This window comes from Gossypium hirsutum, chromosome D11 (assembly GCF_007990345.1).
Source record: "Gossypium hirsutum isolate 1008001.06 chromosome D11, Gossypium_hirsutum_v2.1, whole genome shotgun sequence".
Taxonomy (NCBI): domain Eukaryota; kingdom Viridiplantae; phylum Streptophyta; class Magnoliopsida; order Malvales; family Malvaceae; genus Gossypium; species Gossypium hirsutum.
In genome coordinates, this window is record NC_053447.1 from 15401923 (window position 1) to 15471581 (window position 69659).

Sequence of the window (69659 nt, forward strand, 5' to 3'; positions counted from 1 at the left end):
ATTGCGTTGTCACTTTCCAATTCAACTCGCTTGAATCCTCTATTCCAAGCCAATTTCAGTCCTTCAAGGATCGCTCTAGCTTCAATCTAAATGATATCATTCATACCTATTACCATTTTGAAACCTACCAACCATCCTCCAGTAGTTCCTCTCATTGCCCCTCCTATAGATACCTTTGAGTTACTTCTTGACACTGATCCATCAACATTGACTTTAACCCAATCTGTCTCCGGTAGGTGCCATCTACCAATTGTCATGGTCGTACAAGCTCATTGATTAACAACCCCTTTAACCCCCAAAGACTTAGTCCACGCCAAAGCTGAGCTAATAAGTTCTGAACTACTTGTTGGGAAGAAACCGAACAACCGAAACAAAGCGAAAGCACAACCGGTGTTCTTTCTCTCCTTATAACTCCTGTCAAAAATTATGGCAAGCACAATAGCACAAGATATGTTCTCTAGCAACCTTAATCAACCACAAATCAACTAATGCAACCACAACAAAAATAAATAGAGACACCGATATTTTTACGTGGAAAACCCCTCTAAATTAAGGGTAAAAACCACGGGACTTTAGAGTCTGATAAAGAGCTCCACTATCATCAAATGTTCGGCTACAAGATCACAATATCAAGCCTACAACAAGAATTCAACTCCGACAAGGCTAACAATATGTAATCTTTAGCAAAAGAGAGAAAAATGAGAGAACATCACCAAAAAACGCAGCTGCTGAAAAATGGGTATTTCCGACGCTAAAAGACTCGGATGAAAAATCCGACCGTACAAAGTCAAGAACACCTTATTGCCTAGCTGCTGTCCAAAAATCAGCTCAATCGAACCACGGATGGACCTTCGATCGAAGAGTTGATCACTGCTGCACCAAGCTTGAAAAACTGATTTTTCTATTCTCTCTTTTTCTCCAACGAGCTTCAATTTCACTCTCTTTCTCTCTGGATGTAATTCAGAATTTTGCTCTCAATTAAGAATGCTGCCCACTCCTACGTTAAAAGGCCAAAAAATTGGCTTTTGACAAAACCAAAAAGAGACAATAAAATGTGGCAGAAATTATGGGTTTCCCACATAGTGGGACCCACACCTAACAAATCTCCCCCTCCAACTATGTGGGGAATGCCTCCATACCGGAGGTCAAACAACATGCTTCAAACTTTCCTCTTGGTAAGGCCTTCGTCAACATATCAGCACCATTATCATTAGTGTGTATCTTCTCAAGCTCTAACAGCTTAGCTTCAAGAACATCTCGTATCCAATGGTACCTCACATCAATATGCTTAGATCTAGCATGAAAAGTTGAGTTCTTACCAAGATGAATAGCACTCTGGCTATCACAGTACAGGACATACTTCTCCTGAGTAAAACCAAGCTCATGCACAAACTTCTTCATCCAAAGCATCTCCTTACACGCTTCGGTTGCTGCAATGAACTCTGATTCGGTGGTGGACAATGCAACACACTTTTGCAGTCTCGATTGCCATGCCACAGCTCCCCCTGCATAAGTGATTAAGTAACCTAAAGTAGATCTCCTCGAGTCAATGTCTCCGGCCATGTCTGAATCTGTATACCCAACAAGAACAGGTTTCTCATTGCCGAAACAAAGTTTCATGTTGGAAGTGCCACGAAGATATCTCATAATCCACTTCACTACATTCCAATGCTCTCTGCCTGGATTAGAAAGAAACCGACTAACTGTACCAACGGCATAAGCCAAGTCTGGTCTCGTGCAAACCATTGCGTACATCAAACTACCCACGGCTGAAGAGTAAGGAATTTTCTGCATCTCTTCCTTCTCCTTTTCTGTGAAAGGACTATGCTTAACACTCAATCTAAAGTGCATAGCAAATGGAGTATTCACCGCTTTAGCTTTGTCCATACTAAACCTTTGAAGTACTTTCTCAATGTACCTCTCTTGTGATAACCATAATTTCTTGGCCTTTCTATCACATGTCAGTCTTATGCCAAGAATTTGCTTTGCTGGCCCCAAATCCTTCATTGCAAAGGATTTACTCAACTCTTGTTTCAACTTCTCAATTCTAGAAGCATTCTGACCAACAATAAGCATATCATCAACATAGAGCAAAAGAATAATAAAATCATCACCAGAGAATCTCTTAACAAACACACAATGATCAGAAGTAGTCTTCTTGTAGCCTTGCTCCCCCATAACAGACTCAAACTTCTTGTACCATTGCCTTGGAGCTTGCTTCAAACCATACAAGCTCTTCTTCAATCTGCACACATAGTCCTCTTTCCCTTGTGCAACAAAACCCTCTGGCTGCTCCATGTAAAGCTCTTCTTCCAAGTCACCATGAAGAAAAGCGGTTTTCACATCCATTTGTTCAACCTCTAGGTCATAACAAGCTGCCAAACTCAGTATAGTTCTGATAGAGGACATCTTCACAACCGGAGAAAATATTTCTTCAAAATCAACCCCCTTTTTCTGAGTATAACCCTTGACGACCAATCTAGCTTTGTATCGTGGAGATGAAGACTTCTCTTCTTGCTTCAACCTGTAAACCCACCGATTATTCAAAGCTCTTTTGCCCTTAGGCAGTTTCACCAATTCAAAAGTATGGTTCTCATGCAAGGATTGAAGTTCGTCTTTCATCGCTTCAACCCACTGATCTTTGCATTCACTCTCCATAGCCTCTTCATAACATTCAGGTTCTCCCCCGTCAGTCAAAAGAACATATTTATCAGGAGAATACCTGACAGAAGATCGTCGATCTCTGGAAGACCTTCGAAGTGGAACTGCTGGTGGAGCTATAGGTGCTAGTTGTTGATCATTCACAACATCATCCATGGGAGTATCAAAGTCACCTATAGTCTGATGGTCACCACTAACATCACCATGCACATCATCTTGGATAGGATCTGGTGAAGAGTCTAGGGGAACCGGATTCACATCGATCAAGTCACCACTACCTTGTGAATCCACTTTCTCCGTCTTATCAATGCCATCAATGGTCTGATCCTCAATGAAGACAACATCTCTGCTTCTCACGAGTTTCTTCTGAACTGGATCATAGAGTCTATAACCGAACTCACCGTCTAGACCATAACCAATAAAAATGCATTGTCGAGCCTTGGCATCCAACTTGGATCTTTCATCCTTTGGAACATGAACAAATGCTTTACAACCGAACACACGTAGGTGATCATATGACACGTCTTTACCAAACCAAACTCTATCTGGCACATCACCTTTCAAAGGAACACTAGGAGACAGATTTATCACATGTGTCACTGTATTCAAAGCTTCAGCCCAAAATGATCTTGGTAACTTTGCATCTGACAACAAACATCTGACTCTCTCAATCAATGTTCGGTTCATTCTTTCAGCTAACCCATTTAACTGTGGAGTCTTTGGTGGTGTTCTCTGATGTTTGATTCCCTGTCGCAGACAATACTCATGAAACGACCCTGTGTACTCGCCACCATTATCAGTACGAATGCACTTCAACTTCTTCCCAGTTTCCCTTTCAACTGATGCTTGAAACTGTTTAAACACCTCAAAGACTTGATTTTTAGACTTCAAAGTGTAAACCCATAGCTTTCTTGAACAATCATCAATGAAAGTCACAAAGTAAAGTGCACCACCATGTGATCTTACTTTTATCGGACCACAAACATCTGAATGGACCAACTCTAGCAACTCTGATTTCCTATGAGGAGGATGGCTTCTAAATGAAACTCTTCTCTGCTTTCCTGCTAGACAATGAGCACAATTCTTCAGTGTAGCATTCTTTAAACCCGAAAGTTGATTCTTCTTCGCTAAACAGCTAAGCCCTTTCTCACTCATGTGACTGAGTCGTTTATGCCACAACTCAATTGAGCTGTCATTCAGTGTCACATTCACCGTCTCTCGAGAAGTCAAAGCTTGCATCAAGTACAAATTTGAGCTCTTCTTTCCTCGAGCCACAACCAAGGAGCCTTTAGTCAGCTTCCACTGCCCTTCACTGAAGGTGTTACAAAATCCCTCATTCATCAAGTTTTCCTGCAGAAATCAAATTCAAACGGACATCCGGTGCATGTCTGACATCCTTGAGAGTTAACTTTGTTCCATTGTTACTCACCAAGTTAACATCTCCCATACCAATAACCGAAACCAAACCATCATTACCCATCTTCAATACCCCAAAATCACCAGGAGTATAAGATGTGAAGAATTCCTTCCTCGACGTGACATGAAGTGATGCACCAGTATCAATCACCCAACTAGTCTCGTCGCATGCTAGGTTGACCAAATTCTCATCACAAATAACTAACAAATCTTCACGAGTAACAGTAGCAACACGCTCAGATTTTTCATCGTCATTCCGATCGTGTTTATCACCACCACCTTTGTTCTCTTTCTTCCACTTGAAGCAATATTTCTTGATATGACCTTTCTTACCACAATGATGACACTCAAGATTCTTGTATCTCGATCTTGACTTGCTTCGGCTTTTATCTCTACCCTTTCCATCTTTGTCTCTGTTTCTCCCCCTGTTCTCGATAACCAACACCTCGGACTGTGATGTAGAACCCTGAGATCTTCTTCTAACCTCTTCATTCAACACACCACTCTTAGCCAAATCCAAAGTAATAATACCCTGTGGGGCAGAATTAATGAGTGAGACTCGAAAGGTCTCCCAAGAGTCTGGTAGAGTAGCAAGCAACCAAAGTCCTAAAATCTCCTCATCAAATTTGACACCCATACCAAGCAACTGATTCATCACACTCTGAAATTCACTAACATGGTCAGCTATAGACATTCCTTCTTTATATTTCAGCGCCATCATTTTCTTCAGCAAAAACAACTTGTTATTGCCCGACCTCGAAGCATACAAGCTTTCAAGCTTCTCCCACAATGTTCGAGCATGTGTCTCTTGATCAATGTGGTTGTAAACATGTTCTTCAACAAATTTCCGAATAAAGCCACACACTTGTTGATGCTCAAATTCCCATTCTTCATCACTTTTCGAATCGGGTTTTTGAGTAGTAAAGACCGGAAGATGCAAAGCCTTCACAAACAACAAGTCCTTCATTTTATTCCGCCAAAGTTGATAATTTGTGCCATTCAACATAATCATCTTGCTCGTATTAATTTCCACAATTACCTGACACAATAACCAAGCTCTGGTACCAGTTTGTTGGGAAGAAACTGAACAACCGAAACAAAGCGAAAGCACAACCGGTGTTCTTTCTCTCCTTATAACTCCTGTCAAAAATTATGGCAAGCACAATAGCATAAGATATGTTCTCTAGCAACCTTAATCAACCACAAATCAACTAATGCAACCACAACAAAAATAAATAGAGACACCGATATTTTTACGTGGAAAACCCCTCTAAATTAAGGGTAAAAACCACGGGACTTTAGAGTTCGATAAAGAGCTCTACTATCATCAAATGTTCGGCCACAAGATCACAATATCAAGCCTACAACAAGCATTCAACTCTGACAAGGCTAACAATATGTAATCTTTAGCAAAAGAGAGAAAAATGAGAGAACATCACCAAAAAACGCAGCTACTGAAAAATGGGTATTTCCGACGCTAAAAGACTCGGATGAAAAATCCGACCGTACAAAGTCAAGAACACCTTATTGCCTAGCTGCTGTCCAAAAATCAGCTCAATCGAACCACGGATAGACCTTCGATCGAAGAGTTGATCACTGCTGCACCAAGCTTGAAAAACTGATTTTTCTATTCTCTCTTTTTCTCCAACGAGCTTCAATTTCACTCTCTTTCTCTCTGGATGTAATTCAGAATTTTGCTCTCAATTAAGAATGCTGCCCACTCCCACGTTAAAAGGCCAAAAAATTGACTTTTGACAAAACCAAAAAGAGACAATAAAATGTGGCAGAAATTATGGGTTTCCCACATAGTGGGACCCACACCTAACACTACTCCCATTAGAACCACTAAAAATAAAAAGCAACATTCCTATGTTTCCAAATGAACCAACATGTAATAGAAAAGAAAGTAGCCTACTCATCTTTAGGAACCAGTAAACTACCTTCATTCTTGATATTCCACGTAACCCATTTATCTATTGGTAAGCTGAAGAAGGGACTCTAACACCATCGTGGTAGAACTGATTTCCACACTACTCGTGCAAAACCATAATCCCTAACTGCATGAAGTGACAATTCCACCAGATCACCACATTGCTCAACAAAAGGACATGAGACATACCTCGTCGAGTGCGCTCCTCATTCATCAGCAGCCTTTCCTAAATAAATGACCATAGGAAAACTCGGACTCTTTGTGGTGCAATAACCTTCCAAATTAACTTGCTATTCACATTATATCTTTGCACATTATTAGAAAACAAGTGTTTATATGATTCTACTAATGAGAACCTTATCGCTGACATCCAATGCCAACTAATATGATCAACCCTTGCATCCCGTACCGGTGCCTTAAAAGTCAAAATTTGCTTCACTACTTCTTGAGGAATAAGTGAAACTAGCCATTGCGCATTCCATATACCATCTGAAACAACGGCATCAGAAACCTGAGTTGTCTCGTCTAAGGTTTCATGGACTATATAATGTTGCTTTAAAGGCCCCACTTCCCTCACCCAATCATCATTCCAGAAATTAACCAAACACCCATCATGGACAATCCAAACAAGCCCATTCTTCACCTCTTTCCAAATCTTAATTAAAGATCTCCATAGATAAGAGCAGTTAGCACGTTTAATATTTTTCGGTATCAACCCAAAGATGCTATATTTATTTCTTAGTACTTTGACCCAAAAATGCTTCCGTGTTTACAATCAAATTAAAGCCCAGCTTCATAAGAAAAATCCTGCTTTGATCCTATAACCGTCATATCCCAAGCCCCTCATTTGCCATAAGTCTACAACAGTCTTTCTAACTAACCAGTGATGTCTTTCGTCCTGAATTAGATGACCCCCACCAAAAATCCACGAGCCAATTTTTCTATTTCTTTACAAATCATAACAAGGACCTTGACCGTCACCATAAAATAATTAGGAATCGATATCAAAACAGAATTGACCAAAATGAGTCTTACAGCTAGAGAAAGTTTTCGAACATCCCATCCACTAAGCTAAATCTGAACCTTATCTAGGAAATTCCTTGTATAATTTATACACCATACGAACTTACCTAAATTGAATTAGCAGCAACCACGACACCAAAAACTACTTAGCAATTTTTCTTTTTCCATGTTTGTCTATCGATTAATTTGTTTCTTGATCATTTAATTCAATTATCAACTTCAAATACCTTATAACATCTAAATACATGTACATGACCTTTTAATAAATTTTTATATTATACCCTAAAATTTTACCTTTTATTCAATTTAGCCTCTAAAACCGAAACTTACATATTTTTCACAATTCCACCAAATACCTTAGTGTCGAATTCAATGTAGTCCCTTAGCTGCCCTTAAGTAACTAAATTTTACACAAATCCTCGCTAAATTCAATTCTTTATCGATTTAGTCCTAAACTTAAAATTAACTAAAATTACTTTACAAAATAGTCTTATTTAACAATCAAACTCATAAATCTATCATTTAACCTCATGAACATCTAAAAACCATTAATAGAAAGTTTCAAAACTTTTAACAATTTTACGAAATAATTCCAAAGTTAACTAGATTAAATTACAATGATTTCAAAAATATAAAAATTACTAAAAACATACCTAAGGAGTACTCATATGCATAGGCCGATTGAGCTTCATGAAAATGGCTAAGGACTACTCTTTTGGTTTTTGTTTTATTTCATTTTACTTTTAATTTAATAATAAAATTAACATATTTTCTAGCAAAACTATCCGCCAACCGTCCAAGCTAAAATTATAATATCAAATTCCCATTTAAATAATTCTACAATCACTTTTAAAAAATTTTAACAATTAAAAACTAATATTGATTAACTTTTGCAACTTTTATGATTTAGTCTTTTTTCCTTAATTAACTAATCAAACACCAAATTTACCGGACCAAACTCAAATAAGATACTCTAATAGACTCATAAATATTAAATAAATAATATTTACTGACTCACTGGTTAGAATTGTGGTCTCGAAACTACCGTTTTCGATACCACTGAAAAATGAGTTGTTGCATGATATCATCTCAACTTTATTATTTTTGACAAACGTTTCTCAATTTCGTCAAGAAAACACTTGGCCTGAGTAATCTCTTTAGATTATGTGCCCCTAATGGCTTTTGGAATGTTGTGCCCATGATCATTAGACCTATGCGGTTTGAACGATTCCAACTCTCTAAATCCCTTTTAGCATCAAGGGTGTTTGCCACAATGAAATGTGTAGATTGTTCTTCCTTTAGTGCAAGGTCTATGTCCATACAACCAAGCACTATAAGTAACTGCATTTTTAATTCCTTGAAATTAGTCCCATTAAGCATAGGTATAGAATTTATATTAGTAGATATTGTGGCAGATAGAAGTTGAGCTAGTTGAATACAGAACAAAATAGATAAAAACAATCTCACATGAATATTCATAAGTAAACAATAAATTCAAAATAGTGGCTAATCCCATCTCAGGATATCAAACACAACATTAATATCAAGTCTTTGGACAGTAATATTAATACTAAACGATACTTTTGTTGTAGCAATCAAATATTGACAATAAATTATGTCGAACAACGAATCAATCTTTGGACTAACTTATTGTTCACATAAAGTACCTTATAATTGTCACACATTTATCACCACAAATGTCGTTGAAATTCCGCCAAATATTAACTTACCTAATTTGGTCAATTAATAAATGCATGAATCACAAAAATATATAATCATCTTGATATTTTAAACAAACTAATCTACGCAAAAGATGTCACTTTGGTGGCATTTTGTTTCCACTAATCTATTTAAAATATTAGACATTCTTAATTAAATCTCAAAGCCAAAATCTAAATTTATTTGTTTCAAAATATTTCAAATTCAAACAAAAATAATTTGAATAAAGGTAAATATCATCAAGATAGATATCAGACACTCTATTAATTTTTCATCTTCGGACAAAATATTAACTTGTAAGTGATATATTGGTGTAGTAATCAAACACTGACAATAATAACATGTCGAACAATAAATTTTCATTTTGACTTATTTTTTACTCACATGCAAAACCAAATAATTGTCGCATATTTATTACCACAGTTGTACATATAAATTTGTTAAATATTAACATCCCTTTGGGCTGATCAATATCAATGTAGCTTAAGTTACACACACACAACCTCTAATATGTTTTAAAACAAAATAATTTTAATAACATAGGTCACTTTGGCAACTTATTATTTCAATTACGTTATTTTAAAATATATATTAACATACCAATATTCAAATTTAAAATTTCCATAACAGTCAAAGGTCAAAACTAAAATTTTCAATTACATTACAGTTTCCAAAATAACCCAAAATAAGGTTGTCTAAATAGTGCAATAAAAAACTGAAAACCTTAATCTTTGACTGATTAATCCTTAATGAAAATAAAAACCTATGCAATCAATATTATTTTACATCAAAATTTAAACTCGTTAAGTTAAATATCTTAAAAACAAAATCATAATAGTTGGCATATCCCACCATTTATTCCGTAAACCATATCATAATTTGACCAACTATTTGGAATCATAAAATGCCAAAACCAAATATTATAGAATCGAATTTAAAAAATCAAATTCTTTAAACGTGCATCATATTGACATGAGTTTACACCAAGGCGCCCATAAAATTAAATATATAACTATAACAAAAAATTAATAACTTTAACGAATATCTATGGAAACTTAATTTCTCCAATTAAATTAATAATTAAAGTGATTAGCTTGAAAACCCTTTAATCTTAAGCATTAAGCATATAAACTCCATATAAATATCAATGAATTAATGTTGTTTCCATGGTCAAGCCGAAAACAAATTAAAACCTTGTTTCAATTTTCTTAATTTTATTCAAACTAAGTTTGTAAATATATATTTTTTATAATTATACCAGTATATATTATTGAGTATGATTGCGGAGATAATATGAAATGTTAGATGTATTTATAGGTTTTATCTGTTTATGTAAATATTTATTGGTTGAGTGATACATTTTTAACTTTAGTCCCTTTTAAATGTTAGTAGTTCAGTCTAATCCTTTTAGCTACTTTATTATTAAATGGAAAATTTTCATTTTTGATCCATATCAAAAGTTAAAAGTAATTTTTATACAAAATTTTTCTTTCGACCCCTCTTTCTTATAAAATTTTATTTTGATTTCATCACATAATTTCTGACTTCGTTCCTCAAATGATAATTCCATAATTTTTTAAAAATAATTGATCACTTATGAAATCATCTGTATAAATAAAATTTTAATTTTTTAAAAAATGATTCTTTTTGTCTGCATATATATGGGGAATCATTTTGATCTATTTTCATTCATTCCATTTGAAGAAATGAAGAATCTCAAAAGAATTCATCTTTTTCTTTTAGCTATTGAATTTCTCTTTAACTGATTATTGAGTGATATTTCAAGTCCTCATTATGCTAATTGAATTAAAATGATTTCCGAATTAAGCCATTAATAAAAATCCAGTACTTGAACGAAACTAAACCTTGTGAAGTCATATTGAATATTTAGCTTTACATTTCACACCTTGCTAAACAATTGATCCTACTCACCAACCATACTTATCAAACCACTTGACAGTGAATTGACTTGATAATTTTGATATTGTTGTTCATTATATTGATTTAATTCGACATCATTAAAATTTAAATTATTGCATTGAATTTACGAGTGACAATTTTACATCTCTATGGATTAAATCCCAGAGTTATTGTGAAGCAGATAATAATAATGCAATCATGGATTAAATAGACATTTTTTTGAACAATCTCATTATAGGTTTTGATCATATCTGCTCTTTTTGACATAATGTCTAAAACTACTTATAGCCCCTCCCCGACTCATAAATAGGGGGACAATGTGCTTCAGCGCACTCAAATCCATGTCCTTTTGTATTTACAATAATACCCATACCAATCATATTAAAGTTCAATTGAATGCAAAAATATGGGGCAAATATATTAAAAGTAGTAATAGGCATCATCTTCAGATTTCACATATATTGCAATGGTCTTCTATATGTGGGTTAATAAGATTTTGAGCTAATTGACCTTAATTATATTTGGGAACTCAAAAACTTGGCCCAATGAAATTACCCTGTAATTGCAGTGCAAGCCCATATTATAGCACTCATTGCAATTACATTTAAAAAGCCAATGTTATGCACTTATTTAATTACTTGACCGACCTTGATTTGAGAATGGGTAAATTCTATAAATGGTCACCCAATTTTAACAATTTTCAATTTAGGTACTAATATTTGAATTTGTTCCTATTTTGGTCACCTGTAGTTAAGTTGATAATGTCTTTTTTAACTGGTATAATAACACATTTTATCCTCAATACTTACATATTCTATCAAATTGATCCTAATTCTAAATAACTTAATAAATTTAACCATTCACATTTATAAATTTTATAAATTTGTTCCTCAAACTTCCTAACCAAAGCTTTTAGTTTCTAAAATAGAGTCATTCCACATCTATCAATTGTTTTATTTATGGTTGAAATTATTTGATTCAGTACATAACCCTTTTTGTTTATATTTTTAAGAAGTTAGTGTTAGAAATTAACTAAACACCATTAAAATAATAAAAATATAAATTTTAATAATATAATATATAATAAAACTATATAAATAATTTAATATTTGTAAAAAAATAAATTTTCATCCTAACTAGATTAATTTGATAAATAATTTGACACTAAATCAAATTATCAATTATAGGTATTGCTTATCGTGGATTTAAAAATTAAAAACAAGTAATTAAAATTTAATAAAACACATAATAATCTCTTAATCCATTTAAAAAATAAAAAAAATCATTATCAATGTAACAAAAGAAAATTTTATTAATTCTTTCTCATTTTTTTCTTATGAAAAATTAAATGTTCATAAATTTTTATTATATAATTATTGTTTGAACACTTGAATTTTTCAAAGTCATATTTTTTAACTCTGGAATTAATTTCCAACTTCAAGAACCAACTTTGAAGACTAATTCTATGTACCTTGAAAGAAATATCATATTGTTAACAAGAAGAGTAAATTTAAAGCGTTTTTTTTCAAGGTTTTTCCATTTTATTTAGCCAAAATTTTATCAAAGGGTTATATAATATTATATTTAGAAGAAAATTAATGGAAAAAAAAAGGAAATAAAGTTTCAAGATAAACCCTTTGGTATCAGGAATTGACTCGAAAAACGGCTTGTTAGTTAAGAGAAGTATTTTTTTCTTTTTGGGTTTTACAAATTTATAGATGTCGAATGCATTTGTTTTAAAAGTTGAAAACTCTGGTCAGGAAGTTTGGTGATCAAATTGATAGAATTTGTAAGTGGAAAGGGTTAAATTTATTGAATTATTTAGAATTAGGATCAAATTGATAGAATAAGTAAGTATTGAGGACTAAATGTATTATCAGGCAAGATAGAAAAAGGCTTTCTCATTATCAATTGAATAGCGGGTGACCAAAACAGGAACAAATTCAAACGTTAGTGACTAAATTAAAAATTGTTAAAGTTAAATGACCAAAAAAAATACGAGCATAATTAAATGACTATTTGTATAGTTTAGCCTTAAGTAATTCACCTTTTAACTCTCCCTTAAAAAATAAATTATAATAAAAAAATCAAACAAACAAAAATTAAAATAACATTGGTATCGAATTAAACTATGTTTGATCATAAAAAATTAATTCTCAAACGAAATATGATGTTTACATAAAGTTAATGTTTTTATTATTAATTAATATAGATCTCACTACGCGTCGTATTTTAGTGAGCATGACCTCTCCATACCTCTCGAATGCAATGGCGAAGCTAGGATGTTAATTTTAGGGAGCTAAACTAAAATTAGACGTATTATGTAATAATCAATTTAAATATATAAACGATCGATTCAAAATAAAAAGGACTACTTATAAACATATAAACAACCGTTTTAAACACACAAAGGGGGAAATGTAAAAATTTTAAAATTTGAGGAACCTACTTATATTTTTGAAAAAGTCATAATATATCTGCAATGGAATAAATTGCAAAAACTTTAAATCTTGAGAGTCATGACCCCCTTGCTTCTATTAGGCTCCGCCATTGCTCGAATGAAATCCAGATCTTTCTGGTAATCATTTTTTTCCCTAATTTTTTTCATAAATATTCACCGCATGAATGAAGGAAAGTTCACGCGATTGACAAGTTTAATGCAGAATAAACGGAAGTAACTTTGAGATCATCTGATGAGCGAGATTAAATTAGGAACAAAATTGGACTCCTATTTCCGGAAAAAAATGTAAATAAAAAAAGGAAAAGGTAAAAAAAGTAGATATGTTCCTCAAATTTCCATCAAACCAAACAGAATTAGCGCGTTTGTGGAGCCCTAACGAACAATTCGTTAAAGCCGAAATACAAGTCCTTGCTTTGCTCTCACTTTGGGTATGCTTAATGTTTTCTTCATTATACAGTCTTAACACAAATTTGCATAACCTGTGGAGCTTGATGAACAAAGGGTCAAATAGAAGACAGATGTAGCCCCATCATTTATGATACTCTAAAACTAGATGCTGGGGGCCTAATTCATGTGCCGATTTTAATGCTTGGACTGCTGCATTTGAATATGATTCAGAAAAAAACACAGATTGGTGGGGTTGGGGGGAGCTTTTGCAATGTTCATGGGGGGATCACTATGCCAACTTCTCCCATTCTTTTTGCACTATTAACTGCCCCATCACAGTTTACTTTAATAAACTCCTTGAGCTGCCGCTTTCCAGCTCACAGCCTTTGTCTTGTACTAGGTGATTATGCTACTACAAATCTTGTTGTTTTGAGTAATAAAATGTTTAAGGTCTCAATAAGGTCTTGAATTCGAATATTATAGATATTGAGAGAATTTGTTATTTTAAATTTAATTGGAATTTTTTCAGTTTTTTTATATCAATAGATGATCATTCTCCTTTAAAGTTATTTAAACCGAATCATCTCAACTAGTCAGACTGGTTGAATGGAGAACTGATCGAAGTATTAGCTCGAAAAAAGACATCTTATTGATTGATCTAAGAACTAATACGGGTCGATTGAATCAAGAGGTTGAACTGAATATTTAATATTTAATATTTGATAATTTATTTAATTGAATGGATTATATTAATAAATTGATGATTTCACCGATTCGCCTCCAAAAAGGGAAGTGATTGTGCTGCCTTGTATCTAGTTCTAGAGAAATGATCAAAGATTGCAGGGAAGGTTAATAATTTAATATTTTTATATGTTTGTTTAGGAAAAATAATTTGATTAATGAAAAATATCAACAGATTTTCTTTTTTGAAAAGCATAATTTATTTTTTCAAAAAAGATAAAAAGTTTACTTAAATAAAGTTAAATATTATTATTTTTGAAATGATTTTTTATTTTAAAAATATTTAAATATTAATATAAAATAGTATAATTTTTAATATTATTAAACACACATATTTATTTTTAGATATAATAATTATTTATATAATTAATGCATTCTATTATTATTATTATTATTATTATTATTATTTTAACTTGATACATTATTTCACACTTGAATTTGACATATTTTTTTTAATGTGATACATGTTTTTTATCTAATGTGGTACATGTATTTAGTAAAAACTATATATTATTCGAGTTAAAGGGTTGATTTGATGAAAATTATCATTAAATTATAGTAACAATTAACATTCATCAAATCAACCCTAAAACTAGAAAAAAAGTTACAACTAAGTTAAATACAAATTAAATAAATTCATAATTAACACAAATTTATTCTATTAACAAAATCATGAAATTTAAAATCTAATAATATTATCAATTATTTTTCATAAAATCAATCTTAAAATCTGAATTAAAAACTAAAAAAAAATATTATTATCTTTTGGTACCAAAATATATAATTGTTGCCAAATACAAGTACCAAATAAATTATTAAGCCTTCTAATAAATTTTTTAATATTACAATTTTATTGTAACCATAAATTTAACATTAATAATAATTTTAAAATTTAAGTAATATTCTTGAAATATTTTACATTAATATTTCAATAATAAATATGTATTACTATATATAAATAAAATATGAATACTTTAATAATATAAACATACATTTTTTTAAATCATGTTTTGTTTTATTTATCAGTTTTAGTTCTAATGTCTCGTTATCCTTCCTCGTATGTATATGTAACTTCAAATTAAGTTTTAAATAGGTATTGATTATTATTAAATCTATATAAAATGTTTTTTTATTATAAATTGTCATCTTAAGATAAAATAAAAATTTGGTTGTAAAAAGAAAAATGATTTCTATAATATTTTGTAACAAATATAATTTATGTTGTGTTTATTTCATTAACAACAAGTTCAAAAAATAATTGTAGAAAAAATTTTCAAACGGAAAATCATCAAAACACCGCAAAACCAACCTTTTCAGAAAATAATCCGTCTCCAAAAATTTTGTGGGTTCTTATAGAAATATCCGAACTTTGAAGGCTTCTAAGGGTAAAGGCAAAATAAAAGAAAATTTGCAAAAGCACGAACCGGTCTGGGAATCGGGCAGAGACAGAGTGGGAAGACGAAGGGAAGGAAAGTGCAAAAAAAAAAAAAAAAAGAAGAAGAAGCTAAAAGTAGCCGAAAACACAATTTCTTGTATTCCTCCCTTTAAGCTCTCTATTTTTATTGTTTCAAAGTCCCGAATAATAATAATTTTGTATTATTCTCTGTATTTTTGCTAAAAATTATTTGAGAATTGACTCCTTAACCTCCACTTGTTTGTGTCTTGTTACTTTTATTTTTCCTTTATGTCTCCTCAGATCTGAACTTTTTCAGAAATATTTTTAAGGGCGAAATCGATTCGGCAAAACCAGCGACGAAAATTGGAAATAAGCGGCCGGTCGGATCCAAGAATCCGGATTGAAAATGGATGATTTACCAGGTTTATTTGCGAAAGATTTTGGGATCAAACCCCAAGGTAAAGCAGCCCCTATGGCACCTCCGCGAAACGCTTCTTCGGGTCCGAATTACGGGTACCGTTCTGATTTTACCCGATCTTCATCCGCCAACGTTAAATCGTCATCCAATTCCATTTTCGATGAACAAGATCGCGACGGCGGACTTGTGTTTGACAACGTCTACGGTGGACCCCCGAAGTACTCATCCGAGTCTCGAGCCACAACCGCGCAAACCTCGTCTTTCGATTATGATTCCTTTTTTAAGGACCCGAAGCCGCCGGTTTATGACAAGCCTGTTTACGATGACGATATTTTCGATGGATTGCCTGGGATCAAGAGCTCTTCGACGACATCGGCCGCTAAGTACGATGACGTATTCTCGATCTCGGGGTCTCCGCCTCGTCCCAAGAATAAGTCGCCAAACAACTCTCCGTTTGATGACCTGCTTGGGAATCTTGGGGGGAAAGAACCGGAGATGAAGGTTAAGAGTGAGAGAGTGAAACCGGAGAAAGATGCGCCTCTGTTTGATGATTTGCTTTCTGGTTTTGGCCGGAGTAGCTCTCCTACACCCGCGAGGTATTTCCGGTTTTTAAGTCTCATTTAGAAATGAATGAACATTACAACACTTTGTTTTTTGCTGTGGTGTTGTACTTGCATTCTTTGGCGGACACCTTAATTTTGGTATTTGTGCTGGTTTTTTCATATAGAAAGGTATTGACACACAAATGCTTTCTAAGGTTCTGAGATTTGGTTGCCATTTTGGCAGCTTAGTTTTTGGCATACATACGGGGCAATGTATTAATGAAATGAGCGTGTCCAATTAAAGATTTTTTTAGTTTGAGTTGGTTAGGATAAGTGCTTGATTTCTGTTACTTAAACTTCAATCGAGTGGTTTGATGTGTTCTAAATATTGGCAAGTTAATAAATTGCACGTTGGTGTGATTAAGTTGTGTGGTGTTTGATAGTTGACTAAAGAAGGGAACTTTTTTTGCAAATATTGACTTAAACGAGTTGGCTAGTCAATCGTTTGTCTAAAATATGTTCTATACTGGATACTTTTCTGTGATCTAGTAGTGGGATTTTCGGTAGAATGACTGAAGAAGGCTATTTTCCCTCAAATATTGACTTAGACGAGCTGGAGATTCTAGGTTTATTTATCAATTAATGTCTCTTATTTGTCTGGCTTCTAAACTGCATAGCCTTAGCTTTTCCCTGAATTATTTAGTTCCATGTAACCAACACTGCTGGCGTTGATCAAGACTGGATTATCTGATCTAAATGTTGATCTCATGGAATTTGCGTTGCTGTAAAATGTTGCTACACTGTGAATATGTAATGAATACAAAAGAAATAATGTGTGGATTTTTCTCAGCTGGGGAAGATATGTACTTTGGTTCAGTTGCATATTCAAGGGAGCATTACATTTGGAGTAGCAACTACTGTAGAAATCTTCATCTAGGATGAGGAAGGCTAGCCAAAAGCTGTTTTTGGGATTCCAAATTGCCTTACATTGAACATGCATATGGAATAGGGCTTATTGAGCTCATCACTCTCACTCATCACTTTCATCCACTGTAGAAATCTACATCTAGGATGAGGAGGGCTAGCCAAAAGCTGTTTTTGGGATTTCAAATTACATTACATTAAACATGCATTTGTAATAGGACATGTTGAGCTCATCACTCTCAGCCATTTCCACCAAAGAAAAGCTGTACTCTCCTTGCTGGGTATTATCTGTGAAATAAATATATATGCATTCCTTCAATTCCTACATGCTAATGTTGTACCTATGACAGAGTCAAGAGGGCAATTAACATATAAAAGTCATCGACCCATAGCTTCTTCGGATGACTGAGTCCAGTCAGTTGTGATGCTTACTAATACCCGAGTCTTGATATTGGCAATTAACATATAAAAGTGATTCATATTCATACTTTCCTGATGTATTGTAACTAATCAGATTCAAAGAATTTTTTTTGAAGCAACTTGAGTTGTTTCAGTGTGTGATACCTGGTTCATACTTGCATGAATATGACATCTTATGAGGGGTATAACATGAATGCAAATGTAGCTCTATTAATCCTCGTTTGGTCATCTACCTCTGTGAATATCTTTTGTTGGTTGAGGAATGCTTGTCATCCTCTGTTTATATCTATTTTCTCTTTTAAAGTGGAAAAATTCCAAGATTAAATTCAATGGCTAGGTAACCTTCTTTTGGTTATTGAATGTTGTTGTAAATAAGCTAGGACGATATGTACTGCTAGAAACTCTGAGATTGGCTTATGGGGTATGATAACCTCTCTCTCTCTCTTGAATTTGGACACCGTAGTTAGAAACATGGCCATATCTTTTCCTATAAACTTCGGTAAATATTAATATTGTCATTCATGGTGTTTTTACTTGTAAATATTTTATCTGTAGCCAGACTTGGAAGAGGTAAAGAGACCAAAGATACAAAACCTTATTGTCCTTACAGTTGTGATTCTGGGCTAGATATGTTTATGGTACATTTGGACTCTAAACACTTTGTTTGAAGCTTGAGATCATGTTTCTTTCTTTACAGTTCTGTATTTGTCCAATGCATTCTTATTAGTCTCTTGTTCTTATGATACTTAGCTTTACCATGCAAAAGTTAGCTGATATCATGCTCCATCCTTTGGACAGATCAACTTCAGATGCTGGTCAGTCCCAGAATCCACCTTCAAATTCAAGTAAGACTGGGTCCAATTTGATGGAAGACCCTTTTGTTATCTTAGGATCAACATCAGGCCCTGCAGATGCATCCTCAGGGTTGTTTACGGACCCCTCAGAAGTAATAAGTAAACCTAACGGGTCTGGGAAGTCAAGAGTGGAGAGTTCATCTGGTAGTGGGGGAGTGTTTGATGATATAGATCCTCTTGATGGTATTGGAAAATATGTACCTCCTATGTCATCCGAGGTCAATAAGAGGGGGAAGGATAGGAGCCCTTTAAGAACTGCAAGTGGACCACAATCTGCTGCTAGTAAAGAGCCAAACGATGAAGATTTGGGGAGCTATACAAAGAAGAAGATGCCTTCTATGGAGGATTTTCCAGGATATCATGAACCTGTGTTTGACATGCCCAGTATGTCAACTAATTTTCATAGCTCTGTTGGTCGAGCTACTAGCCCTCCTGCTTACTCGAATGTTGGTTCTAATGATACTAGTTCCCAGGTAAATTCAACTCCAAGATCTGAGAACTTCGACACATTTGATGATGTGTGGCTCACTGTATCAGAGATTCCCCTCTTTACACAACCTACTAGCGCCCCACCCCCTTCAAGACCACCACCTCCAAGGCCACCACGGGTTTCAAAGCCAATGCAAGGCTCATTTTCTTCCACTAATGCAAAAAAGGTCAATGAGTTTTCTTCTTTCCCAAATTCAACTCAGTACTCACACAACTCTCAATCAGCTTATGCTGCAGCAAGTAGCTCTGTTACCTCTCAAATTGATGAACTTGAAGATTTTGCAATGGGTAAGGCCCAGAATAACTTTGAACGGGCTGAAGGTTTTCCCGGTGATGATTTTGAGACCAGTTCTGCTGCTGCTGCTTCTGCTGCAGCCATGAAAGAGGCAATGGATAGGGCTGAGGCAAAATTTAGGCATGCTAAGGAAATGAGGGAGAGAGAGAATCTGAAGGCTGCTAGAAATAAAGAAGCTGGTCATATGGATAGAGATGAGAGAGCTATGCAAGATGCTTTGAATAGAGAAGTTAGAGAAAAGAAAGAGAGGCTGGAGCGTGAGAGGCAACAAAGGGAAAGAGAAGAGGAAGAGAGAGAGCAAAGGAGGCGTGAAGTAGAGAGGGAAAGGGAGGAGAAGGAGAGAGAACAAAGAAGGCTTGAGAAAGAGAGGGAGCGAATTAGGCAGATGGAGAGGGAAAGGGAAAGGGCCAGACAAGCTGTTGAAAGGGCTACTAGAGAAGCACGGGAAAGAGCAGCTGCTGAAGCTCGTGCAAGAGCTGAAAGGGCAGCTGTTGAAAAGGCAGCCACTGAAGCCCGAGAACGTGCGGAAAGGGCTGCAGTGCAGAGAGCACAAGCTGAAGCCCGCGAAAGGGCAGCAGCTGAGGCAAGAGAAAGAGCAGAACGAGCTGCTGCAGAAGCAAGAGAGAGGACTGCTGCAACAAAAGCTGAAGCTGAAGCAAGACTTAGAGCTGAAAGAGCTGCTGCCGAGAGGGCTGCTGCTGAGGCTCGAGAAAGAGCAGCTGCTTCTGCAAGGGCGAGCCAGCAAAAGAACGACGATGATCTTGAATCCTTCTTTATGGGTTCTCGAGCAAGCAGTGCACCAAGGCCAAGAGCTAACTCATCAGTGAGAATCTAAGGCTGCCATGCTGTATTCATCTTCTGATTCATGCTATAGTGTCAGATTGTCTGATTTATAACTGAGCTGTTGCTCATGCAGGATCCCCTGTTTGATGGACAAAACAAGGGAGGGCCTGAAGTATCGTCTAGCATGAGGAAAGCTTCTTCAGCTGCAAACATTGTTGATGACCTCAGTTCTATTTTTGGAGGTACTTGTGAATTAGAGATATAATGATCTTTGCACTTTGTAATATATGGTCTTCTCCATAGTTGTATTTGACTAAGCTGCTTTGCTGCTAAAGCTGCTGCATCTTCGTCTGGAGTGTTCCAAGAGGTTGATGGTGAAACTGAAGAAAGGAGAAGAGCCAGGTTGGAACGCCACCAAAGAACTCAGGAGCGTGCGGTATGTGCTCCATGTTACATGTTTCATTTATCTTTTCTCTCCTTTACATTTTCTACTGCTTGCTGGCCTTGGCTTACTATTAAGTTTGAATTCCAGGCGAAAGCATTGGCTGAGAAAAATCAGCGTGACCTTCAAGTTCAAAGGGAACAAGCTGAGAGACATGTAAGTGGATTAGGTTTTTTTTTTAATTGAAATCCAACAGTAAAGGACTCTTGCTTTGGCCCTAGCCTTTTATCATACACTCATTGCATGATGGCATGACATTTTATGAGTTGCAAGTGTTGTTTAGGTCTGAGGTTGCTTGTGCTTGTGCTTGTGCTTTACTCTAGTCTATGTTCAGTTAGTGTTAAAGTTAACTTGTATAATTGACTCTGGAATAGTTTACAACTTGTATAATTGACTCTGGAATAGTTTACTCAGTTTTTATACTAATACTAATGTATAAAACGTCGTCAATTCTTTTTGTCTCAACTTTGTAACTCTGGTATTGTCAGTGAGATGAGTTAGGCTGGGGATTTAATATCGTATATGAACATAAAATTGTGCTGACCTGCCCAACAAGCATTGCACTCAAATGATATGTTAATTTGGGTTTGGTTGGCTTAAGTGATTGAATGTATTATTGCACATAATGTGTTGAAAGAAATAGTTACTGTCTGGAAAGCATTACGCTTCTTTAATATGTTATGTTTAAATGAGTGGGTTTATATTTGTGTGTGCATACTCCTAGTAAGGTCCTTGTATTAATCACTGTCTAATATTGATCTGTGGTGTTATTTCAGAGAATTGCTGAAACACTAGATGCTGAAATCAAAAGATGGGCTGCTGGGAAAGAGGGAAATTTGCGTGCTCTGCTGTCAACACTGCAATATGTGTGTTATTACTACCATTCATCTTGTTTGTGCTTTCTTGCATAGTATTTTATGTAGGAGCAAACTATTTGATTTTCTGTGCTTATTTTTTATTTTATAGCGTGCTTCGTTGGTTGTTCTCATTTTATTGCTTAAATACTCAGTCTGATATTTTACTTTTGAGATCTTTTGTGAATGTGGTGGATGACTTAAAAGGCAAATTATGATATATGTGTTGGAGGAAGACTGAGTAAGATGAATTCAAACATAACAAAGAACTTGTGGTTGAACTCTAAGCCTCCCCTGATGACCTACTTTTTAAGCTGCCAAACTCTTTACTTACTGTGTACTGCTGTTACATTAAATGGATACACCGTACATGTGATGCTGATTTTAAGTAGAACTCAAAACAGAAAAGGAGATTGGACTGGCAATTTCAAGTGTCCAGATGCAATTTTTGTTATCTTTACTGTCTGATTTAGCTGTGGATGTTTAGAATTAAGGTACTGAAACATAAGAGTACGTCTTCAAAGCTTCTTCCCTTCATGATGCTTACAATCTGACTTTTGCAGTTCTGTTCTTCTAGTCAAGGAACTATTCTTCTGTCCGGCATGCAATTCTCTGTTGAGCATTAAACTTTCTCGAACCCCTTTAGAAATATTTAGTGTAGGTGGATCTCAAACTTGTTTTGAGCATCTAATACACAACCTTGCAGAATGCATGGGCATCCTTTGCAAAACTATTCACAGTTCTGCTTACCTTTTGGTTAGATTTTGGTATCCTAGAAGTTGGATAAACATCTTGTTAAATCTTTCATCTCACAATTGATGGTCTTTTCGGATAATAATGCAGACTATATATGTAATAGTATTTAGCAAGGCAAAGTGGATTCCAGCATAGCATCTTTAGTTCTTTCATTTTCTTCTCGTCTTGCTAGCAGTTGCATAACGATTTGACATTCACAAGTTCTTGGACATGCAAATAATTATTTTTAGGATATGTTTAGTGTTTGTAGCAATTGAATTGCTTGAGAATGAGATTTATTTTCTTGCATTTATTTGCTTATTTGTCCATTCAACTTAAGGTTTAATTGTGCTCTAACTGCTAAATTATTGTGATGTGGGCAGTGCTGTAATTTTGAAAATGTATGGTGGGATATTTTTAAAAGTTAATAGTAGTTTCTCATCATCAATCCTGTTTATTTGTGTGTTATATAGTAAACAAGTTTCAGGAAAATGTGATGTTATTGTTTTAACTGATTCGTCTTGTGAACCTGTTCTTTTGTGATTAGGTTCTTTGGCCTGAATGTGGCTGGCAGCCTGTTTCTTTGACGGATTTAATCACAGCTGCTGCAGTTAAAAAGGTTTACAGAAAGGCAACTCTTTGCATCCATCCTGATAAAGTCCAGCAAAAAGGTGCCAATCTTCAGCAGAAATATGTTGCAGAGAAGGTGTTTGACTTGCTTAAGGTACTTTATAAATGTTTTGCCTGAAGTTCTTTATGGTTGATGTGCTATTTTACTATTAGAGCCTCAATTGCACCCATTTCTATATTTATTTCACATTTTCTTAGATGGGAAAATTTTGCTGTTTGTGTATCACTATATCAATGTCCTACTACTGCATTTCTTTCCATCTTGCTTTCAGTCTCATTCTATTTTGTTTCTCTATGGTAAATAGGAAGCATGGAACAAGTTCAATTCAGAGGAGCTTTTCTGAGTTCAAATCGTTGATTATATAGCTAAAGAAATTCGTCATTTGACAAACTAGGCATTGGAGTTGAATGAAAACACGACTGTCCAGCAGCTATAATTCGCTTAGCTGCTGCTGTTGCCTGCTTTGGTTTGATGATTCATTAAGTCAGCTGTTAAAGAGTGGCACATGATGCTAGCTCTCGCTTCAAAGGCTTGTGAGGTACGTATGTGAAGAGTGAAGTACACTCTTCTTTTGTTCTGATGTATGTACATTAAAAAATCTTCATCCAGCTAATGCGCGTGGAAATTTGGAATCACCGGGTTAGTGTAGATTAATATTCATCAAATTGGTCAGAATGATATGCACAAGTTGAGGGGATTTTTGTGTTAATTCTTTTTTATAATATTGTTTTGTTTGTGTTTCCGTTTCCCCCATTCCCCACCTTTTGTGGCAAATACAGTATGTCCTTTTCATATAAAAAGAATAGTACAAGATATGTATGATTGTTGAGAGATGGATACTCCGAGGTGGATGATTCAATATAATTTCATTTGTTTCTTCTATGACACGGTTCTTTTTTCTTTTCTTGCTAATAAAATTGATCGTATTTACCATTTATTTTTTTTTGTTTTTTCTATACAAGTAGAATGTGACTGAAACTATTTGCATTTAGTGTAGAGGATTATTCCATAGTGTCATGATTGATGGGTTTCAGGTTTTCAGCCTTTGTAACTATATTTCCGAAGTTTTTGTTTTGTTGTTTTTGGATGTGGGATTGAAATATACTCATTGGAATTGTTTCATTTGTAGCCGCTAGAATCAAATATTCATTCATTGATATTCCAGTTTGTCACTTCATCACTACCCAGTCTTGGTATTAATGATTGAAAAGGAAAAGACCATCCAGATAAAACAGAAGCGCGATAAAAGCAATATAATATTGAATGAAACATTTTAGACTAAACATGCTTGATGCTTCTATGATATAAGCTCTGCTGCGTCAAATTCCTATCGAATGAATATAAACACGAAAACGTAAGTTTTTAGGCATTATTACTATATAGAGCAGACAGAAGGGTTGAAAGATTTATTATTATTATTAAACTTAGGGTACCTTAAAGTTACGAAACTAATAGTTTATCAAATTAAAAAATTTAAAGTAAACTCTCCCAATAAATATATTTTTCGAGAAACTTTGGTTTCGGAGAATAAAAAAACTGAATATAAATGAAAGGCCTAGGCGTTGGGCCTAAAAGGCCTTAAGTGTAGGTGTTTGTTGGACTTGGGACTGAACAATCTACGGCTCCAGATAGATAGTTGGAGAGAGAAAGCAAAAGGAAAACATTTTTTTAATGAAAGCGTACGGTAAAATTAAAAATTTACCCCCAAAAAGATGGTAAAACCCTGCAGTATCTCAGCTCTCAGCCCAACCTTCTTGCTTCTTTTTCAATTCATCTCTATCGCATTCCCTGAATTAAAAGTAAGTCTTTTCTCCTCCATATATTCCTTAATGTCAGCTTTAATGAATTCAATTTTATGTTTATTATCCACAATTCTACTGGATAACCAACTTGGAAGTGTCGGCATGGATTTTCTTTGAAGTCCTTTATTTAGAAAGGACTCCATGCACGTCTACTTCAATAACATGTTGGATGAGTGTCTGAAAAGGGTACATGACCTAAGATGAAGGTTTGAAGTAACATAGCTTGTTACCATTTGAATTTTACTATTCACATTAAACTTCGATATGGATAAGCTTACTCATTATTACTATATTTAGGTTCTAAAGAGTCTCGTCTTGCTGATCAAGAGACAAGAGTGCGAAAGAGGAGCAGCCAAAAGGAGAAAGGTATTGAGAATCCTTTCTAGATGTTCATCTCCAGTTCCTACCTCTTTTATTTTGTTATTCGTTGTGTATAGGGTTCTTTGTTCTCTACACACACCTTTAGTCAATTCTAAGAAACAGCTTAAGTTTTCAGTCATTACTGAAAGTGATTTATTTTATGCTTGATATGTGCCTCTTCCAAAAACCAAATAGATCAAGAGGTTATTAAATTTTTTTTTTCAAGTTATTCTAACTATCTTCTATTCTTTTTCCCATTAAATAAATTTTTATTTCCATGTTTTTCTTTTGTAGGATAAAGAACTTGTTGATGAGGATAGAGAGTCTTGCACAGTTGAATCAAGTGATCATTGTGGTGATGATTTCCTTAATGATAAAGTTGAAGGTGACACAGCGGTTTCCTTGATGATGGTACGTGCCTCTTCCAAGGAAAAAGATCAAGTAGATGAAGTGGCTGCCAAAATTTCTACTTCCCAGTCTTCTTATCATTCTAAGAAGAAAGGTTCATCTTCTCCTAAAGTAAGTCATTCTAACTCCTTTTTTTTTTCAGACTATGCAATTTCTTATTTCCCTGATTTTCCTTTGTGTAGAGTAAAGGACTTGTTGACGAGGACAAAGAGTCTTGCACAATTGAATCAAATGATCATTGTGGTGATGATGAAGAAGTTGAAGTTGACACAGTTGTTTCTGAGGAGAAAAAAGTTGATTTTCTTGGCTTTTCCATTCTTTCTAAACATGCGAAGTACTTGAAAATTATTTACCAGAAAGAAGGTGATTTTTGGGAGACTCTTGCATCTTTCAGAGTTCAGAAATAATTTCTTTTATGTTGGATGCATTAGGAAGAGCTTTGGTGATAGCTGATGGTCTAGCATTTCTTCGGAAAAGCAACATTCATGGATGATGCCATGAAAGCTGGATTTAGGCTTGATTGTATCGTTTTCTGCACATCTAAAGCTACAAATTTTCTTTTTATGGAAGCAAACAAAACCCAATTGAAAACAGAGATGAAAGAAGTTACCCAGAAGATTGCCTCTTTGCAAAAGGAGTTGGAGTTGAAGAAGGTTGGTGAAACAGAGTTAAAGAAGCAGTTTGAAGCTATTTCTGAATTCAGCAGTAATAGTTCTTCTCCATTAAGCTATATAGTTGATTAAAAGTATTTATATTTGTTTCTCTCTCTTTCCTAATTATATGGATGCATTTCTTCATTCACTAAGGAATAATCATGTTTTCATTAGTAAAAGAAATTCTCAAGGACCTCCAACTGCAACAGAAATCTGCTGGATCAATTAAATTGAGAATCTATTAGGATATTAATTCAAAGAAAAATTTAAAATCATGATTTAACTAAATTAAAAAATTAATTAAATTATTTTTAAATATTTAATAATTTATTTAATTGAATCCTCTAAATGGACGTAGGGATCGGTAGGCATCCAGTTCTGAAAACGTTTATAAATGGAAGGCGTAGGAGGTGGGCTTTGGTACGGGCCTAAGAGGCCTCAGCTGTTGGTGGTAGCTGAGCTTGGAACTGAACAATCCACGGAGCCAGATAGTTGGAGAGAGAGTGCGAAAGGAAAAGATATTTTTTTTAATGAGCGTAAAAAATAAAAATCAACCCCAAAACATATGAGCAAAATTAATATTATCTTTTTAAAAGAGAAAAAGATGATAAAACCCAAAACCCTACTGGCTTATTCTAAAATCTCTGGCAGTCTCTCAGCTCAGCTCTCAACCCAACCTTCACTATTTGTTGCTTCTTCTTCTTCAATTCATCTCTATCTCTCTCTCTATCGCATTTCCTGCACACTAAGTAAGTCTTTCCTTCTTATGTTCCCTAATGTCAACTTTAAGGAATGTAATTTTATGTTCAGTATCTACAATTCTACCGGATAGACCCACTTGGGCTGTTGCACATCACTGTTTTCTCTTCTATCTTTGCTTCTTTTGAGAGGAACTCAAATACTGGGGAGTTTCTTTGCTCTATACAATAATTGGAAAGCTAATTTATTTCCCGGGAAATTGGTACTTCTTTTTTTCCTTAATTTTTTCTGATGATGGTGACATCGAAAATCTTCCGTTTGTTCTTTTACATGGTTTTTTTTTATGGTGGTAATACTCATTTTCTGTCACGGCTGGTGGAGTCCTTTAATCCTTTTCTACTCTTATTTTGGTCTTTTTTTTTCTGTTTTTGAATGATTATTCTTTCAATTTTCTTTTTGGATTTAGCAGTATGTTTACCTCGGCTCCAGTTTTCTGCTTTTTGGAATTTGAATTGAGTTAGGGGAATCAGTTTGAAGGCTAGGAGACGGTAGACTAAAATGAAGAGGAAGTCGCAATTTCAACTTATAGAACTTGAGTACATCTATAAAGGTATTTGTGGCTCTGGAGGTTTTCTCTTTTACCATTAATGATTAAAAATTATGTTCATCTGGTTATTGTTTACTTAGGTTTTTCCAATCCCGAAATTTCAGATTATTTATTAAAAGTATATTGGGATTTAAGCTAAACCTTTTTGTAATGTCTGACTTGGCTTTTAATTTAGATTTTCATCCATGATTTTAGCTGACTGATATTATTACTCATCCCTATGCTTTTTTTTTAATGTGGAGCAGATAATAAATATCCTACGCAGAAGGAGATAGAAGGTTATGCTGCTTCTTTAGGACTAACTCTGAAACAGGTTCAGCAATGGTTTGCCTCTAAGAGGAAAAGGGATAAAGGAACTATATTACCTATCCATTCTATGACAAGCCTCTCTGCTTCTACAAAAAGGAATGCTGCTGCCATTTCTGTTGCTAGAAAGAATCAGAAAAGCGCCTCTTCAGTCGGAGCAAATGGGTTTGGCAAGAAAAAGAAGAAGATGCTTCTTCCTCAGGATTTTTTATCACCACAGTACATTCTAAGCAAGGTATTCCGCAAGGATGGTCCTCCACTTGGTGTGGAATTTGACTCTCTTCCTTCCCAAACTTTCCACTGCAAAGGTACACTACTGGAAGCTTGTAACCTTGTCGCCGTAGTGGTTATTTGATGCTATTTAAAGGCGGTTGTTATTCATTTGGTGCCTTAATTTTGTGGCTTTGCTGAGTCAAAATTATGCTGGAAGCCTCATTCTGTTTCTGGTGCTTTTCCATTGAGAATTTTCAAGGTTGCCATTTTGCTAAGATAGAAAATGTAATTTTCCTTGCTAATGTCGTAAATTAACCGTTGAATTACAGCCCGAACTAGTTAATATTTGAAATTGATTCTTTCTTATTGTTTCTGTTATAATCTTAATCTATATATTTGAAATTGGTTTTTTTTAATCCAACATGGGTGTGTTTTTAATTTTTTTTGAAGTCCTTTATTTAGAAGGTAAAGACTCCATACACATGTCTACTTCAATAACATGTTGGGCGAGTGTCTAACAAGGGCACTTGACCTAAAATGAAGGTTTGAAATAACATAGCTGGTTACCATTCGAATTTTACTTTTCCAGTACTCATGGCTATTCACACTGTACTTTGACACAAATAAGCTTATTCATTATTGCTATATTTAGGTTCTAAAGAGTCTCACCCTGCTGATGAAGAGTGCCAAAGAGCAGCAGCCAAAAAGAGAAAGGTTTCAAGAATGTTTTAATGGTGTTCATCTCCAGTTCCTACCTCTTCTATTTTCTTATTTGTTTTACTTTGTTTCTTGTATTTAAGGTTTTTGAGCTTACCAGCATAGACCATCAGAACAATAGTAATGAGAGTGCTTCAGTGAAGAAACACGGTATGGGAAAAGGTTTGATGACAGTTTGGAGGGTTGTGAACCCTGAGGGTGGAGATATTCCGACTGGCATTGATATTTCTAATCGACAAATTGTTGCTCCTTCTCAAACTAGTCCTGTAGTGCGAAGGCAACCGCCTCAGAACAAAAGACGGCAGCCATTAGTATCTCAAATGGTTAGTTATCAATTTTTTCAATCCCAAGGTTTTATGTTGACTTCTTTCTTTTAATCTTCTTTGGAAGCCTTTTGTTTTTATATTATTCCCTGAAAACCCAGGCGTTATGCTTGTTGATTGATCATTTTCTTGATTTTTCTTAATGATTTTATGTTGGAAATTTGCTGACTTCAACTTGCCATTCAGAAACAGAGAAGTTTGGAAAAGAAGTTACAGGAAAAGAAAAGGGCCTCCATTAAAAGGAGAGAGGTACATATAGTCATTTCTATCACATTTTTTGTGTTTCATTCTCAACTTCTCTATAACTTCTGTGTTAATGTTGACTTGCCTGTTTTGTACTAGGTGCAATCTAACAAAAATGACAATCAGAGGCAGCCACGCAATGAAAAATGTGAACTTGCTTTGGATGGAACTATTTCTAATGAACGTCTTGATCAACTTGCAATGTTAGTTGATGATGAAGAATTGGAGTTGAGGGAGTTACAAGCTGGACCAAATCCATTAACATGTGCGGATCATCTTGGTACAAGCGGATTGCTTGGTTGTTCCCTTTGCAAAGGTTGGGTGGCTTAGTATTTTTTTATTTTAAGAATGCGTGAGCAATTTTTTAAATCTTTTTTGTGGCATTTATTTGATGTGCATATAGAAGGTAATTTTCTTTCTGGAGTTCTATTAAAGAACCTCTATGTGGTTTCCCAGATTTGCTGGCTAAGTTTCCACCAGATTCAGTTAAGATGAAGCAACCATTCAGTATGCAACCCTGGGATTCCTCTCCAGAAACTGTCAAAAAACTGTTTAAGGTGCCTGCCACGCCTTATGTTCATTAATGTTGTTCATTTAGTATTATGGAAAAAAGCCCTTTTATCATGCATGGTATTTGCTCTGCATCATCTTTTTCCCTTTGTTCTCATCCTCTAAATCTTGCTGAAGAAATTTTAATCTTAAAGCATGCTTCCAGTGGCTGTATGTTATGAGTCATCTGTTCCTTTATTTTTCTGAAGTGTCTTGCTTAACTATTGTTTGAAATTCTTTTGCAGGTTTTCCATTTCTTGTATACCTATTCGGTAACTCTTGACACATGCTCATTTACACTTGATGAGTTTGCTCAAGCATTCCATGATAAGGTTATATCTCATCTAGATTATACCATATACATTGAAATGCTTGGCTTATATTTATTCTCTTTTTTTTGTCTTTCTATACATGTATCCATCTCAGGATTCCTTGTTACTTGGGAAAATTCATGTGGCCCTTCTCAAGCTTCTTTTGTCTGATGTTGAAGTGGAGTTGAGTGGTGCAGTTTTGCCTCATTTTAGCTTGTCTTGCAAGTTCCTTGCTCTACTTCACTCGGTGAGTAATGACCATGCAGGTTTATATAAATGCATGCTTGAATGTGCGTCTGTTTGCTTGCAATGGTTGTGCTGTGGGGGATATCCTCTGTTTTGTTTTACTAACATGTCATATTATTAGGTGGTCTTGCTGGTTGCTCAGTTATGAATAGGATAAGCAAACCTTCTTGGACATTATAGATTTTTTCTTGTTGACGTATATAATGTTATTTAGAATGCTTTTGAAAAGAATTTCAAAGTGGTAGACCAAAAAAGGCCAGATTCGATTATTTTATTACTACAAAATAGATCCATTGAAAACAAAGCACTTGTCAGACAAGATCCATTTTTCAAGATTTTGTTGCTTGAGTTATATTTTGCTTAAATAGGACTTTCTGGTATTGATCAAGATTGAGATGACGACACATTGCTTCCATTTCTCTGTTTATTAAAAGATAATATGTTAAAATGACGTGTATTCAATGACTTGGCTGGGCCTGGTATTCTGATCTTGTTCCTTCATATGTGATAGCTTTAACCTTAACTCAGCTTAAATGAATCATCGAACCAGTTCCTGAGCATGTTTAAGTGGAAATGTTTGTATTAGCAAAGTACATGCATGTGCAATAGGAAGAAAAAATTAATAAATAAGGTAAGAGGCATGTATACCATGGTCTTGAAATGCTTCCTAAAGTAGTATATGGATATATCAGTTGGCTCTTTTAAAGCTTTTCTGGGAAGTTGATAACCTTTCTGGAAAAATCCCTTGGATGTTGAGGTATTGATTGTCAGAGGATATTGGAGCTCTATGTCCTTGCTAAAGAAATGGATGTGATTGTTTTCCTTTTTAACTTATCAGGTGGAGAACCAAGAATTTGTGGTTGAGGTCTGGAAGACATCCTTGAACCCTCTGACATGGACAGAAATACTGCGCCAAGTTTTAGTTGCAGCTGGCTTTGGTTCGAAACAAGGTCTATTACGCAGGGAAGCCCTTAATAAGGTATGAGTACATTGTTTTTATGAATTATCAAACTCCTTTGAAGTTCCTCTATGATCCAAAGATCCATGGTTATATTTGAAATATGTCATTTTATATTTAATCTTCTTTCCTAAAATACAGGAAATGAGCCTCATGGTGAGATTTGGCCTGCGCCCCGGCAGTTTAAAGAGCGAGCTGTTTAAAATTTTGTCAGAAAGAGGAAATAATGGGCTAAAAGTTTCAGACTTGGCGCTGTCTTTGCCGGTAAGACTAGGACCTATATGTGTACATTTTATAAAATGAAAAGGTTCTGTTGCAGAAGCCAACTAAGTTGAAACCCTCATTTTAGTCATTATTATGACCTTGTTTCACTATCAATATTTTATTTTATTTTTTCTCTTTTGAAGGTTACTGAATTGAATCTCACTAGCACGACTGAGGAACTCGAAGAATTAATATGTTCAACTCTTTCAAGTGATATTACTTTATTTGAAAAGATATCACCATCTGCATATCGTCTGCGCTGTAGTTCTGTTGCAAAGGACAGCAACAATTGTCATTCTGATACTGAGGATTCTGGAAGTGTTGATGATGACTCTGATGACAGCAGTGATGATTCTGACCATGACCCAGGAAATTACTATCAAAGGAAATTCAAACATAATAACCACCATAAAGGTAGAAATAACATGCTGACTGTCCACGCTGAAATTGATGAAAGCCATCCAGGAGAGGTGTGGTTGCTAGGACTTATGGAAGGTGAATATTCTGATTTGAGCATTGAAGAGAAGTTGAATGCATTAGTGGCTTTGATTGATCTTCTTAGCGATGGTTCCAGTATCAGAATGGAGGTAAACCATTTTCACCTGGCCAAATTGACTCCCGCTCCTCCTTTGTCACCTCTTCACCCAATTAAAATTGAAATAAATAAATAACAATAATAAAAGAAAGAAAGATTGAAGAATCTCCTCTCCTGCTGTCTTGTTTGGTATGTTGCTTTGATGGCCACTAAATTTTTTTAATGGATCTCTTTTTCTCTTTTTCTTGAGGACCATGATCTGTACAATGATTATTTTGGATATTTTATGTCAAGTATAAACTTCTGACTATTTAGAGTGTTGTAGGTATTTAAATAAAATCATGAAGAGTCTTTTATATTTTAGTCTTTGTCTTGCCATGTTCCATCCTTGTCTAGCTGAAATGTTTCTTATCCTGCTTTGAAGTTATGAATCTTCAGTAGTTCCATATCTGGTAGTTTCTCATTTTACTCTTTTTCCAGAATCCTGGTAAAGCCATTGTTGAGTATGTTCCCAGCATCCCTCACTATGGTTCTGGAGCCAAAATTAAGAGGTCATCATCAAACCGACAGAACTTTCCTAGGCCATCTTGGGTCTATGGTGGACAAAGGAATGGTGTACAAGTATCACACACATCATCAGACTCTCGCCCAGTTGATTCATCAGCAATTACAAAGTCTTTTGAAAAAGAGAGATGTTCTAGCAGTGGACAGGATGCAAAACAAACTGAAGTAGGAGTGTATATACACCCAATGCAATCTATCTTTCTAGGCTCTGATCGCAGGTACAACAGATATTGGCTTTTCTTGGGCCCTTGTAATGCATATGACCCTGGACATAGGAGGATTTACTTTGAATCTTCGGAAGATGGTCATTGGGAAGTTATAGACACCGAAGAGGTAACCCTATTAGCTTGTTATAATGCATGTCCCTTTCTTCATTTGCATTAATATTGATTAAAAATTGTCTTCTCATTTCTTTATTGAGATATCTTCTCATCATAAAGTGAGGATTACTCTTTACCTAAACGTCGATACATAACCTAAAAGAAAATTTGGAGTTCTTTTCAGTTTTCCTTCAGACGGTAAGTGATTGTTCTTGTGTGAACAAAACTTTTTACTGTTATTATTTGTTTGTCCTTATTGTGGTGCAGGCATTGCGGGCCTTATTGGCAGTTTTGGATGACAGGGGTAAACGTGAAGCTCTTCTTATTGAATCATTAGAGAAGCGGGGAACTTCACTACGTCAAGAAATGTCAAGTAGACATTTACATGATGCAGAAATCAGGCACACACCGTCTTATTCACCTGAAATGGATGCAGTCAGAGAAGATAGCTGTTCTCCAGTTTCTGATGTTGACAACCTCAGCTTGACGGTGGCCATGAATGCATCTTTAACCTCATGCGGTGCTATAGTTCTTCATGCTGGAAAGAAGGGAGCAGAACAAAATCGAATGTGGAGACGTCTTCAAGAATTTGATGTGTGGATATGGGATTGCTTTTACTTGAACCTTAATGCTGTAAAGCACAACAAGCGTTCTTATCTTGATTCTCTTACCAGATGTGAAAGTTGTCATGATTTGTACTGGAGAGATGAGAAGCACTGTAGGATTTGCCATACCACATTTGAGATTGATTTTGATCTAGAAGAAAGATATGCCATCCATGTGGCTACGTGCAGAGAGAAAGGAGACAATAGTACATTTCCTAAATTCAAAGTCCTCCCATCACAGTTGCAATCATTGAAAGCTGCAGTCCATGCAATTGAGGTGCACTTTGTTTCTTTATTGCCTTTTGGATTGCTACCTTACTTTCTGTATATAAAAAACTATATCGTATATTACATTTTCATATGAACACAAAGAACATAGGCACTTGCCTGGATCCCGTACATCCCTACTAGTGGACATAGCATGCATATGCTTCATTTTTCTTTGACCATCTTTTTTTGCCAAGGACTGTTGGTCAGGCACAGGCCTTTTGTGTCAAGGTTTTATCTTTTATTTGAAAGGCAAAAGGCACATAAAACTCATACCTTCGTATCTCATTGGTTTTTTTAGTCTCTGTATATTTTATTAGTTGTACTTCAAATATTCAAAAAATGACAATGCTAACTCTCTTCACAAGAGATAAAATGGGCAATGAAGTCCCTGCACAACTTTTTGTGGAAGATGGAGGGTTAAGGAAACATAGCTTGTAGATGATTATGATTTATAGTGCATTATGATGATACTTGATCTTTGAAACACATTCAAGCCATGTAAGGAGCAAATTGTTCAATGTTTATTAATAGATTATGCATTTTACATGTGGCTTTGCGAGAAATCTGTTGTATCTTTTCCTTTTTTAGCAGTAATTCAGTATTGTGTATAATTCATTTATATATGTAAAATATTTAGAAAGAGAACAAACTTCATGGAATTATTTTTATTTAATCATTGTTTATATTTTCTTTCTTTACTTTTGTGCAGTCATTTATGCCTAAAGATGCTTTAGTTGGTGCTTGGACAAAGTCTGCTCACAGGTTGTGGGTCAAACGGTTACGACGGACATCATCTTTGTCTGAGCTTTTGCAGGTAGTCCTTTGTAGTTACATGGTTTGAGTTCTTGAAGTATTGTGATAAATTTTTTGTAATGAGGCTAATTGTAAATCATTGTCATTTTTGGAACTGGACTATTTGCAGGTTATTGCTGATTTTGTTGCAGCAATTAATGAGAATTGGTTGAACCAATGCCATATTGAGCAAGGGGGTTGTACTGTTATCGAAGAAATCATAGCATTCTTTCCAACTATGCCCCAAACATCATCTGCACTTGCACTCTGGTTGGTGAAGTTGGATGAGTTTATTGCATCATATTTGAAGAAGATTCATTCTGAAAAGGAACTGGAAAATGGGACCAGATCAGGTATATTCCTTTATCTACAAGTTTTCTTTACATGTGCAGTCTTCTGGTCGTCAAAGTTGAGCATCCTGTTTCTTTCTCTTCACTATATGAATTGTTCTGTTTACAGGATGAAGATTCATTTATGATATATAGAAGGCGATTGTTGTGCATTTTAATTTCTTAACTATGAGTAGTTGATATTTAAGTTTGTGATAATCACACTAGATCTTTCTTTATACTAGTTTTGGTGGTGATGGCATTTCTTAATAAGCAGAGAATATTTCTAAAGTTTAGGTTTTAGCTTCGGTGACATTTTCAAGAATTAACCTTGAAGCTTCGTTCTAGCTGCTAGTTAGTTCTGCAATTTCTTTGAGTTTTCTTGATGATGGATTGAAAAAGATACGAAACATTGCAAAATTTGTTTGTTCTCAAATGTTCATCTCTATTCCGTTCTTTGCAAGTGATGACTGCTGCGTTGTGTTTAATTTTTGTATCTTAAGACTGATTATCAGGATAGCATGGCTCTGAATGGAATTGAGGCTGGTTATTTTGAGCTATAGATATAGTTGCCTTATTTATTCTTCTTTTCAACAGTGTGCGGAGAGGTTACCTGCTAGGATGACTAGTTAGATCAGATAGCTTTGTTGATTTTTACTTAAACAACATTGTGAAGTTGATTGTTCTGGCAATTATCATCTTCGAAATCGTCGGCAAGGATTTACATTAGTTAAAAAAACAAACCTATTTGTCATTCACCATTTGAGCTTTGCATCGTTTTTTTTCCAGTTGTCCATTTAGGTAAGTGGAAAAATACAGTAGTGCTTTTTTCGTAGTTATCCTCGGATATCCACAAGCTAAGATAGGGAAGTAGAAAGAAACATGCATAGGTTGGACATGCAGAATTTTTGTGATTTCCATTGCTTGTACTTTCCCTTTCATTCCAGATCATTTTGCTGATTCTCGTTTGTATTATATTCTAGAGTTAATATGTTTTTATCTCTCTTTGGCATATTTCAGATAGAAGAGCAGCAAAAGAATAAAAACCCAGCTATTTTCAGGGCTTATACAAATGGGGAGCACATTTGATTATACAAAGCATTTGACTTTCTTATTTTCTCTTTGCTCTTCTAATTACTTAACCAGCCCGACTATTCATCATTGGGAGCTTTCTTTGGTGCGTTAGGAGTTTTTTTTCAAAGGACGAGAGCAGAATAGCGCATGAGACTGTACAGAACCAAGTTTTGACAAGATTTTGAATGTTCCTTAACCAGGCAATCTGAACCTATTTAGATGTTGTACAGAGTTAGCTTCATACATATGCAGGAAAATCAAGTTTTTTATACAATGGATACCCAAGTTAGTGGAATATGATTACCATTTTCTACCTTTCTTAATTGTAGAAAATGGAATGTTGCATATCCTTGTCTTAAGTGTTGACAGTAAACATGTCATTTTTAGTTTTGCAATTAAGGAATAAAATGAGATCAGCATATGTGGCTGAAGTTGACGTGTTAATTTCCAGTTTCTTTTTCTTATAATTTGTTGAAAGGTCTTCAATAATATAGTTTTATCTTGCTGGCATTTTGTATTTGGATTCCCTTGAAGCGGAATTCAACAAATCTGGTATTGTATTTTGGGGATGTCTATGCTGACTAAGGGAAAACAGAACTTGAAGGGATCGTTTCTTAAAAACATAATAGTATCAACTTTCAAAATAGTAGGAACTACAAAATGGATATATAAAAATTCAGGTTCAAACCAACACTGAATATGGCTTCATCAGCCTAACAATATGAAAGGTAGTATATGGTATCAAGATGAATGTTTAAGAAGCTTCACGGTCTCGTAAACAGCTGAAAAGTCAAGGTCTCCCAATCCCATGCTTCTGGCCTTCTTGAAAGCCTACCAAACACAATTCCAAATAAGAGAAAAAGGGGTTTCAGTTTAGTCTTCATTTATGTGTTTTTCTCTTCATGCCCTAGTAACTTCCATAAGTAATCTAAGTGCACCTTTACATTACGTGTATGTATTAGGGTATTTTAGCTCATGCAGGATATCTCTTTGGGCTTAAGCATATATACTATGCATGGAGAGGGGCAAGCAAGGATTGGGAAAAAAAACCTCATTAGCTGCAGCAGCTACTGGCATTGATACTGCATTTTGATCCCCAAGGGCAAGAGCCAACCTCATATCTTTCTGCTGATGTTTCAAAGGAAATGCAGGGGAATAATTGTCTTTAACCATTTCTGGTCCCTTTCCTCTAAACATTGGGTTGGCAATCCCACCCAAGTCCTGCCACAAAACTTGGATCAGCCACTGGACCTTTCATTGTGGCGACAGCTTGTTAGATTATTTAGTTGTTGCAATCTTACCAACACGTCAAGAAGGCTATGTGGATTCAATCCGCTTCTTTTGGCCAGTGTAAGTCCTTCCGAAAATGCATTCATCACACTACGGAGGACAAAATGAACGTCCCGATCGAGTACCCGGATTTGTCAACTCAAATGAAAGGGGTATGTTGACATATTTACAGCATAGTAGTATTCCAAAATGCATGAATAGTTGAAATAAGTATTACCTGCCCATTATCATGTTGACAACAAGTTTCATTTTGGCTCCATTACCAACTGGTCCCAAGAAGAAAGATTTCTTTCCTAATACATCAAAAGCTGGAACAGCTTCTTCATACAATGCCTACATATACAGTGGTGACATATTGCAGTTAACATCAAAGTGAAGGTAAATTTGCATTCTATAGAGATGAGATGTTTTAGTAGAAATGATGAGAAGAAAAAGGATGAATGGATTCCATTGTCTTCCACTATTATTTTTCTGCTTCTTTTTACCATAGAAGTGAAGAGCATTTGAACATTTAAGTTTAGCCTACAATGTCACTTAACAGAGGTTAAATTTGATCAAAATATGAAATCAAATGTATAACACATTAGTTAATTATGATTCTCTAATTAAGGCTTAGCTTTCTATATTATTTTAGTTGGTTTTCCTTATTTAATATGACATGAACCCTAGAGTTCTCGTCTCCCTTCGACGAGTTGAACAATCATTCAAAATAGATCGTCCCTAGAATCATGATAGAGGGAAGGCAATCCATTTTGACTTTCTTGTCAAATTTCTCTTATTCTTAACATATCCATATCCGCCACTCACATAAAGGTAAGGTGGTATGGTTTACCAAATACATGAAAAAAAACTTTAAAAAAAGCATTAAACATACCCATATCCGATACTTATCCATTCCATTTTTACCTGGTCCGTGTGAACTTAGAATAAAAAAAAAAATAGTATTGCCAATTGACCTTATCTCCAGCTGCAAGAATCACAAGTTGACCAGTTTCTGCGGGCTGTTTGCTACCAGAAACAGGTGCCTCAAGGAAGTGGCCGCCTTTTAATGCAATTGCCTGTACATATCCCATGGAAGTAAGAAATCAGTGTATTCATTTCATTGATAAAGTATCTTGACAGTTCCACAAAATTACCATTTTAGACGGTATATTACAGTATACCCGTATTTGACGCTCACCCGACACTCTCACTTTCTAAGTTTGAGACATTAAAGAAAGAAACACCATGTATCAAGAAAGTATCAGCTAACCTCACTGATTTTGCAAGAAGTCTCGGGATCAACAGTTGACATGTCAATATAACCTTTCCCACTACAAATTTGGTCTAGAACTCCATCTTTGTCAAATACAACCTAAAACAATCATCAAATACATAGTTTATGATGACGAGATTTTAATCAGGACGGCAATGGTTGAACTGAAAACTGTACGTGCACCCAATGTTTGTAAATTAAATACCGAAAGAGCAGCAGCAGGGTCAGACAAAATGGCAATGGTGATGTTGCATTTCTTTACTACTTCTGCAGGGGTTTCTCCAACTGAGGCACCATGAGCCACCACTTCATCACACTGCCATTATAAAATTTTAGTGTCACAAATAAGGCTGATATCAGGCTGCAGATACTCCAATATACATATACAAGGCTGTCAACCCAATACATAAAACTAAAAACAAATACAAACCCATCAATCAGATATAGAAATGGAAACAAACTGCAACTGGCCGTGCTATTACTTTAGTAGAGTAATGAAAACTTTTTGAAAAGGTACCTTAGAAAGAGTTCTGTTCCAAACAGTGACTTTGAATCCATTCTTCAGCAAATTCATGGACATAGCTTTTCCCATTATTCCCAGTCCCAAAAATCCAACCTCCATTTTCTTCTTCTTCTTCTTCTTCTGTCACTAATGAACTTTTTCTTTGATAGTTCTATGCGTTATTTTCTTACCAGGCTCCAATCTTTATAAATACCCAAAGGAAAACATAAAGAATATCTTTTTAACGTTAATGATGACAAAAATATAATAAAATCAATGTCATCCTTGTCATCGCCACTAACATTTTTAATTTAAATAAATTGCCATCATTATGAAGATTTCTAATTAATTTAAATAAATTGCCATCATTATGAAGATTTCTAACTTTGATGGTGTATGATAAACTAAATATTTCAATATTTTTGTATTCATCGTGTTTGTCGTTTAATAGATAAACAAATGCATAACACGTAAGCCCATATTTTAATGGTAGGGGAGATGGTGCTTCAGTCCACTATTCTTGGAATTCTCGAAGGCTCTGTTGGGCTAAGTTCCGGGGGGTGGTTCACGGTTGTTTGCTGGCGGCCTAGATTTCAAACCGTTGCAGGCAGCGGCTGGGCTTACTTAATTAACACTAAAACAACCCGCCAAAATTTTCACTCATTGATAATGAAGACAATAAGTGATCAGAGAAGAAGAACAATAACTCATAGGAGAAGAACAACAGCAACAAGATCAGAAAATGGCAAAAAAAATATTAAACAAGAAGAAGAAAAGAACGTTTATGGTGTATGGGTTCAGAGGTGATGCAGCAAAAACAAAAGGGTTCAGACTGTTATTGACTAGTGCAATCCTTAGATTCAACTAATGGTTCACTCATCAACACCTTGCTCAGGCTTCTCTCGAGGTCTTCAGGGCATTTAATTTCTTTTATTTTCTGTATATTTATACTATTAATAATATTATTACTATTTGTTTGTCTTCCATGTTCTTTTGCTTCTGTAGTTCTCTGTTTTTGTCTTCGTTAATAACAGACCCTTTATGAATTCCATGTTGCAGCCAGCTGCTTATATGCAAACAGCTATGGGAAGAAGGAGAGAGCCAGAGGGGGAAAGAGGGTATGCTTGTTTTGGAAAAGAAGCAAAAATTATCTTTACTTCCCATTTGTCAAAATGGCATAGATTTGATAATTTTACAAACCATACGAAATTTTATACTAATAGTTTAAGAAACAGATAATACAAATACTAAATTTGTATTTTAATTGTTTTATGCATTTTGAGGCATTATGGACCACTAATGTGCTTCTTTTTTCTTTTTTCTTTCACTTATTTATGAAATAATATTCTACGTTGAGACAAAAAGGAAATTGAAGAAACCAGTGGCAGATATTCTCCTAAACTTCTTGTGGATCAGAAGACTCTCTTCTACTGATCAGTTCTCTTCTTCTATTGTATGCTCAGCAATGGTTTCCGCCTCTACCCCCAATTAAGCTTAATATCACCCAGAAATGTTTAATAACAGAAAGTAGCAGAATAAAAATTCAAGTACGAAAATGGCTATGCTGGGAGCAAGTCCAATTAGGTTCTCAAGCTTTCCACCGTCTTCTTCATATCTCACTTCCACCTTCAAACCCACCTCCTCTTCCACACTATCATTTGTAAGTTTAATACTATAGTTTACAATTTTGTATTTTTTATACCTTACTCTAAAAGTAAGTTCGGAGTTGGAATCTTTTATCCGCAGGTTGTGGTGGGGAAATCAATTATCTATCGTCGATGTGTCGCCTGCTCCGCTGTTCAGGAATCTTCTACTCCTACAGGTAGCTTTTTCCCTTCTTATCAGTGTGCAAAAATCCTTTTAAAGCTCATCTTCTAAACTCGGGGTTGCTTAAAAATGTGTTGGCTTTTTTCCATTAGCCACTGCTGAAACCAAGGGAACCACTCCACCATCAGCCGGCGTTGCTGGTGGTGAGGAGGAAGTGAAGGCAGCCCCAAAAGCAGCTGCAGCAAAGCCTAAACCTGCTGCAAAGGCTCCTGCCAAATCTTTGCCGGAGTTGATGTCGGAGGATGTCATCCCTTCATTGAAAACAATACTTCAAGCTCAAGATGATATATCTGAAATTGAACTCACTTTCCAAGACAACAAGGTTTGTTCTAATCCATCTTTTTCCCCAAGATTTGGCATTTTAAATTTGCTCTAGATGATGAGGTCTATGAATGTTCTTCCCATTCAAACTCGACAGTTGGAAGGTTCATTCCTGAAGGAGGGCTGTCCCTACTCTTTCTGGGCCTTCTTCCCTGATGGAGGCCTAACAGGTATTGTATAATTTGGGCAAATTGGAAACTATGTATCATTTCCATTTCTGCAGTAATTATGTTGACTAATTTTCTCCCATTTGCTTGCGTAGGTCCCAAAGGTTTTTCATTGTCTTCATATGGCTCAGGAGCAAGCACTGTGGAGCCTTTCCTCGTTGATGAGAAGAAAATTACTGCAAGGCATGTAGTTTTCTGGGTCGAAAAGCGTTTGGCCGCCCAAGGAATTATTCCTGTCTGGAAAGAATGATTTATAGCATAACAAGAAATGCTGCCATGTAATTATTCATGTCTGAATATAATGCTCTCATACAAAATTTTCCAATTCATAATTGTTCTACAATTTGAAAATTCATAATTGTTCTACAATTTGAAAAATGAATCTTTTTAGATGCTTAATTCAGGGCGATGTTAGAAAAGCAAATAACAATTCCCATCATCATGTCAAACCTCTAGGTTGAATAAAAGATAAGTAAAAAGGGCACTGCAGCTTTAAGTTTTGACTTAACAATACAACTCTGATTCAGTTTAGCAGTCATTCCTCCCTAAAAACACATATATGAATGATCAGTCTTAAAAAGAACAACAGCTCAAATTTACTAGAGAGAGATTTGCATTCATCAAAATCCATACAGGTCCGGCAACAAAATACCCCTCCCCTACTACTGTCTCATAAAAGGAAAGAGAATAAAAACACCGCCTTAGAGTTCCAGAGTAATAATATAACATTGAATAGCTGACAGATTTCATAACGTTTTCATCTAAATTACATGTCCAAGGACCAGGACATAAACAAATGCCTGGACCACGCTTTACACTGAATAACACGATCGCCCAAATAAGTAGCATTTGATTTGAGTAACTAATGAACACATACAACAGGTACTTTGAGTGCAAAGTTCATGAAGTTCTTCATAAGTCCACATCTGCCATTATCACACTTTGTCAGTAGTTAGTTGTCGGTATTGGCATTTCGAATTGCACGACGAAGCTCAGCTAAGAAATCCATCTGTGAGCCAGATGAAGGCCCGGTATTGTTTGCTGGGGACATCATCTGAGGAAAAGCAAGTCAAATGCATAAGGAATGGGGACTGTGAGAAAAAGAAGAAGAGTTGAAGGATGAAAGAATACCTGATGGGGAAGTCTGACATTCCTCCAGGCTGAATCACTAATTCCAGAGTACAGAACTGGTCTTTCTGAAACAAGGAAAAACCACAGTAAAAGGAAACAACCATTATGGAAGAAAATATCCATGAATAAACAACAATGGAAACAAGGTCAGGCATAAGGAGAAACAGGAGAAACAAAAAATAAAAATAAAAAACGACATGACAAAGGATGCCCAATATGACACTCCCAAGAGCCCCTAAACAACAGGCAGCAAACACAGAACTGCTTGCAACCTCAAATCTAAAAGAAAGAGCAACATTCAGCACATTAGTAGCTTTCTTTAACATCATATTAGCAGCAACACAGAGTGGTATAGAAGCTCGTGGAATTATTTTAAGAAGATTCATAACCCATGCTTGGGATGAGGAACCTTGGAACATATTAACAACAGAGTTCTTAGAAAACCAATGATTTATCCACTAGCATAATTCAGGCTGGTTTGTGCTAGTCATGAATTAACTTGGCCCAAACCGATCCTAAATATCTCATATGGATTGGATATCTTCGATGATGCTGACAACCTTGTAATTCACTCCTTCCAATCCCTTCAACTTAACTTATGCATACATCAGTTATCAAAGTACGGCATCAATCTTCGTGGGAATGGTTGTCTCATCCCCCAGCAAGGAAATTATCTCATAGTTAGCAGTTAGAGGCCACTATTCTACTTCGCCAGATCAACCAACTTCGACCACCTAGTAAAAACGAAACTGATAATAGCTACTACATTGAAGATGCCTTAGTTTTCAAAAAATTGGTTGCCAAGAGCCCAAAGAAAACATCCCCAGACTTCCTCCATTCCTTTTGCCTAAATTAGGTTGTGCTTAATTTCGGTTTTGGAAATAAATAACTAACAACCAGCATTTTTTCCTTGCCATCAACTAATGCAGAACTTTTGATGCAAAGATTCGTTTGGATCAGTGCAAAGTAAATAAAACTAATGCAGACTTTTACAAGCCAGCCAGCCATTTGACCCATCAGTCCATAAATCTCCAGAGATGAATTAGATCAAAAGATCAGCCAAAATGTGAGAAAAACAAGATAGAACATATCATGAATCTAATATCATATAGAACAAGAAAAGCCCCAACCAACTAATCCCCTTGCCCCCTTTTCTTTTTAGGCCAGGAGGTTTACAGAGATGTATAGACCTAGAGTAGAATGTCTCTTGCAATAAAAACCTTTATTAATTTTCTCAAAGCGTTATCCTGTAGTTGATAAGGAGACCTTTGTTGCTAATCACAGAAGTCTATCCAATTGCTCATATTATTTCCATTCTCCAACCATCTTCCATACATCATCCAATCAATAAAACTTCGCCCTTCTTAACATGCAAATAGTGTACCACTACGAGATTTGGTCCACAGAAAGGACCAACAAGCCAAACAAATCAGATTCAAAAAGGGAAATTTTTTAAGTTTTCCATTCTTCCACTCACCAGACAAATCAATGGATGTATCATGGTAGCGATGTAAGACAGCTGCCCAACCTGCATTTGTAGAGATAAACAATGACAGTATATCAGCCATATGATTGCATGCATGGGTTCTTAAAAACATTTAAATTTCATCCAACAAGGGTAATACTTGTCAAACAAGAATAGAAGGGAGGAAGGAAGTAGCATTGGAACCGAAGCCCCACCCAAACTACTTCCTACCCTTCATCACTTAACCAACCAGGAAAAGCCTTCCACAAAACTATTTAAGCTTCAGCGAAATACTCCAATATCTGAATCAATCGTAGAGCTAACCTCTTAATCTCTTTCAACTACCCTCACCCCAAAACCAAAGAAAAAAAAGATCTTTCCAACTATAAGTGGAATAGCTCACCTAAATGTAATGCTGCATTTAAACAGAATAATACAAGATAAAAAAAATCAATAACTCTAAATTCAAAGAGGTAACAGAATCAGCGGCTGTCTTCTTAACAGAAAGTACAAGAAACCAATCAAAGTGTGCAGAGATTCCATACGATTGCTTAAAAGCCGAGAGGCATCACTTCTAGAACAGCCTTCTAAAGGTATCAAAGCATGACGAGGGTTGTCTTCATTCAGGATAGCGCTGCTCCCAGCATCCCCGACTGGATTAATGTTTCTCGATGTGGCACCTTGATTCTTCTCTGAATCATTCCCATAAACATTGTTAGTCCAATCAAACCGATCTGCAAGATTTTATTACAACTCAGTCTACCAAATGAATTGAAAATTAAAATCACTCCTTTTTTAAGGGGGTAAACATTCATCTATAAATCACCGCAAGAAAAAAGACCAATGAAGAAACTGACCTCCAGATTTACGGCGTCCGAGAGAACGATTTCTGCAATTTTGAGGCATAATTTTAGGTAGGACAAGAGGAAATTAAGAAAGGGAGAACGAAATTTAGGGTTGTGAAGGTACCGTTGATTGGGAGGAGCATAGCGTTTGATGGCAGGAGCGGCATCAGCTGCGGTGGGTGTAGGGTTTTCCAACATCCTCCTCTCCTCACCTCTCTTTTCCTTTACACCGCCGCGTACGAATGGCGGATTACAAAATCCGGAGTTGATTCGCGATTGCGTCGCGGCTTGTAAGCTGACTTTCTGGTCCAAAAGCGTTTCTTTACCTTTATTCAATCAAATCCTCACTAAAACGCACCGTTTCTTACAGTTTACTAATACCCTTGGAATTACAACCGTGACGGCCCACCAAATACCACCCAAGCCTAACACCAAATATACCTTTTTAATTTTGAGATGTATCATCTATAAAAATATTCCACATAAAATTACAAAATTATTTTAATTTTGAAATAATATTAAAAAATATTTTTAATTTAAATAAATATTATTTTATACACCAGCCGCAAGATTTTTAATTCCACAATCACAATTAAAAGGTATTCAGGTGTCCCATTTATTTATTATTTATTTTTTAATTATCAATTAAGGACACATTGTGTCTTCTCACGAAGTTAAGTTATTTTTAAATTTTATTCAAATAATAATTATCCTTTAAATAATATAAAATTTTAGTTATCGATTCAATATGCCCATTTTATTAGTTTTTAAGGTTTTTAAATTTTTTTGAAAAATAATATTTTTGTCAAATCTTCCCCCAACCACCGACCACGTCAGATAACATCAAATCAAACCAAGCATTCGATAATTTTTATTAACTAAAGGGATGGGCAAAATATAAAAAAAAACTCTATTTTTTTAAAATTTACCGAAATGGGCCCGGTATTTTATTATTTACCGGAATGGGCCATTTTCCCCGAAATCGCGTCCACGTCAGCGCGATGTCAGGGGATGTGTCAGCAAATCGCGTCCACGTCAGAGCGCTTTGCTTACGTTGACACAAATCGCGCCTACGAGGACGCGATTTGCTGACACATCGAGCTGACGTGAATGCGATTTCAGGGAAAATGACCCATTCCGGTAAATAATAAAATACCGGGCCCATTTCGGTAAATTTTTAAAAAATAGGACTTTTTTGGTATTTTGCCCCAATATGTATTACTGTAATATGTAGCTCAAATTATGTATTGTAGTTAATATTCATAATATTGTAGCTCAAATTGTCAATCCATCTATACTATTGTACTAATAATATATATTAATGTAATATTGAAGAGTTAATTGATTAAAAAAATAAATGCAACAAGTACAAAAAAGATTCAAAATTATTACCAACAAGATTTGAACTAAGGTACTAAAGGAAAAAAGTAAGCAACTTAACCAACTAAGCTAAACTAATTAATTAACATATTATAAAAATACTATTATTATCTTAATTATATTACTTACGTTCTAACGATTTATCGGACATATTCCATACACGTGTCAAATCAGAAAAAATAATACAACAATTCTGTAAAAAAAAAATCAGGTGTTTATTTCAAATAAATAAGGAAAATAATAATTTGAATGTTTCAAAATTCAATTTTAAACCGAAAAAATCAAAATTTAAAGGTAAAAAAGGATCTTTTTCGACAAAAACTGAGGCAAACCGCCTTCGGCTATTTGTCAGCGCGTAGATCTCGAAAATTTATTCGAAATCAAAAAAAAATCGTCTCAATCGGACAACCGAGCCAAAAGTTATGGCCTTTTAAAGTTTTCCAAGCTAAAAAACATAAGCGGTCAATTTTTTAACCAGTGGGTACTGTTCACGTGCGGCGCAAATCGCGTCCACGTAAGCGCAATTTGCTTCCAAGTCAGCGCAATTTGCTTCCAAGTCAGCATATCGCGCTTATGTGGACGCGATTTGTTGCCACGTAAGTAATCGCGCTGACGTGGACGCGATTTGCTGATACGTCCCCTAACATCGCGCTAACGTAGACACGATTTCGGGAAAAATGACTCATTCCGGTAAATAATAAAAATCGGGCCTATTTCGGTAAATTTTTAAAAAATATCACTTTTATGTGTAATTTGCCCTAAGGGATCATTGTTTTTTTTTTATTACTCAAAACTCAGTTAGATCCACTTTTTTCATAAAGATTAAGATAACTTTTTGTTGAGTTTTTTTAATCCTTTCACCAAAACAGTATAATTTTTAAATATATGAAAAATTAAAAGAAATCAAATAATTCATATTCGCGGTATCATCTCCAAATATATGAAATAAAATTATACACGTATTAATCTATTAGATAGATCCGCAGATTCAACACTCACTCGAATAATAGATCATATCAGCTAAGTAAGCTCAATTAATTCATCAGAAACCTAGCCATTAGAAAAGTACAGCAAATAAACTTGACTCTAGCCCTTAGACTCAAGCAGACGAACTTGGGATTTAACAATTGAGATCATGAAACTCTGACGTCGGAAATTCATCGAGATCATTATTTCACCATTACGTGTTTTGTTCTAACAATGTAATCATTCATCCATCAAAACCAGGTTATGATCAAAACCTGACACTGCTTGTAGAACTTCGAAATCTTCCAAACAATCAAGCAACGTTGGCTCGGCTTCATCGCTGGAGCTTCCTAACCCAAGACGGCCACTCTTACCACAGCCCCAAACCCATAACTCACCATGAGATGTCAGAGCAGTAGAATGCACCCGCCCTCCTGACACTGATACAGGTGTTTCCCCTTCCCATCCCTCGATCATTGATGGGAAATTCTCCGGTCCTTCTCTACCTAATTGTGAGCATTGGTTCCACCCCCATGAGAAAATGCTCATTCCACCACCTTCAACATCCGAAGATGGCACCTCACAGATTGCCAAGGAATGACCAAGACCGGATGCAATAAACACAGGATGGGCGGTTAGATCAACAGGTAACAATCTCAGGTCCAGTTTGGTTCTCCCCAGCTGACCATATACATTGCTTCCAGAGCTCAATAAAGTACCATTACCTGAAATTTGATACTCAAGATTAACAAAGATGCATATGCCAGCAACCCCACATGCTCAATCATAGAATCTACACAAATTGTAACTTACGGCAAAGAACCAAAGAATGATCAAGCCCGCAAGCAATGTCTCTGACTTCAACTCCTTGCAGTTCTTCGACCAATCGAGGTTCCCAAATGATTGGCATGTCTTTCTCTTTCTCCATTCCTTCTAAAACCATCAGCTCGGCAGCATCCAATCCTGAACCTGAAAACCGTTTGTCATTCATCGATATATTCGCATTTGAGTCCAGAGGAGACGCCTCTAAAGCTTCCCCCACATTTCCAATCCTACCATCGGCTGAATAACCCCAGCCTAACAACTTTCCATCCTCTGTCTGTGCAAGAGCATGCCCCCAACCAAATGAAACCTGTCAAAGAAAATGCAACCATGGAATTTCCTTCTAATTGGATGATATACATTAGCTCAAGCTCAAGCATACTACCAAAAATTGCAAGGAAGTTAGGGGCTAGATTAATCTACCTTAAGAATTTAGGAAGCCCACCTTGACTATCTTTTCTCCTGCAAGTGCTTCAACTCTGCGAGGTACTACGGTCTCAATGATACCCTTTCCAAGACCAAGCTGTCCCCGCTTAGACTTCCCCCATACCCACACAGAACCATTACTGTCAATGGCAGCAGAAATAACACCAGAAGCAAAAGCAGCACAAACATTCACATGATCCAACCCTTCCACTCTCTTTGGATCATTCCAAGAATCTCTGCTCACAGTCAACAGTTACCCATTTCGCATTAGGGTAAGTCATTAGATTCAATGTTCACCAATAATAACACTTCCACATATCACTAACTATGCCAAAACAACTACGTTTTATTCATAAGAAAATCCAGGACCAGCAATAATTGGGTGAAGTTATTCAATGTATCAAAACATCGCTCAACTAATACCAAAGTAAATCAACATTCTATAGAACTGACCTCGGGGCAAGTGGATCACGACCCAGCTGGGATTCCTGGTTGCGGCCCCAAGCCCAGAGTCCACCACGGCAATCAATAGCGAGCGAGTGATAATGGCCAGCGCTGATGCTGGTGATATCGGAAGGGAGACCGAGGACCCGGGTGGGCTCGTAAGCATCGCCTCTGGGACCGGTCACTGAATCGGGTAGACCCAACGCCCCCTGGCTTCCGTCCCCAAAGCTCATTACCGTACTCATCCATCTCGGTTTATTAGTAGTAACCTGAGCGAATAAGGCTTTAGATGAAACTGCAACTACCGTTTTATTCCATTGATGATGCTTCCATAACAATCGGTTTATCAGCATCTTAGCTTCGTGAGTGCGTCGGCAGTGGCCAATCCGCTACTGTAAATTTAGGAAGAAATGAGCTGATGGGTTGACCCAAACAAATTAGGGGCGGTTCGGGATTGGCAGGTTGGTGCTAAAACCACTTCTAAACTTCATAATCAATCCCAAACAAGTTGATTTTGCTACCAAAAGCACTTTCAAGAAGTGTTTATCTAGCCAAATGGGATAGAGAGGATTTATTCGCAAATGCTTTTAAAAGACATTGCTTTTCACAAATATATTTTTGGGTTAAATGTAATTTTGAAGTCAGAAACAAACAGAATTGTTTAAAAAAAAAAGTGTTTTTTCAATTCAGAAGTAAAAGTAGTTTTTTTTAGCTTATAAAAGTACTTTTAAAAATAAATGACAATTTTAACTATTATAATGTATTTTATATAATATTTATATGGTATATGTAATTATTTTCTTATTAAAATTTATTTTATATATAATATTATATATTTAAAATTTTATTGATCATATTTTATTATTTAAAATATAGTTTATATATTCGAATTTAAATTTTATGAATAATTAATATTAATTGCTTAAAAAATATTTAAAATTTATATTTTATATATTAAAATATTAATAACAAATTATAATAAATTATTTTTATATTCTTACTAAAATATTATAATATCAATTAATTTGAACATTATTTAAATGCATATTTATTACTTTATAACACAATGTCTAAAATAGATATTTTATTTATCAAAAATATTTTTTAACAGTATTTAAAAATCACTTTTCTACGACACTTTTTAAAAACACTTTTTAAAAATAATGCTAAATTGGCCTAAATATTTTTGGACTGCTAAAGCAATCCCAAATAGATTGCTTTTTTAGCTAAAAGCATTTTTATTAACTCAAAGAAGCTAATATCAAGTGCACTGGCGGTTGACTTTGATTATTTGAGGTGAGAAAATTACAATTTTACCTTTAGTAATTTACTTTTATCTATTCAAGTACAAAGTACAATAGTGTAAGCCTTTATTTAAGTATAGCTTTATTCAATGTACATCACACAATAAATATTTTAAGTGAATAAATCTATAAACGGATTTAAGATTTATTCTAGTTGGGTCTTGTCTGATGCACTGTCAATTCAATCGGTCATATCTATGTCTGTATCTTTTGGGAGTCATCCGCTATGATATCTAAGACAATATATCTCATTAATTAGACTTTATAGACGGCATATTAATCTTTCAATCGATTTGCTCATTTTCGGTTAAACTAAGGACATGTTTAGGTTCGTCTACTGATATAAGTTGTCGTTCCGTATTACGATTTGATCACGTAATACCGCTTAGTATTAGTTAATATTAAATAACCAGTGAGCTAATATTTGCTTCCATTTTGTTTTGCATGCAAAAACCATTGAGAATAGTATACAAAGGGTATTAATGTAATTCATGAATAATTTTATTAAACTAATCTGTTCAAAAAAATATAAGTGTATATAGACAAAAATACTACACTTAGAGTATCAAATCTAATATTAAGTGTCACCTATCTTTGATGATGTTTAACAATGGTTGTATGTTTGCTTACTTTTGTTCGATAAGGGTTGTATGTTTGCTTACTTTGGTTATTTTTGTACAATGATTCATATTTATTATTTCTCCCTTTTTTTAATTTTGTGACCTTGGTGAATGTATTTTCATACGGAATGAGTATGAATAGTAGTGACAATAATTCCAATGGTAATAGAAATGATGATGAAAGGAGTGAGATTTTACAACGTGTGGAAAGTTTTAATAGGTTAGTTAGTGTTGCAACATCTATTGTTCAATTATATTGTGAAAAATATTTATTAAAACAATCATGAATTCAAAGCAATCAAATGATGCATGGGTTCCAGAGGTCCTTAATGGTCATGAATCTCGTTGCATGATTAATTTTAGAATGTCCTCAATCGTATTTAGAAGCTTGTTGAGAGTTTTAGAAACACTATATGATTTGCAAAGTTCAAGAAATATTTCTTCTCTTGAAATATTGGATATCTTTTTGCATATGTTGGGTGTTGGTGCAAAAATTTCTCAATGTCGAGAGATTTCAAAGGTCTGGATCCACTATAAGTCAATACTTTGCAATTGTCATTGGGAAAGTTTCAAAGTTAGCTATTGATATAATTGTACCAAATGATTACACTTTTAACACAATACTTGAACAAATACGCAATGATTCAAGATACAAGCCGCATTTTAAGGTAACATATTAAGAGTATCATATTATATTTTAATATACTTGTTATTATTGAATATGTGTGTGTACTAAATATGATTATTTATTTAGGAATGCATAGGTGCAATTGATGGTACACATGTTGCAGCAATTCTTCCACCAAATGAACAAATTCTTTACATCAGAGGAAAAAGTGTCCCAACTTAGAACGTTATGGTTGTATGTGATTTTAATATGTGCTTCACATTTGTAGTGACTGGATGGAAAGGATCGACGTGTGACACTAAAATATTCTTTGATGCAATTTGAGATCCAAGACTCAAATTTCCTCACCTACCGGATGGTAAATTATTTCATTCATTTATTTATTTATAAAAAGCATAAGTTCTTTAATTGAATGGTTATCATCTAATGTCAGGTAGAAGAATATTATCTTGTTGATTCTAGATATCCCCTAATGAAGGGTTCCTTGTACCATATAGAGGAGAGAAGTGTCATTTACCTGATTTTCATAGAGATAAACCTATATATGGTAAAGAAGAAGTATTCAATCATGCACATTCATCGTTATGTAGTGGGGTCAAGAGAGGTGGAGATGATGATGGTGAACTGTGGTGATGTTGAATTGTGGGGGTGTAGATGGTAGCAGTGAATGTTGTGAGGCTTGGGCAAAATGAGCTATTGGTGTCTAGAGAGGGTAAGTTGGGAGAAAGTGTATTGTGTGTGAGTTTGGTGGCGCTGGTTCGAGTAGGGGAGTTGGAATGTTGATGTTAATGGTTTAAAGTGCTCAATGGTAGAGAGTTGGGTGCTAGTGTACGTTAGTTGAGGGCTCAGCAAGAACTAAGAACAAGGATTGAGGAGAGATGAGAGAAGAAATAAAGTAAAAAAGAAAAAAAAAAGGTTAAAAATATATATAATTATGTGGCACTGTCTTGGATGACACCCATGTCAGACTTTCGTAACATTTTTAATGTTGGGTAACAACACAATAATTAAAATATTACAAATTATTAATATTAATGACCAAAACATAATAATTTAAAATTCAGTGACCAAAACATAATTTAAATCATATATAGTAACTATTTTTACTCTTAAGAAAATTAATGTTTCATTATTTTTAAACTAATAATAGCAATATTTCTTCTTTCTAAAATGTCATTTTAAATTATTTTTTTATAATTCATTGAAATACATCTTTAACAAAGTTAGGTACTTTTCAAAATTAATTGAAAATTTATTTATGATATTATTTAGGTAAATATGGTTATGTTGTAATTATTCTTTTCAAAATTAATTAATTTTTAAATATTGTTAATGCTAAATTAAACAAAGTTATATATGATGACTTTTTCTTTTCTTTTAACTGAAATTCAAAGCTTGTGAATTAATTTTATGTTTAAATATCAAATAAAGAAAATTTTAGAAAGCTGTTATGTGTTATTTTCACTCATTAATAATTATTTTTTTAATCCAACCATTTAGTTTATTGGTCAAGACTAACAGGAAATTTAAATAAGTAAATATATCAAATTAAGAATATTAAATGCAGTTTGATTCTTATCATAACATTGTCATTTTTCTTGAGTTGATATTGAATTAACTTGTGACACTAACTCAATCAATGACCTTATCAATCCTAGAAATTTTATCATTCACATATGTGTGTAGAAACTACCTACTTAGTACATAGAAAAGTGTTTAAAAAAAACATATAATAAATAATTAAAACATATAGTTTGAAATTAATTAATAATACACATGAAATATGTATGATATTAAAATAAAAAATATATTAAATTGTGAGTAAAATGAAATTTAAACACGCAAGTACATCATATTAAGAATATTAAATACACTACAATTGTTTATCTTGGTGTTGTCATCAATCTTTAGTTGGTGTCGAGTTAACTTGTGACACCAACTCAATCAACAATTTTATCAATATATATAATTGATGAAGGTAATAAAGTATGATAAAAATGAAATAAAGCTTTAGTTGAGTGGAAAAATTAAAGTTTTATCAATACAAATGATATGAGTTCAAATCCCACCACATGCATGTGGGTGAAACAATTTGTGTAATAATCTTAAAATATATAAAAATTAAAAACAAAAATTGATTGAAGTGGTAAAAAAATTCATAAATATTGGTGACATGAGTTCAAATATAATTTATATGCAATTTTTTACAGGTTTTATTAAAAATATAAAAAACAAGTGTCGTCACAATTTTAATTTATTTATAATAGAAAGGTATTTTTGCAATTCCCTTAACCGAGTTGGGACCCGATTAAGGGTTACACCAACTCAGTCGGGGTTTAAATAATATTATAGATATTAATTTATTCATATATGAAAAAGTATTTATGTAATTCTCTTAACCAAGTTGAGGCTCAATTAAGGGTGACACCAATTCCGTTAAGGGTTTAACTATTGATATACAAACAATGGTGAAATAATGTGTAATAACATTAAATTTTATAGTAAAAAAAAAGCAAAATAATGAAGTGGTAAAAAAATTATAGACGTTAGTGGCTTGGTTTAAATCTCATCATACGCAATTTTTTTCATAGGTTTTATTAAAAATATAAAAAAATATAAAAGTACCCTCAACAATATAATTTATTTATACATAGAAGAGTATTTTTATAATTTCATTAACCAAGTTGGACCCGACTAAAAGTGACATCAACTCATTTAAGGGTTTACATAATAGTATAGATATACATGAAAGAGTATTTCTGTGATTTCATTGACAAAGTTGGGACTTAGGGTCTGTTTGATTGCCAGTAAAATATTTTCCGTAAAATGATTTCTGGAAAATGTTTTACTTTTCTGTAAAATGATTTACTGAAAAATATTTTCTGGTGTTTGATTGAATCAGTGTAAAATATTTTCTGCTGTTTGACAGATTTCCTGAAAATATTTTCTGAAAAAGTTGTTTTTACATATATTAATATATATTAATAAATTTTTATATTTTAAATTGTTTTTACATATATTGCAATGATTTATTTATAATAATACTCAATTATTAAACTACAATATTAATCGTTATAAATTGAAAAAAAATACATTCTTATTATTAAACTACAATATTAATCGTTATAAATTGAAAAAAAATGCATTCTTATTAGTTGGAAAAAAAGTGAAGAGAAATGGCTAAAAGTTTACCTTTTTTTATTTTATTATTTATTAAATGGGAAGTAAACTTCATACAATACAACATTCTTGAGCAATAATTAAATTCCCAATAGACTAAACTTGTGATTAATTTGGTCAAAAATCAATCAAAGCTTAGGAGTTTGACACAATTAATTCAACCTTTCTCTATAAAATGAAGTATAAGCTTTATGGTAATCGAACATCTCTCTTAAGATCATCAAATGTTTTGTGAGAGTCAAAATTTCTAATGGTTAACCATTTACAAATGATGAAGTATTGTTGTCTAAGAGAGAGAGTAGTGATATATGTATACCATATAAACATACACTACTTTTTCTAAATGTCTGTACATATTAACAAACTTTAATACAACAATACAACTACATGTTGTTGTCTAAGAGAGAGAGTAGTGATATATGTATACCATATAAACGTACACTACTTTTTCTAAATGTCTGTACATATTAACAAACTTTAATACAACAATACAACTACATGCATGGTATTGATCCTTTACCTCCTTTTATGTATGTATATGTACTAGCTGATGTAGAATTTTAAGGGCAAGACTAACTTGAAGATTCTTCTTAAGTCAGCTCCTTCCTTCATGGGGAAAAAAATACAGAACGAAGCTTGAATGAAGAAGAAGTCTCAACAACTTCAAGCTGCGTCATGATGATTGAGAAATTCTATTATACAAGGATACACTAGATCTACGGCCTGCATCAAAAGGAAGTGTAAATATTTAGGAGAAGCAATGTTCCAATTGGAATAACAGGAACATTTAGGACCTGTGCAGGGTCTGCCTGCTCACCGAAGAGAAATAACATCAGATTATTGTCAATATACGTACAAGCAGATAATAACACTTCACAGAGAAACAATGCTTAAGCAATTTCGCTTCAATAACACTTGCCAAGGGTAAAAGCAGTTTGAGTGACGATCTAGAAGACATATAGTCCAATGATGATGCCAACGTAGTGACTGCTGCCAATCCAGAATCCTTTCCTTCATAACCTTATAAAAACAAGAAATTTTAGCACTCCTATATATTGTTCAAGATACAAAGTCAAAGTAAGATGAAAAGTTTACTTAAAAAACTATTCCATCAAGTAGCCTACCGAGACATATAGAACTCTTTTGGACTTATACAGCAACGATTTTGATTCCATCTAAGGGCCTTAAAGAGTTCAAAATTAATTGGCTCTACTCATAAAGGACTCAACATCATCCTGGTTGACATGCTTTAGCTGTGATAATTAAAACGCAACAGTTTGAACTCTTAGATTAGCCTCAATAAGCAAAATAAAAAGGTTCAAGCATCAGATAGTTGAACCAAGCGTAGCATTTTCTTTTGTGAGTTTAACCAATATTATCAGTACCTAGATCAACATAATTTGTGCACAAAGTTTTCCATTCTTTTATCTATAAATAAATTGCTGTTAAAATGTTTAACCAGTCTAAGAAGTGATTATAAACTGTTTACAAGTCTATTTCAGTCGGTGCTGTGTCCAAAGGAAATGAAATTCAAGTTGGTCACAGCTTCAAAATGCTAAATAAATTCTAATCATAACAGAACAGAGAAATTAAACATGCAGTTATGTGTTAATATAACAAACTATTTTGCAATACCAAAAAGGTAATAGCCAAAAGGATATGCAGTAATAGGTTTTACATAGGTCATAAATGTAGATGAACAAGCAAGTTTTTACAGAATCTTACCACATCGTGATAGCATCACATATAGCAAGATACTGCCCATAGAATGACCAATTGCAAGTAACTTGCCATCCTTTGGTTCACTCTTATCCTTTATGTATTCCATCTAAGATAAAAATTTTAGTTTAACAATACTCAAGTTAGTTGTCATGGCTTACGAATTGTCAGCTGGTGTATGCATCGCATAAGGGAGGCACCTCACCACAGCAGGGACGTCTTCTTCTAGGTAGTTATCAAAGTCCCAATCATACTTGGAAATAAGATCAAGTTGTTTCTGCATATCTTTTAGTGCTGTTTTTGCATATCAAAAGCACGTACTGGAGATGATCTTTCAGCTTCTTCAATTATATTTACAAGCTTTTCAATTAAATCCGTAATTTGACTGGAAAAAGCATATCTTTTTTCTGTTTTTGAAAACCTCTTATAATCTGTACCCTTACCATAAAAATCCTTCCTCTGAGAAATAGAATCTAAAGGGTCTATATATTGTCCAAAATCCATTCCTTGTGTACTCAATCCAGCACCTCTGAGTTCAATAATCCAAGTATCATATCCTTGACTGCACATGAAGCGTGCGAACGAGGACTGAACATGAATTTGCATCATCAATAGACTTAAAAACAAGAACCCCAAGAAAGCTAAAAGCCTAGAAATGACAATCCAACGGAAGAAACTCTATAAACAGAACAAGCGTAACCCCACAAAGCCATAAGCTACGAAACCACAATCCAATGGAAGAAAAGTTAAGAACATCGAGAAATACAATTAAAAGCTAAAAATTAATAACAAAAAGAAACCCATAAAAGCTATGAGGTTTAGAAAATTACAAACCCATCACGTAGAAGCTTGGAAATTGCATTAATTCACCAACAGAAATAATTCAATGAGAATGAAGAATGGATTGAAATTCGGGCATAGGGTCGGAGCGGGAAGGATTGAGGGAATTGAAATGAAGAATGGATTGGAATGGGAGAAGCCACAGAAAATGAGTAGAAATGAAAGTGGAAATAGAAAACATGCATTTCTAAAGAAAGTCTGCAAAGAAAATTTTGAAGCTGAGACGATGAGAGTGTAGAGAAGGGAATGGAAAATGTCTTACGGAAGGAAAATCGGTAAGACGTTTTCCAAAACTAAGGAAGTGATTTTACCCGTGTTTGTAAAAGGTTTTCCTTGTGGAATTCATTTTCCTCCAATCAAACACCGGAAAATGGGGAAAACCAATTCCGAAAAATATTTTCCCCTATCAAACAGACCCTTAGTTAAAGGTGACACCAACTCAGCTAAAAGTTCAAATAATAGTATAGATAGATATATACAAAAAAATGTGAGCGAAAAAAATTGTCTAATAACATTAAAATGTATAAAAAATTAAAGTAAAATTTTAGTTAAATCAATAACTAAAAGATCTTATATATGTTGGGGACATGGGTTTATATCTCAACATTTGCAATTTTTTATTGGCTTTTTAAATAAGGAAAATATAGAAGTACGCTCATAATAATATTATAACCTCATGTGATAGCCTGATAATCAAGGGTGTTCATCACCTCAAGTGTAGCCTGGGTTCGAGTGTAACAGTCCGTTTTTCAGTAGTGTCAGAAACAGTGGTTTCAGGGCCACCAAGTCTGATGATTAATTTCGTAAATATTATTATTTAATATTTACAAGTCAAATGTGATTTTTTTAAAAAAAATTGATTTGAAAATTTATGTTATAAGTGGTTTTACAAAATGAGGTATCGTGACCTTGTTTTTATAAACCAAGCCGTAAATATTTTTATGAATATTTACGGAGTGTCATTAAGGTGGTATTAAAGTTTCATTAAGAAATTTTAACATTTCGATAGTTAATTAAAAGAAAAAAACCAAATTGATAAAAATTAAAAGTGCATTCTCGAGACTCCATTCTCGTAAATTGGACTCGTAAATATTTTTAATAAATATTTACCAAGCTATTTGTGTAGTTAATTGGATTTCGGTTAAGTGAATTTACTTGAATTAAAAGTAATTAGGTATAAGGACTAAATTGCATATAGGGTGAAAGTTGAATCATAGATTAAAGAACAATTAAAGGGGCTAAAGCAACAATTTTACTATTGTTCTGAATTTATATATTATATTATAATATGAAATCTTAATTGTTAAGCATATATATTATATTATATAATAATTTAATGTATAATAAAACAAAAGTATTAAAAGAAAGAATAAAAAGAAAGAAAGAAAGCCATACGAATCCTAAAGAAAAGAAAGAAGAAAGGAGAAAGATTAAATTGTTCAAAGTTTAATTGGTTAGTCAATTTAGCTCATTTTCTTGTAATTTTTATGTTTTTAGAATCTCGGTGTTAAGTATTACCCGACCCATGTCAAAATTTTAACGATTATTAAGTTTTTAACTGTTGTTAATGTTGAGTAATTTTAGTATTAGGGATTAAATTGATAGATTTTTAAGCTAGAAATGAAAAAGGATTAAATTGTAGAATAAATGGTAAATTTTGAGTAATAGGGACTAAATTGTGAAAAATTCAAAATTTATGGATTTAAGTGAAAATAAGGAGTTAAATTTAGTTTAAAATGGAATTTGCATGAAAATATAGAATTAAATGTGAAGAATAAAAATTAGTCTCGATTTAGGGACTAAATTGAAATTTAGGCAAACATTGAGTAAAAAATTAAAATATTCAATATAAAATTGAATTGTGTTATATTGATGAATTTTAATTGTTTTAATTTCGTAGCTAACGTCATACCGGAATCCTCCACTAAAAAGGGAAAAGATAAAGTTGACGTCGAATAGCTCGGAATTCCTGGTTTGTATTTCTATAATCCGAACTAAGTTGTAAAATTATTGCATTTTGATTTCTTGTATATGGTAAGTATTGGAGGTGAAAACTATTGTGTTTTACAATTGAAATGGATTGATTCGGTATGTGATAAATTTATTGAATTTATATGAATTGAATTGAATTCATATGTATATATGTGATAATGTGATTATATGAAAATTTAATATTGGATATTGGTTATATTTGAAAAGTAAAATGTAAACCTATTAACTGTATCGAGCTGAGTCGAATATAGATGGCATGCCATAGGATAGGAAGAGTTCAGGGAATTCTTCGACTTCGAGTCGATGAGGCACTGGGTGCCAATTTACTTCGGTTTAACCGATGAGACACTAGGTGTCAAATTTATAAAGCACTGGGCGTAGTAACTACTTCGGATTTATCCGTGTATCCGTGTATCCGTGTCAAATTTATAAAGCACTGGGTGTAGTTACTACTAGTGTGTTGGTTGGATCCGTGTATCCGTCCGAGTCGTGTTAATAGGGGTAAATAAATAATAAAGTTCTATATTTGATATTGAAATGGTATGGTATGAGAAATGGATGTGATATAGTGAATTGAAAATAGAATGTGAAATATGTTGTAAATACATAGAATATATGAGTTATATACTCATGAATTGAATATAGAATGGATAATGCCATTGTTTAAATGAAATGTGAATCAAATTGTGAAAATCTATTTTATAGCAAATGATGAGAATTGAGTATGGTATGTAATGATATATTCATTAATTGAGTATTGATTGACTAATGCCATTGTATGAATAAAGGTAGTTTAATATGTGAATAATTATTTATATAGCAATTGTGTGTATTGGGACATTGTTTAGCAAATGAAGTATGATAGTCATGATACTAGATATTAATATGTGCTTATAATTAAATTGTGCATATGATATTATCTTGTTTTTAATATTCGGATTATAGAAATATTACTAAGTTTTACTCAGCATACGGTTTTGTTTTCCATGCGCAGGTTAGGTACTTAACTTTTGATCGCTGATTCAGCATCCAATAATGATCCCAAACTCAAATGTGGTGATGTTTGTCCTTTGTGTCGGCATGTACCTAGGGTGTCTAAATAATAGTTATTTTGTGGATTGATTGGAAATAAGGTTATAAGTTTAATATTTGTTTGGTATATATATATAAACATGTATTTGTTTTTGAAGCCATATTATGGCATGATAAGTTGAACCAAATCTAGATATGTGCATGTGAATTTAAGTTTGTGTTTAAGTGCTTATGAACTAGGCAAAATGGATTGAATTTGGTAAGTTTATAATTTGGATTTGAATGATACTTTGATGATATGTTTTGATGATATAAATGAGGTACCAATGAGGGTACATTGGTTAGACACCTAGGATGATTGTTTTGACATGTTTTGAATGTGTTTGATCGTGTTTTGAATTGGTTAAATGAATGGTTTTTGAGTTGATTAATGTCCAAGCTTGTAGGGAATGGTAAACTTGTGGTTTAAGGCACATTTTAGGTCCACACGGCCAGACACACGGGCGTGTGACTCGATCGTGTGAGATACACGGCTAGCACACAGGCGTGTGGCTTGACCGTGTGACCCAAGTCAGAGAGTTACACGGGCATGGACACAGCCGTGTGTCCCTATTTCGAATGCCCACACGACCTAAGACACGAACGTGCCTCTTGGCCGTGTGAGTCACACGGCCTGACCATACGGCCGTGTGAACCCTGCAGCTTTGAAAATTTTTAATGTATTCCGAAAACTTTTTGAGTTTCTAAAGTAGTCCTGACTTGTTTTTAATGCGTATTTTGGGCCTCGAGGGCTTGTATAAGGGACAATATGTATGAGTTTGATTGGTTTCTGACCTGAATATTATATTATATGAAATGTTTGAAATTTCTGTTTGTTTGATCTGTAAACTCTGGTAATGCTTCGTAACCTGGTTCCAGCGATGGATACGGGTTAGGGGTGTTACATCGAGTCGCGCTAGTCGCATTTGTCATTCGGGCTTAACCCTGTTATTGTAATTCACTAATTCACCAAAAAAAATATAAAATTATTTTAGTAATTTTCTTGATTGAGTTAATATCTAGTTGACTCGTGACATTAACTCAATCACACATTTAAATAATAGTATTAATTATAGAAAGAAATAGCGACTATAGATATAAAAAATAACAATTAAAAAGACAAGTGGAGGCTATGGACACAGAGAACAAGAATAGAAGTGGAGTCTGAGTGTTAGCAATGACAAGGAAGTTAGAGATTTACCCTCTTATTGATAAAATTATTTATCTTCTGATGTTTATTGTAATGCCAATATTCGTATTTTTAATAATGAAAATCGTGAAGATAAAGTTTTAAAATAAAATGGAGAATAATTTTCTTTCAAATTATTTAACGACATACATCAAGAAAAATATAAATCAATTGATTTTCTCATCGATGACTTTAAATTAATGAAAAATCAAAGAGTGTAACTTAAAATACCTAACTTTAAAAAATAATGTTATATCTTAAGTGACTTTAATTTATATTTCCTTTGTAAGTAAGCTATATTATCATTTAAAAAGCATCAAAATATTTTTCATTTTTGAATTATGTTTTTTTTAACCCATTGTAATCAAATCTTAGATCCATTCTTGTTATTGGTGTATATGGTGCACAGTCAAAAAATGGTCACAATTTAGATTGATAGATCAGTAATAATTAAGGCATAATGATTTTTTTGTCCCTCCAACTTTATAAAAAAAGTTATAATGTTGACGTGTCATCTTGATACAAGTCGTAAGGCCCAAAATCAGGCTCATGAACGTGATGGGCTCAAATTTCCTTAATGCCTAATAACGAGGTCGAAAGCTAAGCAAATTCGAGTAAGATTGAACGAGATCATCCAAGACTTCGTTACTAAGGCCCTAGATGCGCACACGACCGAAAAAGAAAATCAAGATTCACTTTCTTATTTTCAAAAAAATCAAGAAATCGAATCTTGATCCAATTTTTTTGTTTCAGACAATTTTAAGAATCAAGAAAATCAAGATTTCAAATCTTGGAAATCTTGGTCCAATAAACCGAATCTTGCAACTAAGGCGCATTGGATTTCATGTACGAGCTTAAACGAGCTAATTTCAAGAGCAAACGGATCACAAGACCAAGTTCTTGAAAAGATGACCCATTAAGATGTCTACAAGCCCATCCTGAAGTTTGGAAAGTAATTTAATTGAATATCAGACCAAATTATCAAAGTGACCCAAATTGTAAAATATTTAAACTATAAGTCCAATTTTATTTTAATAGGTGGATCATCATGTAAGAATTTAGCCCAAGGAACCCATTTAATTCATTTGACTGAATTCTCATTAAAAGTCCACACTTAGAATTATTTTGTTTTTTTATTTGATGATTTGTCATGGTAGTTATTCCATTAGGCTTAGAAAAACTTATTTTGGGGCCTATAAGTAGCATGGACATTCACCCTTATACACAGACAATTGATTTATGTTTTTTTTTAGTTAATAATAATTCTCTTTGAGTTTTTCTTCAAGAATTGCTCTTAAGTTTCTTTTAGAAGTTGTTGTAACAATCTTTCAAGTTGTGGGAATCATCTTCAATTTTTTTCTTGGAGGGAGAATTAGAGCCATTGAAAGGAGTTGTAGATTCTTAACGTTTCCAAGGCTTCTTAGAACGTCATCTTCTCTTTTCTATCCTTAATTTATCATTTCTTACTTATTTAAGTTAGTTCTTATTGTTTTGGCTTTCTGATTTTATTAATTTTTGTTCTAGGTTAAAGTTACTTCAAGAAAGATGTTCTTCTATCTTATTCCATCAAGAAACTCATCAAAATTAGGAATTTTAATCTTTTCTTGTTGTTTCAAACATTCTTGTATAAAACCATTTGCTTTTGTCTTTAAAATCTCTTCTAACAAATCTATTTGTGTTTTGTTTTTCAGATTTGGTTGGGTCATTTTCTAAATGTCCAATGATAGTTTCTTTCCATCCAAGAAACTCTAATTCGTTCTGTTTGGACTCTTTACCAGCCGGTTCATCTTTCTTTTGTTTTAATTTTATTTGACTCTCCTTTGTGACAACTAATCTGTTTTCGTTATTTCTCGTTTCAATTTACATTCGTCTAGAGATCTAAGAGAAATCTGTAACTTTGACAAACTTTACGATCCACTTCTGCATCCATCCACATCATTCTTTATCACATCCACATAGTAATCTACGTATATGCCACATCAACAAAGTTAAAAAAAGTTAACTTTTTCATCCATTTTTGGGATAATTTGATAAAAAAAACACACGTTTAAAGGCTAAAAAATGCATAAAAATAAATAGAAAACTAAAATGACTTTTTTTTTATAAAATTGAAGGATCAAATAAATTATTATACCAATAATTAATTGGGTAACCTAAAAATCAGATATAAGTATAAATAGGTACTTGACTTGATAATATTCATATTCACTCTTTCATATAATTTATTCAACAATATATTTAATCGAATATACACAATTAATTATATACTCGAAAAATCATTTTCATATAAGGTTGTGTTAGCTGGCGAAACCTAATAACTTCTCTTAAAATTATTTAAAAAATCATAAAAAATTATAATTTTTAAAAAAAATAGGTTTTAAAATTATAAAAAATGAAAAATATAAAAATAATATAAATTTATTTAAAATTAAAATTTAGAAATTTCCAAAATTATAAAATTTATAAAAAATGGAAAAAAATTATAAATTTATTAAAATATTAAAATTTATTAAAATAATATAAAATTGAAAGAAAATATTAAAAATTAAAAAGTATAAAATTGAAAATATATATATATAAATTTATGATAAGGAGTTTGCATGAATTGCTAATGTGCCACATAAAGAGTTGATAATCAAGAAAAAGAACCAGAATTGGATTAAGGTAGAAGGGGAGAGGTTCATGTTCCCCGGTGAAAGCACCATGTTCCCATGCAACATTGATGCTTATATTGACGATATCGACAAGTTAATCAATTTCAAAGATGGGTCCATAAAAAAATATAATTTCTTATATATATACATTGCAAGTTTTTATAAGTCTTGAATTTTTTTTCAAATTTTCAAATTTTTAATATATTTTTTCAATTTTTTTATAATTCTCAAAATTCTAATTTTTTTATAATTTTTCCTTTTTAATAATGTTCTTTTTCTATATTTTTTTTGCAATTTTTTATACTTTTTGAAAATTCTATTTTTAAAATTTCTAATTTTTTATATTTTATAATTTATATATAAATTTTTAGAACTTGTTATGGTTTTTAAACAATTTTAAGAGAAATTATCAAATTTTGCCATGTGGTACAACCTTAGTGTGCCACGTAACAAAGTTAACAAACTTCAAGGGCTTACACCAAAGATAAATTTTCAAGAATAAATTGATTGCTTATATTCAATTAAAAACTTAATTTTGGTTTTTATTGAAGTCTCAATTAATTATTAAGGTATTTTTGAGGGGATATTTTATATTAACAATTTATTCAGCAATTTCAACGCATTAGAATAAATTATGAAACTCGTTATTTCATTACTTTAGAGTAGGATTTTATCTGTTAGGTTAAAAATATGGGCTAAATTAGGTAAAATGTCAAATTTTAAAGTTAATTGAGTGATTAGGTCGATTTGAAGCATATTTACTGGAATAGTTTGAAAAGAGAGCTGAACGTGTTTTTCCCCAATGGAATTGCCAATGACCATAGAAAACGGTTAATTATTTTTTCTATATAAACCCAAATCTTTTCCTCATTTTTTCATTCAAATCCGTTTTTATCAATTCTCTAATTTCTATCAATTCTCTCAAATGTCTCAAGAATTTAGTTCTAAAATTTTAATTAAAATTCTTTCACGTTTGTCTTGATTTAATTCTTTTTTTATTATTTCCATTCGTTTTAATTTAATTTTAGAATGACAAATACTCTTATTTGTTTCGATGATAACCACATTTGTGCGAGTCAATTGCAAGTGGTAAGAAAATATTTCTAATTTTTATAAATTTATTTAAGTTCATTATTAAGTTGTTAAAGAGATTAAAACTTTTTTTTTGTTTTTTTTATAATTAGGCTGAAAATCGGATTCTCGAGACATGTATACATAATTTACTTATGAGGCCATTGCATATGATTGAACCTTATTTGGAAGTTGCGAGATTCTTGCATGTGTCCTATATGCTCGGGGGTGTAAATTGGACCCCACACTTATCAACGTGTTGATGGAAAGATGAAGACCTGAGACACACACATTTCATCTTCCATGTGATGAGTGTACAATCATACTCAAGGACATTCAATTATAACTTGTTTTACTAGTGAATGAGTCAGTCATTACTGGATCAATGGTCGCTGGTGATTGGAGCAGCATTTGCGAGCAACTATTAGACAATGTGTCAGAAAAGTTTTACGGTGGTAGGATAGAGATGAAATGGTTGCAAGACAATTTCCAAAATCTCCATGGGAGTTCGAGTCTCCTTGAAAGAGAACAACACGCCCAAGTGTACATCCTGAGGTTAATTAGAGGTGTTATAATGCCCGATAAATCTCAAACTCTTGTACATTTAAGGTGACTGCTACAACTCGTTCGAAACTGGTGACAAAGTTGGGGGCAAGTGCACTGTCAGGGGGTGAGCGACAGTCACATTGGACAAAAGCTGGAAGTCATTTCAACTCGAAAATGGTTGTTATGATTAAATCACTGACTAATAACTACAATCGTTGTCACCTTGACTCAATCTCCATCTATCGCTGCCACCTCGACTTGAACTCCAACTTCTCTCCACAGCTACCATTACTCCCCCCTTTGCAGTGCTTTTGTATCCAACTTTGTCACTTTTTGGACAATAGAGAGGTTACAAATCTTGCTTTTGGTGGAGATGGAGAAAAAAATAAGTTGGTTATAGTGGAAAACCCCTGACTTTTTCCCTAAGATTATCATCTCAAACTTTTGCATCGGGTTTATAAACCATCCTCTTCCAGTGAGGTGAAAATTGAACTCGTGACTGCATAATCACTGATAGGTGGACTCTCAAGTTATACTCCAAATAGTGACCCCCCATTAACATCCGTCAAATAGGAGCCCCACTTATACTTCAACCCGTGACAATATATACGTCGTGAACTCGAGGCCTAAGTTGCAATATGATGGGCTTTTAAGGCAATGGTTTCATCCCGACGCGACAGATGAAATGTATGGGTCTCCGAGCATTATCACATCACCGTCAACTGAAATATACCTTTGAGCTTTCAAAATGTCTATTTTAAACACAAACACAAATAAATCGGCCTCCCATTATTTCCAACCTTAAACCCTTAAAAACCTTAACTAAACCCTAAGATCCATTCACTACCTTAAAACCCGTAAACCTTAACAAAACCTTAACCCAAACTTTAAACAAACCTTAAAAACCCGACCAAGGAGAGAGAGCTAGATACGTTTTCTCCTCTCTCTCCAAAATCAACATGTTCCAATAAATATGCTCCAAATCGGTTTAATCACTCAATTAACTTTAAAATTCAACATTTTTGCCTAATTTAGCCAAAAATATGATGTTATACTCTGTATTTTTTTTAATGTAAGATTTAGTCTTTGTATCTTATTTTTTTAATTTAAAAATTATACTCCAATCATTATTGTAGTTGTTACTTGTTAATTTGAATTTTTTTTTCAATCATATAACTTACTCAACATGCCAAATTGACAAGTTTTGATAGAAAATATTTTAATAATTTTAATTATTAATTTGATATTTTAAAATCCAAATAATTGAAAGATTTAATTTCTAAGATTAAAATTTAAATTTTATCAAAGAAACTAACAACATATTTTAACGTATATGATACAAGCGTATTAGACAGTTCCTAATCATGAAACCAAGCAAATTCCATTTTCAACAACAAGCGTATTAAAAAGGGCATTTTCCCTCGTGGAAGATACCGCTTAATGTTTATCTCAGAAAATCCAGATTTTTTTGTTGAGACCTGAGTGAGAAAATCAACCAGGGAAAGAGCAATGGTGGAGAGCCAGCCAAGTGGCACTTAAGTTTCATCTGTCAGTTACACCCACATCATCTCTTATCCACTTAATCAAACCACATATTACGTGTACAATCCTTGTTGGACACCCAGATCCCAACCTAATCTCAACTATGACTCAGGCTATCATTTCATCCCCCCACCAGGATTTTTAGGCCCCCCAAGTAGTGGCTTAGATTGACCCTTATTTCCTGCCTTAGTTTCATTGAAGGCGGGACTCTCAGACTACTCTTTCGAACCAGCTCCACCATCACCCCCAAAAAACAAAGCAAATTGTAGAAGATGGCAACACAAGCACTTGTATCATCGTCTCTTACCTACTCAGTGGAGACTGCAAGGCAGATTCTTGGAGCTAAACGACAAATTGGGCCTTCAAGGAAAGGATCCTTTGTTGTTAAGGCAGCTTCGACTCCACCCGTTAAGGTCTCATTCTTACCATGATCTACTATTGTTTTATGTTTTGGTTGTTGGGATTACGTTCTGATGATGACCTTTGTTAATGTGGCATTTTTCAGCAAGGAGCTGATAGACCTTTATGGTTTGCATCTAAACAAAGCCTTTCATACTTGGATGGCAGGTAAATGTTAACAGATGCAATCATACATGTAATTTAGGGCCATCTCTATGAGTGATCTGATTTTTCTGTTTAACAGCCTTCCAGGTGATTATGGATTTGACCCCTTGGGACTCTCAGACCCTGAAGGTCCAGGAGGGTTCATCGAGCCTAAATGGCTAGCCTACGGTGAGATCATCAACGGGCGTTATGCTATGTTGGGTGCAGTAGGTGCGATTGCCCCTGAAATACTTGGGAAGGCCGGTCTTATCCCAGCAGAAACAGCCCTCCCTTGGTTTAGAACCGGTGTGATCCCACCAGCAGGAACATACAGCTATTGGGCAGACCCTTACACTTTGTTTGTGTTCGAGATGGCACTCATGGGATTTGCAGAGCACAGAAGGTTCCAAGACTGGGCCAAACCAGGTTCGATGGGGAAACAATATTTCTTGGGGTTCGAGAAGTACCTTGGAGGGTCTGGTGAGCCGGCATACCCTGGAGGACCACTGTTTAACCCACTTGGTTTTGGGAAAGATGAGAAGTCATTGAAGGATTTGAAGCTGAAAGAAGTGAAGAATGGGAGATTGGCAATGTTGGCAATCTTGGGTTACTTCATACAAGGGCTCGTGACAGGTGTAGGACCATACCAGAACCTGTTGGATCACTTGGCTGACCCTTTCAACAACAATGTCTTGACTAACCTCAAGTTCCATTAGATGAAAGTGCCTATATTTGTTCCATGGAACTATCCCCCCGGCTAAAAGCTCCATTGCCAAATCCCTTTCTGCTCCTTTCTTGATCTCAGTAAAACATGTGTAAATTTATTCTGTAATCTGCGAGAAAGAACTGAAATAGACTTTGTTAATGCCACTGTAATATCATGAGTTTCTTTTTCATCTCTGTTGCTGAATGATATATATAATATATATATACACCTATATAACTCTGTAAATATCTCATCACATGATTAATTGTGTTCCAGTTCTTTAAGTTTAATTTACTTGTAAATCTAAAATCAGCTCTGTAGCATAAGCAATGTCAAGCCAGTTGCAATAAGTGGCATACCTTAAGTTACCCATGATGCTAGCTTATCTTTTGTTACACATCCTAATTTTTTTTTATTAAATCAATATACTTTTAGATCACTAGGAGAGCACAATCGAAAAGTTTATATGTTTTTAAAAAAAATCAACATAATGAAATTTGTCTATAAAATTGTCAATTGAAATTTTTGTGAACCCGATGCCGAGAATTACATTTACTTATGTCTTTCATGTCAAAATGATTAATTAGTAGCATTTTGATAATATTAACAATTTCCAGATTATTAACTTATATCTTTATGTGGTTTTGAAACAATTAGATAGTCATCAAGAATTCATCTCATCGTTTATGACGTATTTTCAAGAAAAAATGTGTTTATATGAAAGATGATATCTAATGATTTAATTATAAAATTATTATTTAGCTCTACAAATTGCATAACCTGCACTCCTAGAGTCTTTTATATCAAGTTTTGGTTTTCTAAGATTTGGAAACAACTCCGCACTTTAAAATAACTCAAATTTAGTTTATAACTTTTCCAAATTTCATAAGATGTTTTCAAGGATTGATTTTGTGGTACTCTATTGAGAATATAATTAGCAATAAATATAATTTCTCCCATAAATTTTTAAAGGCACTAGTGTCATGGGCCGTGATTCAATGTCCGTGATCATTGTACAAAGAAT

The 69659-nt window shown here is 34.0% G+C and overlaps 8 protein-coding genes across 16 annotated transcripts; 4 read left to right on the top strand and 4 right to left on the bottom strand.

Annotated features, from left to right (window-relative positions):
• Positions 1-15402: 15402 nt before the first annotated feature.
• LOC107912493 (auxilin-related protein 2) lies at positions 15403-23923 on the top strand. The gene is made up of 9 exons (XM_041106244.1): positions 15403-15790; positions 15984-16668; positions 18757-20419; positions 20513-20621; positions 20715-20815; positions 20912-20977; positions 21598-21687; positions 22958-23134; positions 23346-23923. The coding sequence occupies exons 2-9, from the start codon at positions 16061-16063 to the stop codon at positions 23382-23384; spliced, it is 2853 nt and encodes a 950-aa protein (XP_040962178.1). The 5' UTR covers positions 15403-15790; positions 15984-16060; the 3' UTR covers positions 23385-23923.
• Positions 23924-25062: 1139 nt separating this feature from the next.
• On the top strand, positions 25063-36633 carry LOC107912490 (homeobox-DDT domain protein RLT3). 5 transcript variants are annotated; one of them, XM_041106243.1, is made up of 22 exons: positions 25063-25209; positions 25498-25722; positions 25794-25974; positions 26043-26316; positions 26623-27013; positions 27433-27573; positions 27816-28184; positions 28742-28803; positions 28890-29129; positions 29316-29378; positions 29472-29688; positions 29829-29929; positions 30167-30253; positions 30348-30479; positions 31317-31457; positions 31578-31700; positions 31844-32287; positions 32716-33132; positions 33387-34001; positions 34704-34808; positions 34917-35139; positions 36136-36633. In XM_041106243.1, the coding sequence occupies exons 6-22, from the start codon at positions 27522-27524 to the stop codon at positions 36156-36158; spliced, it is 3414 nt and encodes a 1137-aa protein (XP_040962177.1). In that variant the 5' UTR covers positions 25063-25209; positions 25498-25722; positions 25794-25974; positions 26043-26316; positions 26623-27013; positions 27433-27521; the 3' UTR covers positions 36159-36633. The 5 variants fall into 5 exon arrangements, with proteins under 5 accessions (XP_040962177.1, XP_016696182.1, XP_016696181.1 ...); XM_016840693.2 differs by having other exon boundaries at positions 25794-26316; positions 27430-27573; XM_016840692.2 differs by having other exon boundaries at positions 25794-26316.
• A 166-nt stretch (positions 36634-36799) lies between these two features.
• LOC107912491 (glyoxylate/succinic semialdehyde reductase 1) lies at positions 36800-39459 on the bottom strand. The gene is made up of 8 exons (XM_016840695.2): positions 39252-39459; positions 38940-39050; positions 38732-38833; positions 38436-38537; positions 37697-37812; positions 37491-37569; positions 37240-37410; positions 36800-37020 (listed from the first exon to the last, which is right to left on the bottom strand). Exons 1-8 carry the CDS (start codon positions 39354-39356, stop codon positions 36931-36933), a joined length of 876 nt encoding a protein of 291 aa, XP_016696184.1. The 5' UTR covers positions 39357-39459; the 3' UTR covers positions 36800-36930.
• Positions 39460-39754: 295 nt separating this feature from the next.
• LOC107912488 (uncharacterized) lies at positions 39755-41880 on the top strand. Its single transcript, XM_016840689.2, has 6 exons — positions 39755-40143; positions 40296-40896; positions 40983-41058; positions 41156-41385; positions 41482-41554; positions 41647-41880. Exons 2-6 carry the CDS (start codon positions 40792-40794, stop codon positions 41799-41801), a joined length of 639 nt encoding a protein of 212 aa, XP_016696178.1. The 5' UTR covers positions 39755-40143; positions 40296-40791; the 3' UTR covers positions 41802-41880.
• Positions 41881-42146: 266 nt separating this feature from the next.
• LOC107912489 (uncharacterized) lies at positions 42147-45472 on the bottom strand. Of its 2 annotated transcripts, none has more exons than XM_016840691.2 (6): positions 45117-45472; positions 45005-45036; positions 44693-44881; positions 44160-44210; positions 42683-42747; positions 42147-42605 (listed from the first exon to the last, which is right to left on the bottom strand). In XM_016840691.2, the coding sequence occupies exons 1-6, from the start codon at positions 45188-45190 to the stop codon at positions 42504-42506; spliced, it is 513 nt and encodes a 170-aa protein (XP_016696180.1). In that variant the 5' UTR covers positions 45191-45472; the 3' UTR covers positions 42147-42503. The 2 variants fall into 2 exon arrangements, with proteins under 2 accessions (XP_016696180.1, XP_040962179.1); XM_041106245.1 differs by having other exon boundaries at positions 44693-44839; positions 45117-45414.
• A 1819-nt stretch (positions 45473-47291) lies between these two features.
• Positions 47292-49633, bottom strand: LOC107912487 (ultraviolet-B receptor UVR8). The gene is made up of 4 exons (XM_016840688.2): positions 49040-49633; positions 48606-48822; positions 48152-48470; positions 47292-48063 (listed from the first exon to the last, which is right to left on the bottom strand). The coding sequence occupies exons 1-4, from the start codon at positions 49381-49383 to the stop codon at positions 47579-47581; spliced, it is 1365 nt and encodes a 454-aa protein (XP_016696177.2). The 5' UTR covers positions 49384-49633; the 3' UTR covers positions 47292-47578.
• Positions 49634-55188: 5555 nt separating this feature from the next.
• On the bottom strand, positions 55189-57734 carry LOC107912486 (uncharacterized). 4 transcript variants are annotated; one of them, XM_041106246.1, is made up of 4 exons: positions 56687-57734; positions 56488-56590; positions 55619-55773; positions 55189-55485 (listed from the first exon to the last, which is right to left on the bottom strand). In XM_041106246.1, exons 1-4 carry the CDS (start codon positions 56762-56764, stop codon positions 55426-55428), a joined length of 396 nt encoding a protein of 131 aa, XP_040962180.1. In that variant the 5' UTR covers positions 56765-57734; the 3' UTR covers positions 55189-55425. The 4 variants fall into 4 exon arrangements, with proteins under 4 accessions (XP_040962180.1, XP_016696176.2, XP_016696174.2 ...); XM_016840687.2 differs by having other exon boundaries at positions 55682-55782; XM_016840685.2 differs by having other exon boundaries at positions 55619-55782.
• A 9471-nt stretch (positions 57735-67205) lies between these two features.
• On the top strand, positions 67206-68825 carry LOC107912485 (photosystem I chlorophyll a/b-binding protein 3-1, chloroplastic). The gene is made up of 3 exons (XM_016840684.2): positions 67206-67799; positions 67892-67953; positions 68030-68825. The coding sequence occupies exons 1-3, from the start codon at positions 67659-67661 to the stop codon at positions 68643-68645; spliced, it is 819 nt and encodes a 272-aa protein (XP_016696173.2). The 5' UTR covers positions 67206-67658; the 3' UTR covers positions 68646-68825.
• The last annotated feature ends 834 nt before the right edge of the window (positions 68826-69659 follow it).

Excerpts from the sequence above, each read along its gene's own strand:
- LOC107912486 (XM_016840685.2), bottom strand. The coding sequence starts at position 56,764 with ATGCAGAAACAACTTGATCTTATTTCCAAGTATGATTGGGACTTTGAT. Across the intron at positions 56,591-56,686 it reads AAGAAGACGTCCCTGCTGTG|ATGGAATACATAAAGGATAA; the intron begins GTGAGGTGCCTC and ends TTTTTATCTTAG. Across the intron at positions 55,486-55,618 it reads TGAAGTGTTATTATCTGCTT|GCCGTAGATCTAGTGTATCC; the intron begins GTACGTATATTG and ends CTTTTGATGCAG.
- LOC107912489 (XM_016840691.2), bottom strand. The coding sequence starts at position 45,190 with ATGTTGGAAAACCCTACACCCACCGCAGCTGATGCCGCTCCTGCCATC. Across the intron at positions 42,748-44,159 it reads TACATCCATTGATTTGTCTG|AAAGACCAGTTCTGTACTCT; the intron begins GTGAGTGGAAGA and ends TCCTTGTTTCAG. Across the intron at positions 42,606-42,682 it reads ATGTCAGACTTCCCCATCAG|ATGATGTCCCCAGCAAACAA; the intron begins GTATTCTTTCAT and ends GCTTTTCCTCAG.
- LOC107912485 (XM_016840684.2), top strand. The coding sequence starts at position 67,659 with ATGGCAACACAAGCACTTGTATCATCGTCTCTTACCTACTCAGTGGAG. Across the intron at positions 67,800-67,891 it reads CTTCGACTCCACCCGTTAAG|CAAGGAGCTGATAGACCTTT; the intron begins GTCTCATTCTTA and ends GGCATTTTTCAG. Across the intron at positions 67,954-68,029 it reads CTTTCATACTTGGATGGCAG|CCTTCCAGGTGATTATGGAT; the intron begins GTAAATGTTAAC and ends TCTGTTTAACAG.
- LOC107912491 (XM_016840695.2), bottom strand. The coding sequence starts at position 39,356 with ATGGAGGTTGGATTTTTGGGACTGGGAATAATGGGAAAAGCTATGTCC. Across the intron at positions 38,834-38,939 it reads ACCCTGCTGCTGCTCTTTCG|GTTGTATTTGACAAAGATGG; the intron begins GTATTTAATTTA and ends TGATTGTTTTAG. Across the intron at positions 37,813-38,435 it reads TTCTTGCAGCTGGAGATAAG|GCATTGTATGAAGAAGCTGT; the intron begins GTCAATTGGCAA and ends CTGTATATGTAG.
- LOC107912493 (XM_041106244.1), top strand. The coding sequence starts at position 16,061 with ATGGATGATTTACCAGGTTTATTTGCGAAAGATTTTGGGATCAAACCC. Across the intron at positions 16,669-18,756 it reads AGCTCTCCTACACCCGCGAG|ATCAACTTCAGATGCTGGTC; the intron begins GTATTTCCGGTT and ends TCCTTTGGACAG. Across the intron at positions 21,688-22,957 it reads TGCTGTCAACACTGCAATAT|GTTCTTTGGCCTGAATGTGG; the intron begins GTGTGTTATTAC and ends TTTTGTGATTAG.
- LOC107912487 (XM_016840688.2), bottom strand. The coding sequence starts at position 49,383 with ATGCTGATAAACCGATTGTTATGGAAGCATCATCAATGGAATAAAACG. Across the intron at positions 48,823-49,039 it reads CGTGATCCACTTGCCCCGAG|AGATTCTTGGAATGATCCAA; the intron begins GTCAGTTCTATA and ends GACTGTGAGCAG. Across the intron at positions 48,471-48,605 it reads CAGGAGAAAAGATAGTCAAG|GTTTCATTTGGTTGGGGGCA; the intron begins GTGGGCTTCCTA and ends TTTCTTTGACAG.
- LOC107912490 (XM_016840693.2), top strand. The coding sequence starts at position 27,522 with ATGAAGAGGAAGTCGCAATTTCAACTTATAGAACTTGAGTACATCTAT. Across the intron at positions 29,689-29,828 it reads TGGTTGTTCCCTTTGCAAAG|ATTTGCTGGCTAAGTTTCCA; the intron begins GTTGGGTGGCTT and ends GTGGTTTCCCAG. Across the intron at positions 30,480-31,316 it reads TCCTTGCTCTACTTCACTCG|GTGGAGAACCAAGAATTTGT; the intron begins GTGAGTAATGAC and ends TTAACTTATCAG.
- LOC107912488 (XM_016840689.2), top strand. The coding sequence starts at position 40,792 with ATGGCTATGCTGGGAGCAAGTCCAATTAGGTTCTCAAGCTTTCCACCG. Across the intron at positions 41,059-41,155 it reads GGAATCTTCTACTCCTACAG|CCACTGCTGAAACCAAGGGA; the intron begins GTAGCTTTTTCC and ends TTTTTCCATTAG. Across the intron at positions 41,386-41,481 it reads TCACTTTCCAAGACAACAAG|TTGGAAGGTTCATTCCTGAA; the intron begins GTTTGTTCTAAT and ends CAAACTCGACAG.